General features: G+C 39.3%; 6 protein-coding genes and 1 non-coding gene across 11 annotated transcripts; 3 read left to right on the forward strand and 4 right to left on the reverse strand.

Moving 5' to 3' along the window:
* Positions 1-3,162: 3,162 nt before the first annotated feature.
* On the reverse strand, positions 3,163-6,136 carry LOC121762732 (O-glucosyltransferase rumi homolog). Of its 2 annotated transcripts, none has more exons than XM_042158709.1 (6): positions 5,943-6,136; positions 4,953-5,425; positions 4,325-4,517; positions 4,123-4,187; positions 3,832-4,042; positions 3,163-3,757 (listed from the first exon to the last, which is right to left on the reverse strand). In XM_042158709.1, exons 2-6 carry the CDS (start codon positions 5,378-5,380, stop codon positions 3,428-3,430), a joined length of 1,227 nt encoding a protein of 408 aa, XP_042014643.1. In that variant the 5' UTR covers positions 5,381-5,425; positions 5,943-6,136; the 3' UTR covers positions 3,163-3,427. The 2 variants fall into 2 exon arrangements, with proteins under 2 accessions (XP_042014643.1, XP_042014642.1); XM_042158708.1 differs by having other exon boundaries at positions 4,953-5,463.
* An 11,742-nt stretch (positions 6,137-17,878) lies between these two features.
* On the forward strand, positions 17,879-17,985 carry LOC121763145. Its single transcript, XR_006042388.1, has one exon. It is a non-coding gene; the product is annotated as a small nucleolar RNA R71 (small nucleolar RNA).
* Positions 17,986-20,764: 2,779 nt separating this feature from the next.
* LOC121759945 (transcription factor MYB17-like) lies at positions 20,765-22,232 on the reverse strand. The gene is made up of 3 exons (XM_042155527.1): positions 21,808-22,232; positions 21,536-21,665; positions 20,765-21,459 (listed from the first exon to the last, which is right to left on the reverse strand). Exons 1-3 carry the CDS (start codon positions 21,938-21,940, stop codon positions 20,907-20,909), a joined length of 816 nt encoding a protein of 271 aa, XP_042011461.1. The 5' UTR covers positions 21,941-22,232; the 3' UTR covers positions 20,765-20,906.
* A 13,832-nt stretch (positions 22,233-36,064) lies between these two features.
* Positions 36,065-41,884, reverse strand: LOC121762664 (DEAD-box ATP-dependent RNA helicase 8-like). 2 transcript variants are annotated; one of them, XM_042158619.1, is made up of 10 exons: positions 41,316-41,884; positions 40,464-40,524; positions 39,564-39,798; positions 38,805-39,043; positions 38,163-38,414; positions 37,879-38,059; positions 36,976-37,064; positions 36,808-36,881; positions 36,596-36,717; positions 36,065-36,407 (listed from the first exon to the last, which is right to left on the reverse strand). In XM_042158619.1, the coding sequence occupies exons 1-9, from the start codon at positions 41,582-41,584 to the stop codon at positions 36,639-36,641; spliced, it is 1,479 nt and encodes a 492-aa protein (XP_042014553.1). In that variant the 5' UTR covers positions 41,585-41,884; the 3' UTR covers positions 36,065-36,407; positions 36,596-36,638. The 2 variants fall into 2 exon arrangements, with proteins under 2 accessions (XP_042014553.1, XP_042014551.1); XM_042158617.1 differs by having other exon boundaries at positions 36,065-36,413.
* A 1,091-nt stretch (positions 41,885-42,975) lies between these two features.
* On the forward strand, positions 42,976-44,249 carry LOC121761333 (LIM domain-containing protein PLIM2c-like). 2 transcript variants are annotated; one of them, XM_042156986.1, is made up of 5 exons: positions 42,976-43,128; positions 43,201-43,300; positions 43,410-43,438; positions 43,522-43,611; positions 43,699-44,249. In XM_042156986.1, exons 1-5 carry the CDS (start codon positions 42,988-42,990, stop codon positions 44,059-44,061), a joined length of 723 nt encoding a protein of 240 aa, XP_042012920.1. In that variant the 5' UTR covers positions 42,976-42,987; the 3' UTR covers positions 44,062-44,249. The 2 variants fall into 2 exon arrangements, with proteins under 2 accessions (XP_042012920.1, XP_042012922.1); XM_042156988.1 differs by having other exon boundaries at positions 43,413-43,438.
* Positions 44,250-44,611: 362 nt separating this feature from the next.
* On the reverse strand, positions 44,612-58,140 carry LOC121762691 (phosphomannomutase). 2 transcript variants are annotated; one of them, XM_042158653.1, is made up of 12 exons: positions 57,993-58,140; positions 57,778-57,867; positions 46,950-46,994; positions 46,767-46,833; positions 46,572-46,648; positions 46,245-46,280; positions 45,845-45,900; positions 45,668-45,767; positions 45,456-45,551; positions 45,296-45,385; positions 45,135-45,186; positions 44,612-44,955 (listed from the first exon to the last, which is right to left on the reverse strand). In XM_042158653.1, exons 2-12 carry the CDS (start codon positions 57,844-57,846, stop codon positions 44,903-44,905), a joined length of 741 nt encoding a protein of 246 aa, XP_042014587.1. In that variant the 5' UTR covers positions 57,847-57,867; positions 57,993-58,140; the 3' UTR covers positions 44,612-44,902. The 2 variants fall into 2 exon arrangements, with proteins under 2 accessions (XP_042014587.1, XP_042014586.1); XM_042158652.1 differs by having other exon boundaries at positions 45,296-45,388.
* A 108-nt stretch (positions 58,141-58,248) lies between these two features.
* Positions 58,249-60,555, forward strand: LOC121760214 (GA-binding protein subunit beta-2-like). Its single transcript, XM_042155860.1, has 6 exons — positions 58,249-58,403; positions 58,910-58,997; positions 59,154-59,218; positions 59,974-60,042; positions 60,134-60,183; positions 60,283-60,555. The coding sequence occupies exons 1-6, from the start codon at positions 58,329-58,331 to the stop codon at positions 60,392-60,394; spliced, it is 459 nt and encodes a 152-aa protein (XP_042011794.1). The 5' UTR covers positions 58,249-58,328; the 3' UTR covers positions 60,395-60,555.
* The last annotated feature ends 393 nt before the right edge of the window (positions 60,556-60,948 follow it).

Consider the following 60,948-nt stretch of genomic DNA (forward strand, 5'->3'; position numbering starts at 1 on the left):
TTGTACTCTCCGGATGCATTGATCCTCGTCCGCTTCGGCCAGCCGGATTCCTCACCCGCAGTGAACTTGGGCGAATCCTGCACCGCGAGATACACCTCCCAATATTTGAATTCCCCGTTGCCGAGCTGAGGTTGTTTGTGTAAATTCCAACAAATCTACTGAGCGGCTTCTTCAACCGATCTCATTGTTTCCGGCATTGCTCCGAGTTGTGGGGCTTCCCCGTTGGAGGTTTGAACTAGAGGTAGCTCTGGCTAATGCGCCACCACATCCGGTCGATGTGCTGGTTCGCCCCAACGTATGGATCCTCAACCACACTGATCCACGCCTTCGCCAGCGCGAAGCACTCGTCCGAGCTCCAGATGGTCCTCTTGGTCCCTCTGGATCCCTCCCCCACGTCAGCAGCGTACATCGGGACGCCCCGTCCCCTGACCCTCCCTCGCTCTGTCCTCCCCCTCCTCTCTGTCGCCGGCGGATTCTCCCGGATCGGAGAAAGCCCCAACTCCTCGAACGAGAACGTGTCAATGCTAGTGAACTGAGTCTCAAGAGGAGAACTCATCGGGTTGTCCGTCGACAGTAAGTCCATAAAGGGCCGATAGACGTTGGTCACCGGCGATTGGGGGACCCCCGGCCTACTCCCCCGAAGCGCCAGGCGATCCCTCCATCATCCCTGGCATCATCATCCCCGGCATCTGGGGCATCATCCCATACCATTGTGGGTACATGTTGTAGTACCCCAGCATCATGCCCGATGGCATTTGAGATTGGGGCAGCATCCCCGGATTTTGGGACATCGACTTGGAAATTGCGTACTTCTGCCGATGGGAAAATGCGGCACCGGTGAATCGCTCGAGGCGGGAGAAGAATCGCTATCGTGGTGCTCCATTGATGATTCGAAAAAAAGGTATTTAGAGAGAGAGATACTCGTTAAAACAAGTGGTGCGAATGAAATGAAGTTCAACGGGATGTATTTATAGAAAATAAAAAAAACATTTAATGCAACACACGGGAATTCCGTGCGGAATTCCGTGACAGTCCATGCAATGGCGGACGTCAGGACGGAATTCCGCGCTGAATTCCGCTAAACTCCGTATCCGCGCCCGATATGCACAATGGCGGACGTCCGCCACAGAATTCCAGCACGTTCGTGGGAATTCCGCATTGACGTCCGCCATTGCGGATACTCTAAATCAATTAATCCATCAAATTATTGAGTTGATTAACAAGAAGCACAACAATCAAGTAGTAATTTAGATGGCTGCACAAGTTGCTTTAATTGACTATGTTTATTTATTATTGTATGTAGCGATGTCAATTCAACCCGAAACCTGTGGATCGATTCGAATAGCCTGGTAAATTTAGTAGGTTAGGGCCGTAATTTTGTAACTCGAATACAAAACGGGCTAAACGGGCTAGCCCGAATGGGTTTGCAGGTTAAACGGGTTGCGGGTTGGCCCAACGGGTTTCAACTTTTAATTAAAAATTTTAAGTTTTAGGGGTTTTTTGTATTTATGAATTTCATGTGGCACAATCATTATTCTTCTTCAATCTTCATTCTACACTTTTTCACTCGATCCCACAATATCAACTTTCAAGTTCCACTTCGACTCATTATTATATCGTCTCATCATCTGTCACTACTGTTTTACCACCACCAAAGCCAATCAAAGACAAAATTAAGAACAAACCCGTCAAAATCTCAATATATTTATCATTTTAATGATGATTCATGTAAGATATGATTTTTAATTTTCGTAAAGAATTAATTATGAATAATGTCAAAATAATGACACGAACCCAAACTTTAATTCAAATTGATTGATTTAATTTTGATTTATCTTTGTTTATATTGTAGTTAATCGAGATGAAAGGCTTCTATCCAACTATTATTGAAGATAACTATGAAATTTGAAAATTTTATACTATTCTAAAATTAAGAAAAAAATATCTAAAATTTAAAATCATTTCATAGAGGAAAATTTTGATACAAGAGATTATTTTCGAAAGTTTTGAGATCCAAATAGCCCGATGGGTTATCCCGAAACCCGGCGGGTTAGGGTTGAAAATTTATGACCCAAAAAATTCATAACCCGAATAGCCCGTAGCCCGGCAACCCAGGTGGGTTGGCCCGAACCCAAACTTGTTAACCCGATTGACATCCCTAATTGTATGGTAAATGAATTTAAATTTAAAGACTGCGCCACGAAAGATTCGAACCTGAGACCTTTGGCCTCATGTATTAACCTTTTATCGTTTGACCAACTCACACACAAGAAGGGTGCAGTACTGCAGTGTGTAAAATAAATTAGGTAAGATATCTTGGGTTAAGATTTTGATTAAAATTCATAGTACTCCGAGATGTCTATAAATTTATTGATATTTGACTTTGTAATAGTGTCTAGTGTTTGAATTCAAATACTCTGACCTATTTATATGATAATCTAATATAAAACTGATTTTGAACATGGTCGTGTTGTATATATGTATAAATAATCAAATTTTTAATGTGAAAATATTTAAACTTATCGATCTTAATAATGTTATTGGAAGAACTGAAGAAAGATAATCATAAATACAGAAGAATGAAAAGAGTTAAGAATAATGTTTAAGATTTGGGCCGGAGAAATCTTTGATTTTAGGCTGAAATTTTAAATTGGACCAAAGAAAGTTTGTTTGGGCTGTTCTATAGCCGAAACAAATTTTAGAGTGTTATCAATGAAGAATAAGACTCGCCTCCATGAAAAAAAAAACCCTTACCAAAAATGAAAGTAGGCTAATTTTGTGCGACAGACCAAAATAAAAAAGAAAACTATTTTTATTTTCTCAGCATGAAAGTTCCCAAGAGTCGAAAGAAAGAGATTTTCATTGATCTGATGAAATATGCTTTTTGCAGAAATTGGATGTTCGATTGCAAGTCAACATACACATCTGGAAGAGGTAGGGTTTGAATAAGTTTGCAGAAATTGGAATTCCGATTGCAAGTCAGCATGCACTTATTATCTATCATGGGCGTAGAATTGATAGATCGAGTAAGTTATCAACGCCTCTGATTGTAAAACCCATCTATCTGTCACATACCAAACCAAATAAGTATGGGGTGGATCCCCTGCTGTGCACAGCACCTGCTGTGTACACACAAAAAAAAATTTTAATAATAAAAAAAAATTAATTTTTTATTCCCCTGTCTGTCTGTGCACAGCACAGCACAGCAGGAGATCCAAATCCAATAAGTATATACTAAAAATCATATGTTGATCACCTTGAAGTACATAATCTATGTTTCCATGCATAAGTGACCTATACATTATAGAACATTATACATTATACATTATAGAATACAAATTCAATTACGTGTGATCCATATTTGTAATACATTCATTCCTAACAAGAAACTCTACCATGGGATTTTGATTCACTATCATTGCTTTGCTCAATACTGTTCTTCCCATGCTTCAACTTGTCTTGTTGCCTTGGCCTGTTCATCAACCAAAACCTTGAATTCTTGATCCTCATAAGGTGGAGGCATTGTGCATGGACCCGAATCACTACCTGACTTCTCCATGGATTCTTCCATGAACTTTCTCCAGTTCCCATCTGCTGAGCACGCCGAGCACACTTCCACTGCGTTTGGAGGGACCTTCGGCTTGTACCTCAACAGCTTCGCGTACTCATCTAGCAGATGGAATATGTAGTCATACACATACTCCATCTTCATATCCTCGTGGATAAACCGGCTCCCCCTTTCTCCAATCGCCTTTGCCTAACAACCACACACAGTTCACAACATGAGCTAGTGTGAGATTTGATGATAGTTAATGTTGTAAACAAGAAGACCTTTGCAGTGTGATTGTTGCCCCATTCAACAGCAAATTTGAGTGACCTGCATTTGTCACTGTCTTTGACAGGCCAGTAATGTTTTTGAGGGGTCATCCCCCTTATGAAGAAATCATGCCAGCGCAGCGTCATTAGCAAGGTAGGCGAGTCGCAGGCAAATATGTACTTTTCGCTCACGGACCACCCCCATCCTTCTATGTAAATCTTATACCTGAAATCAAGTAAGCAGACAGTGAATCATCAGTTTCGAAATACTCGAATGTACTATGCTCCTACAGAACTATTACTAACCGGTGGGTGCACTGATCTTCTATATTGGAGTGCTGAAATCCTTCTTTCGACTCTGCATCCCAGTTCTGAAACATTACAAACATTCATACATAATGAAAACATTGCTAGGCAGGAATGTATGTGCAATTCATGCATATGAATCTAAACGACACAAATCATGTTAACCTACAGTAAGATGTGATATAGTTACAGATATGCATACTTGAACATAGAGGCGCGCGTTCCAGTCATTTTGATCAGTGGCATTGCACTGCATAAGCTCACCCCGCCAAGGGCATACGTTCGGATTCCCCTTCCAGTAGGCATAGGGCACTCTGTCCTCCCATCTCGTCTTCGCATTCCCTTCTTTAATTGCCTTCAACATACTTCTCCATGGCCTTATATTTATCTCTGCCCTGCTCAAATCAATGACAAATTCAAAGAAAAACTCAATAACCATGCAAAATAACTCAGGATAAATGAGTTATGTCTTTGTCATGACTGGCACACTTGTCATGACCACTCCCACAAATCAATGTCAAATTTGGTGTATTCGAGTTCATTTTAGTAAATATTAAATCAATTGTAGCATATTTCTTGAGAAAAAGATCTTAGTGCTCTCATGGTCCATGGAGCTCGAGTTCTATGAAGAAAACTTTAACTAAAGTTGATACCAATTTTCAAAATTAGAGCAGAATTCAACCAAATGCAATTACTACCAGCACTAAACTAGATTAAGTTGGTATATATTAATAAAAAAATTAGAGAAAGAATTCAACAAATTATCATAAAAAAAACCAGTAAAATATCTCTTCAAAAAAACAGGGAAAGAGAGAGACTTAGAGGATTACCAGCCCCAAAACGACCAATCCGGGAAGACGATATCCAAGCTCCGCGAATCCGAGCAGTAGCGAAACACCGGCGGTGGCTCACGCCCGATCTCCGCCTCCGGCACGACGGGCCGGTCATCGCAGTCGAACATCAGCTCCAAATCCGGCAATCTACCAGGGTACAATCTCATCAGCTGCACGAATCCCCACATCGTGAACAGATCACGCGTCTGGATAGACTGCCGGAATTTCTCCACATACATTTTCCCGCCAGAAATCGTCAGGCGGAAATGCGCCGTTCGCCGCGCCTTCTCCACCATAGCCTCGGTGATTCCGGTCTCCCTCCAGTGGCGCAAGTCCTGTTGGATCCATCGGAAGTATTCCGGGCAGGATCCGGGCAGGGTTGCGATTTCAGGTAGGTTTTCGGGCAGACTTTGGCGCGGTTCCATGAGCTGCAGTCCAGTGGAAATTCAAGCGTTTTTGCCGTTTTGTTGCTACAAATTTGGGAATAGTAATATTTTGAATATCTACTCTGCAAATAATTTCCAGAAAAAAACTTCATCTATTAATTTAATATTCATTATAAAATTCCGTAAAAAATCAATGAAGTTTCATCACAAACATTCAATTAATTCAGATCGAGACATGAAGATTTTATCTAAGAAATTCAACAAACAAAATCAAATAGAATTAATAATCGCTTAAGAAAACTACAAATAAGGATATCTCTAGTCTTCATTTTCCAGAATTCATCATTTCATCAATACTTAATTTCAATTTTCAACCTCCTCGCTAATACAACTTCTCATACACATGAATTCGTCTAATATCACACAAAAATATCGAGAACCTAAATTGTCAAAGTCGAATCAATTCCAATTCTAATATGTAAATGTATATATATTGACAAAAATCACGATAAATTAAGTCGGCATTAAAAAGCTTTGCATTAATTATTTGCATGTATGCAATCAATCGCCCAAGGTTTATGAGAGGAGATAAAAGACTTACGAGATCAATCCAGCCGGCAAAGGCTAAAAAGGAAACGGAGATGAAGATGAAGCAGAATAGTTGTTAAGGTCTGTTTTTCACTGATTTCCAGAATCCAACAAGCATGGAGTCTCTCTGAAAATCCAAACTCCTCAACCATGGCATTTTCTTCATAGAGAGAGATAAGGTGTTTAATTACGAAATGTAGAATATAAAATTGTTATCTTGAAATAGAAGAGTTGAATTAAAACGTGTTTTTGTCATGTTTTCAGCTTGGAGTCAACCTTAGGTCGGAGCAGCGGCGATAGACAGTGATGTGTAAATATTCTTTGAATGTAAGGGTAAAAGTAGATTTGGCTGCATTTATCTTTTTTTTAAAGCTTTTAAAAGAAGACGCATGAGGCTTAAAAGAAGACGCATGAGCCTCATGCGTCTCTCCCTAAGACGCATGACGCTTATGCGTCTTTAAAAAAATGAAAAAAATTGAAAGACGCATGGGAGTCATGCGTCTTTCTAAAAGACGCATCTCCGTCATGCGTTTCATTAAAAGGAGACGCATGACCTTCATGCGTCTCTCTCAAAGTCGGAATAAAAAAAAAAAAGTTCAGTACACTTATGGAATGTTAATTATACTCTAGAACAACAAAAGAATTACCCCGAAGTCTAAGTAGTCAATTTAATGGCCGTAGGGGTTGGAGTGCTGTAGCGTGCGATTTCATTCATAAGTACTATTCCCTCCTAAATACTCCTTTTGTCCCGGGTTAATTGATCCATATTGAACCAACACAAGTTTTAAGTATTGATTTCGTAAATTAGTATGTCGTAAAAGTCTAGTATACTGATTTTTTGTACGGCACAAAAAATACAGTACGATATCAGTATTGAAATTGGTAATACAAAATATTCAGTATATCAAAAATTTTGATCAGATAGACATATGATTTTTACGATATTGGATTTTCTATATATATTACCCTTTTGATAATATTATACCTTAGTGTTGATAATATCTGATAAAATTAAGTCATGTCCACTAATTTTTTAATCTAATAGTTCAGATTAATACTTGAGTTATTATTTAAGAAAGTTCTTTTTTTTTTGTCGAGTGCAATCCTTAACTAATTTTTTATTTAACTCTCCTTTCCCTAAAGCCTAAAGTAAGCTGAATTAAAAATGTCTTCGAATGAACGAGTAGGGGGTATCAATTGCCTTTATTTTGGGTTTTGGTGACCTATTACTAACAACAGTGGCTCCATTTATATAAATTCAAATTATGTTGACTTGTTGATATCTAATCTACATATAAGAAATTGACGACCCAAATATTCCTTGGAATCAGTCACGTTCTACTCATTCAAAGTAAACAAATGAATTAACTTATTCCCCTTTGGACATGCAGGATGTAGTTGTCTGGTTGTTTTATGTTTTTTTTTTTTACAATTCTAGCCAGCTCTTTTATTAAACCCATGTTTAATACCCTTTTTATGATTTAAAATTTTTTCTCTGATTCATAAAAAAGTAGTACGTTGTTTTTTATGTAAGTGATGTTATTCAAACTGCAATCTATGTAAGACAATGAAGTTCGCACCCCTTTTGGTTCTAAATGTTAATCACTTTTCTTGTATTATCAAATGCCAAAAATGTTCAATCAATCTTCTTTGTCAATTTTGTTAATCTTATCATAATGGGCCCTCACTTTTCTTGTGTGGGTGGTTTATATATTTTGAAGGGATTCTATCAAAGACAATGACATTAATTTGTAGTGTACCACTTTTTTATGGAGGAAAAAATCCTTGTCTAATATCACCACACATAGTTTTATTTTATTTCATTGAATAATAATGCATTACAATATTGGTAGAACTTAGAACTGTTTTATAATGAAGTTTATTTTGATCTCATCATATGTCACACGCATAGGTGTAATTTTCAAAGACGACTCAAATCTTAACAGTTGGATTAAATTATAGTACTACTCAGTTCAACTTGTTCGTCATAACTTTAAGTGAGTCAATATGTTTCACGAAAACATTTCGAAGTGTATTATTTATTTATTTACAGTTTTCTTGTATTAAAAAATGCCAAAAATTTAATCAATTTTCAATAGTAATTTTGTTTATATATTCCATAATGGGCATTCACTTTTTTTATAATATTAAGGTAATTTAATCATACCATTTCTTATTTAAAGATTGAAAAAGATCAAAGTCGAAGCCAGTTGTAGATGTTATAGGTAGAGTGATCTAAATAAGTTGATGTCACAAAATGGATCTATTTAAAGCCCAAATCCCTTCGAATTTAAAGACTTAAAATGTGCTAACCTTTATTATCGTTCGAATCCAAACAAATGAATTAATCGTTATTATTTTTATCTGTATATGTTAATTCTTCGAATCATATGCAAACATAATATTTTTCATATTATTACCTGCCCTCAATTCCTATATTTGAGACTTGAATATTATTTTTATCACCTAAAATCGTTTTGATAGTGGACAATATAAGTTTTACTGCAGATTAAATTGATTAAGTAAAAAAGAAAAAATAATTGAGAAATTATTAATACAAAATAAAATTCATTATTAGAAAGAGAAATTTGTCATAAATAAATAGAGAATAATTTTAGGAGACGGAACAAAATGGATAAATAAAACTATTTTCTTGGACATTCATCATGCTAAATTTTTTTGTGGGAGGTTTACATGATCTTAAGAGAGGAAAATTCAATCAAGATAAAGACGTTTGTAGTGTATGTACCACATTTTTGTGGACGAAAATATCCTTTTCTAATATGACAACGAGTGGTTTTATTTATTTTTATTCTTATTTTTATTTTTATTGAATAATAATGCAGGGGAGAACTTAGAACAATTTAAAATGAATGATTTTCTTTTGATCTTATTAAACGTACACGACTCACACGCATAGGAATAGTCATTTCCAATAAATTAGGTATATAGACTCATCACTCTTTAAAGTTGTTCCTAGTGAAATCTGGTCTAATTTTCAAACCTCGAGTCAAATCACAGTTGGATTAAATTATAGTTGCAACTTTTTCGTCAAATTAGCTAAGTCATAATATGGCTTAATTTTGGCATTTTCTTTTCTTGAACCATGAAACCTCTCTCCATGCATGCTAATTACACAAACATAATTTTACTAATTACATGTTTGGTTTTAGGAGGAAGGCTTATTGAATAGAAATTGATAGTAATAAAATGTGATAGTTGTTGTTCTAGCGAAGCTATAGATACCCAAAGTCACTTAATTTGGGAAAACATCAACAAGGCTTCCCTTGAGGTGCTCTACAAGAAAGTCGAGATAAGAGCGTCCACTATAAGGTGGACGCGGCTATAGCCGCGAGCGGGGCGGAAGCGGGGCGGTAGGCGCGGCTATTATAGTGGAGGGGGTGTCCGCCGCGAGGGTGGACGCGGCTGGTGGGGGGAGGGCGGCGGACGAGGCTTCGCCGCGAGTGGGGCGAGGACGCGGAGGGGTGGCTATAGCCGCGCCTATAGGCGCGGCGCCTATAGTGGCACGAAGATTATAAATTAAACTTTACTGTCGAGTATTTTATTTTTAAAATAATTTTTTTTTATTCTATTGCATAATACTCCCTCCGTCCCGCACTACTTGCACGTTTCATTTTCGGCACGGAGTAGACGGTGCCGGAGTTTTGTTGTTGTATTTTATTTTCATTATTCGTTGTATAATTTTACCGGTATGCAATACAACGAATATTCGGCCCAATTACCTCGTATTCTAGTTATTTACACTGCGATTATTTAAATTACACTTGATTGAAACTAAAAAATATTTAAAAATGAAAATTGATTATAAAATTTTGGGGCTATTGAAGTTGTCCACTATAGTGGCGGAAATAGAATTTTGGGGCTATGGACAAAAAATTGGGGCTATGGACAAAAAACTGGGGCGGGGCTATTGGGCGTGTCCACCTTATAGTGGACACCCTAAGGGCATCTGATGTGTAATTTTGGAGTTCAATTATCAAGTGTTTAGTCACACAAGTTTGATTAATTAACTCTAATATTACAGCAATACTGCAAGAATACAGTGTCGATTGTAATATTTCAAGTGTCGATCCACAGGGAAGGAGTTGATTATTTAATTCTAAAACAAAGAAAAGACATAAATGAAGGTATTTTGTTTTGAAGATTTTGATTTCCAAAAGTTGATTACAAAATACTACTGCAAGTTAACTAAGGAAGACTTTTCAAACAGGAAAAAGACGTCACTCCAAGTTGCTCACGAGGCTTGTATTATTCTACACCGATATTAAAAGCACATATTTGGGATTAACTAATCAACCTAATCGCGTGCACTGAACATGTCTACGACGTATAGTTCACAGTCAGCTGAACACTTGTTCCATGAACCAACTTTCAACGACATTTAATTCCTGCGGATGCGCGGGAACGAACGTCGTCTACTATAATCACTTACCTAATCCACTATCAATTTATCCCCTGAACAGTTCTAAATCGATAGCATACCAACAAACGATCAATCCTAAGCTATGTTAAAGAGACGATAGCAAAGGAATTAACATCACTACATCCATAGCCAAAAACATAGTGAATAAAATTAAGCACATTGTTGGACACAAACATATGAAATTAATGGTGTAAAAACATCCATACAAGCCTAGATTACAACTTGGAGCAACATAGGGAGTTTAGCCTAAACACATGGTGAAATATGCAACAAAAACCGTAGGAAGCATGCTCTCGTTGAGTGGAATTGAGATTCGGAAACGGAGCGTCGCAATGACGGTCGAAACTTCTCTGAAATTCGCCTCCTAAGTCAACTCTCTTCCCACAATTTTTGTTGAATAATTAATGCTCCTCACGTCACCTCCCTGACAGCCTTCTTTTCTTTCACCTTTTTCCCCCTTTTCACAACTGCCGTCACCTTTTTCTTCTCTTTTTCGTCCACTCCTAGGGAAAAGAAACTGCTGTATGAACCGCAAATCTACAGTTCAAATAACTACCCGGCCGGGTTTATTTTACAGCTGAAAATTAACCCGGCCGGGTACCTCATTTTGACCACTTTCTGGAATTTTCGCGTTCTAAACATCACACCCGGCCGGGTGAATTATTAGGCATAAAATTCACCCGGCCGGGTGGCCAATTTTGAGAGCTTTCTGGACAGCTTTTCACCCTCCGAGCTTCCTTCTTTGTTTCACCATTTACTCCTCTTCCTACACCATAAAACACACTTTTGCAAGCATCAAACTATATAAATCATGTAAAGTTATGGGAATAACAATGTAAATTTGATTCACATCAAATACCCCCAAACTTATTTACTTGCTCGTCCTCGGGCAAGATCATATAAAACACAACACTTTGAAGCTCAACTCACAAAAGTTTTTTTCAGAAGTTATTTTTTATAAGAATGAATCACGTAGAGACATGAATGACAAAGTCGAGACCCCCAACAATTTCAATCAAGATTTCCAACTCTCATGAACCATCACTTATCAACTTAGAACTTCAAGTCAAGGTGCATTTCAAAGTAAGTCCAAACATGTGATCAAACAACTCAAACCGTCATCATTGACTCGTCAAGCATTACTTACCACATAGACTCACGGATTTCAAATCAAACTTCATTAACTCTACCAAGTTATTTACAAAGCATCCACAAGCATTAACAAAAAGGTCCAAGGTCTTAATTCAAGGTTGTAATGGGGCTAGGGATGAGGTAGGATAAATATGGATAGTGAGCTCAAAGGCTACACATTTGAGTGCCAAATTCTTCCCTCCTACAACTTCCTTCCAAAGATCAAACAACAAAATATTACAACCAACTCTCACTCCCCCAAACTTGAGATCAAATCTAGACAAGATTACATATTACACAAATAGAAGCTCTTACTTTATTTCACAACTTTTTTTTTCTCCTTCTTTCATTTTTTTCCTAAACAAGACCTCGACTCTTGCAAATTTGGAGGTCGTCTTTTTCTTTCTTTTTGTTTTTTTTTTCTCTAAGAACTTCATTCTTTTCACTTATACATTACATCAAGTCTAAAAATGTCTACACTTTTGCAATACACCACCCAACACTCAACATTCAACCACCCAGCTCAAATTAGTATTTAGCACCCAAATAGTAGCAAGGTCTTTCGATGAGGCTAAAATGAGGCTTATTTAATTTGCTAAGTGATAGGCTAAGTGTTTACACAAATAATAGAGAATTAGCTCAAAGTGGCTTCTAGGGGATCATTTGATGGACTAGGCATGTGATTATTTGGCCATAGAGTTCATCCTAGTGCCTTATCCTCCCAAATCGTTGACACAAACGAACGCAAGCACTTCACTCGATAAAGCAAATCAACCCAAAATAATTTCCACAAGACATGCGATTTTCATACTCTCCTCAACTCAAGAAATCGGATGTAATCATGACATGCTCTTTCGAATAAATTCATGCACCCATTCCATTCATCCTAAGCTTCAAAGTTCAAATAAAATCAAGCAAGATTTCCCAACCAGAAAGCCGAAGATCTAACATGCACCCGTCAAATACATGATTCAAAACACATTTAGCATAAAATACACCCAAGAAACATGCATCATGCATAAATCAACCCCCCCAAACTTGAATGCATCATTGTCCCCAATGCATGCAAAGAAGAACATTAAAAGTAAAGGGAAAGAGAACTCCCCCAAACTTGGCGTGACGTCCATAGTGCATTCGGGTGGGCGGGTGGGTGTAAAAATCCTCTGCAGGTGTGCTTCCTCCTAAGCTCCAATCCAATCTCCATGATGCTCCTAAAAAGAGAACAAAAACTACAAAAAGAAACACTCAATTCAAAATAAATGTTAGAGGAAAGAATTGAGCAAACAAAAACCCCCAACATATGAAACCAAAAGATAAAAGAAAGATAAAAACTTGGGTTGCCTCCCAATCAGCGCCTTTGTTTATAGTCGTTGGCTCGACCTTCTTCATCCTTGGTCTACACTTTCGGATTCTCTAGTGTGACCACCTCTTCTGTCTCCGTGCCACTTTCAACTCCAACATAGGCCTTCAAGCGTTGGCCATTCACCTTCCAAATGCTACCATTCTTCTGATCCCGAACATCCACAGCACCATAGGGGTATACCTTGTGCACCACATAGGGACCCCACCATCTTGACTTGAGCTTGCCCGGAAACAGTCTAAGCCGAGAGTTGTACAAAAGGACCAGTTGTCCCTCATGGAATTGACGAGGCTTAATGGCTGCATCATGTACCCTCTTAGCACGCTCTTTGTAGAGATCAACGCTCTCATATGCATGAAGCCTAAACTCATCCATCTCATTCATATCGCACATCCTCTTCTCGGCTGCAGCATCATAATCCAAATTAAGCTTTTGCAAAGCCCAAAAAGCTTTATGCTCAAGCTCTACCGGCAAATGGCAAGCCTTCCCAAATACCAATTTGTATGGTGAAGTTCCAATCGGGGTCTTATACGCCGTTCGATAGGCCCACAAAGCATCATCTAGCTTTTGAGCCCAATCCTTCCGAGACGGCCTTACAACTTTCTCAAGCACCCGCTTTATCTCACGATTGGAGACTTCAACTTGACCACTTGTTTGGGGATGATAAGGGGTAGCAACCTTGTGTTGGACACCATACTTTCCTAGGAGGTTTTCAAACAATTTGTTGCAAAAATGAGTTCCTCCATCACTGATAATGGCTCGTGGTGTCCCAAAGCGGTTAAAGATGTGATTCTTGATAAATTTTAACACCACTTTGGCATCATTGGTTGCCGAGGCCACTGCCTCTACCCACTTAGATACGTAGTCGACAGCAACGAGAATGTATTGCTGCCCATTAGACTTGGGAAACGGTCCCATGAAGTCTATTCCCCAAACATCGAAAAGTTCTACCTCATGAATATTATTCATCGGCATTTCATTCCTCCACGAGATATTGCCGGCTCTTTGGCAACTGTCACATCGTTCTACATAGGCTTTTGCATCCTTGAAGATCGATGGCCAAAAGAATCCGGACTGAAGCACTTTAAAAGCAGTTCGTCGTGCTCCAAAGTGGCCGCCATACAACGAATCATGGCATGCAGACAAAATCTGAAGGTGCTCATGCTCTCCAACGCACCTTCGAATCACTCCATCACTACAAATCCGGAAGAGAAACGGATCTTCCCAAACATATGTGCGGGTGTCACTCAAAAACTTCTTCTTTTGGTTAGATGACAACCCTTCTGGTATAATGCCCGTGACAAGGTAGTTTGCCAAATTGGCAAACCACGGCACATATGTTTCCCGAGCCTCCACTTGCAACACTTGCTCATCGGGAAATTTCTCATTTATCCTTTTCTTTCTTTCATCTTCCGTCTCTTCCAATCCCTCTAATCTAGACAGATGATCGGCTACCAAATTCTCGGTCCCCTTTTTGTCTTTGATTTCCACATCAAACTCTTGTAGTAAAAGGATCCACCTCACCAACCGAGGCTTTGCATCTTTCTTGTTCATCAAGTACTTGATAGCCGAATGATCCGTAAACACTACCACCTTCGTGCCAAGTAAGTAAGCACGAAACTTCTCAAAAGCATACACTACTGCTAGCATTTCCTTCTCTGTCGTGGTGTAATTCAGTTGAGCTTCGTTGAGTACTTTGCTAGCATAGTAGACAGCGTGTAGAACCTTGTCTCTCTTTTGGCCTAGAACGGCCCCCACAGCATAGTCCGAAGCATCACACATCAGCTCAAACGGCTTTGACCAGTCGGGTGTGATAATAATAGGAGCTTCGACTAGCTTTTTCTTCAGCAATTCAAATGCCTCAAGGCATTTCCCATCAAAGACGAACTTGGCATCCTTTTCAAGCAAGTTGCAAAGTGGCTTTGCAATCTTTGAAAAATCCTTTATAAAACGTCGGTAGAATCCCGCATGTCCAAGGAAACTACGGATGCCCTTCACATTCGTTGGGGGAGGTAACTTTGAGATCACATCAATCTTCGCCTTATCCATCTCCAACCCCAACTCTGACACCTTGTGTCCCAACACTATGCCTTCCTTGACCATGAACTGACACTTTTCCCAATTGAGCACGAGATTTGATTCTTCACATCTTTGTAGGACCCGTCTCAAGTTTTCTAAGCAAAAGTCAAATGAGGATCCAAAGACGGAGAAATCATCCATGAAGATCTCCATGATGTCTTCATTCATATCGGAAAAAATTGCCATCATGCAACGTTGGAATGTAGCCGGTGCATTACACAAACCAAAAGGCATCCGGCGGAAGGCATAAGTTCCAATAGGACATGTGAATGTCGTCTTTTCTTGATCTTCCGGGGCAATTGCAATCTGATTGTACCCCGAATATCCATCTAGAAAGCAATAATGGGAATAACCCGCAATCCTATCGAGCAACTGATCCAGAAATGGCAACGGGAAGTGATCTTTTCTCGTCGCCGTATTCAACTTTCTATAATCCATGCAAACTCTCCATGAGTTCACCAATCGAGTTGCCAAAACCTCATTCTTCTCATTGACGGTCACGGTTATTCCCCCTTTCTTTGGTACACATTGTACCGGGCTAACCCACTCACTATCGGAAATGGGATAGATCATCCCATATTTCAGCAATTTCTTCACTTCTTTTTCAACCACTTCCTGCATAAGTGGGTTCAACCTCCTTTGTCTCTCTCTTACCGGCTTAGCTCCATCTTCCATCAAGATTTTATGCATGCATATTGCGGGGCTAATTCCTTTGATGTCGGCAATGGACCAACCTAGAGCTTTCTTGTGTGACTTCAGTAGCTCTATCAACTTCAATTCCTCTTCATCATTCAACATCGCCGATATCACAACCGGTAAAGATTCATCCTCACCAAGGAATACGTATTTCAGATTTGTCGGGAGTGGCTTCAATTCTAGCTTTGGTGGTACTTCAATTGAGGGCTGCACATCCGCCACGAAAGTATCCACCACACATTCATTCTCTAGACTTGGTTGATCAATTTGAGCATCCTCACTTTCATCAAAATCAAAATCAACTTTAATTGTCGAACCAAAGTCTCTTTCCAAACTCCCCTTATCATAAACGCTTCCTTCTATACTTGCCGAGCAACGCATCTTGTCAAAGATACACTTGTCGAGGACATCAACTCTAAAGCACGCTTTTGCATCACTAGGATGCTTCATCGCTTTCTCCACATTAATGGTCACTTGCTCACCATTAATTCTAAACGTGACCGAGTTGTCCTTTGCTCCTAGCAACACGTCCCCTGTGGCAAGAAACGGTCTGCCAAACAGAATTGGCACCTCTTTGTCCTCGGGCATATCCAATACTATGAAATCAACGGGGATGACGAACTTGTCTACCTTGACCAAGACATCCTCTACTATTCCAGTGGGCTTCACAATGGAATGATCAGCCAGTTGTAGAGCAATGTCGATGGGCTCCATTCTGTTCTCCAGTCCAATGGCACGTGCTGTTTTCAATGCCATCAGTGAGATCCCCGATCCTTGATCCAATAGACATCTGGTGAAAATTGTGTTGCCTATCTCACAAGGAATCACACAACTTCCCGGATCTCTCTTCTTCATGGGCATCATTCCCGAAATCAATTGTGAGCAATTCATGCTCAATGCCACTATTCCCTCGTCTTGAAGTTTCTCCTTGTTTGCCATCATGTCCTTAAAGAACTTGGAGAACTTGGGGAAATTAGTGAAGAGGTCCACCAACGATACATCCACATTCACTTTTCGAATCACGTTCATCATCCACTCGAAGCTTTTCTCCTTTGGAGCTCTCTTCTTCCTCTTCGGTTGATATGGTAGAGGAGGAATGTGATCAGGGAAGTTGAACTTGCTTTTCGGGTCTAATGCCGGACTTGTCATCAGCTGTCCCTTTGATCCCATCTCTACTTTCTGCTTTCCCTTCTTTTCTGCCAAAAACTCCTCGCTTAACTCGGATTCTACACCATTTTCCTTGCTGCCGGATGCAGCCTGTTCTTGACCATGTTGGGCACCCTGCACCAACGCGGGACTTCCCTTACATGCCTCGTCCGCACCTGCGTGCGAGGAATGCAAGCCTAACATCTCATCCGCCCCTGCGTGTGAGATGTCGGAAGTACCTTGGCCGTCCATTGATGGTGTCGAATCCAACTCACGACCACTTCTCAAAACCACTGCTTTGCACTGTTCATTACCTCTCGGATTAGGTACAGTATTACTCGGGATAGTGTTAGGAATCCTCGTGTGTGATGCTGTGGCAAGCTGTCCAATTTGAGTCTCGAGATTCCTCATTGTGGCATCGATCTGCCCAAACTTTTCCACAGTCTTATCTTTGAAGTTCTCATTTTCCTTTTGACTCTTCGTCATAAACGAGAGAATCTGTCCCAATTGATCCTCAACGGTTGGCCTCTTCTCATAACCCGGGGGTTGAGTGTTGTTCCTCCATTGATTACCCGAGTTGTTACTAGGACTAGCTTGATTCCACCCCGTTTGTTGAGGCCTCCAATTCTGCTGATTATTGTATTGGTTGCCTTGATTGAACCCTTGGCGATTGTTGCCAATATAGTTCACATCCTCCACGGGTGGTCCTTGAAGACTTGGGCATTGATCAGTATGATGCCCACCTTGGCACAACCCACATCTCATCACAGTCACCACTTGAGGTTGAGGAGTCAGTTGAAGAGATTTCACTGCTTTTGTCATTGAAGACATTTGAGTGCTAATGTCCGCCAGCTGAGCCTCAATTGCGGTCACTCTTTCCGCGTCCTTAGTAGCACCAAATGTATCTCCTGCTCTATTAGCTCCTCGCCTTGGATTGTGCCAATTCCGTTGATTGTTGGCCAGTCTTTGAAACAAAGCCCTCACCTCATCGTGAGTTAGATCATCTAGGTTCCCATTCGAACCTGCAGTCACCAATCCCGTGCCTTCACTGTTGAGTCCCTTGTAGAATTTCAAAAGGTCATGCCCCGGAGCTAGTCCGTGACTTGGGCATTTCCTTATCAATTCCGTGAATCTCTTCCATGCTTCCGCGAAGGACTCGTCATACTTCTGTCGGAAAGAGGTGATCTCCTCTCTCAACTTCTCAATCTTCATAGGAGAATTGTATTCCAAGAGGAACAACGTCTTCAACTCTTGGAACGTTGCTATGTTGTAGCCCGGGAGTGAGTCATACCACGCTCTTGCGTTCTCTCTCAACGAGAATGGAAATAGGGCCCTCTTAATCCGATGATGCTCCACATTTGGAGGTCTATGCGAGTTTGTCAGCTCATAAAAGGCATTGAGGTGGCTCACCGGATCTTCCTCATCCCGTCCGTGGAAAAGATTTCCTCCATTCACCAAACTAATGTAGTGAGGTGGAATGTTGACGTTGTCGTTTGCATAAGCGAACTCCCCCGGATGCTCAATTCCCGATCTTAGAGTGTCGCCAAACCTCACCACGGGTGGTGGAATCTCATTGTGATCTGCCATTGATTCACCGTCTGAATCCTGATCCCTTTCTTCACCAAAGAGTCGGTTACTTCTGAATGGACTCGAATAGTCCGGGAATATCTCAAACTCTGAACCTCTGACCTTACTTCTTCTTTGATAACAGAGTAGTCCAAACGGTGGTGTACCTTGTGATCGCGTGTGCATTCACTTGTTTTTTTTTTTTTTTTACCTGCGCAACAGAAAATACACCAAGCACAAGCACAATATATTTCCCTATTACCGAAAGCGAGACCTCTCGACAACTTCGGGGTAAGTACTATAAAGTGTGTGTGCTTAAGTGAAAACTAAACTACCTAACTAAGAGTTAAAAGATGTCACCTAGAAAATATACTCCTTCGTCTTCAAGTCCAGACGCGGTAGATGGCTATCACCTCCAAGAACACGAAATGAGTACCTACAAAAATAAGAGAAAGATCAAATAAAAATAAAACAAAACACAAACTAGAAGTTAAACAATCTATTGCCTTCCCCGGCAACGGCGCCAAAACTTGATGTGTAATTTTGGAGTTCAATTATCAAGTGTTTAGTCACACAAGTTTGATTAATTAACTCTAATATTACAGCAATACTGCAAGAATACAGTGTCGATTGTAATATTTCAAGTGTCGATCCACAGGGAAGGAGTTGATTATTTAATTCTAAAACAAAGAAAAGACATAAATGAAGGTATTTTGTTTTGAAGATTTTGATTTCCAAAAGTTGATTACAAAATACTACTGCAAGTTAACTAAGGAAGACTTTTCAAACAGGAAAAAGACGTCACTCCAAGTTGCTCACGAGGCTTGTATTATTCTACACCGATATTAAAAGCACATATTTGGGATTAACTAATCAACCTAATCGCGTGCACTGAACATGTCTACGACGTATAGTTCACAGTCAGCTGAACACTTGTTCCATGAACCAACTTTCAACGACATTTAATTCCTGCGGATGCGCGGGAACGAACGTCGTCTACTATAATCACTTACCTAATCCACTATCAATTTATCCCCTGAACAGTTCTAAATCGATAGCATACCAACAAACGATCAATCCTAAGCTATGTTAAAGAGATGATAGCAAAGGAATTAACATCACTACATCCATAGCCAAAAACATAGTGAATAAAATTAAGCACATTGTTGGACACAAACATATGAAATTAATGGTGTAAAAACATCCATACAAGCCTAGATTACAACTTGGAGCAACATAGGGAGTTTAGCCTAAACATATGGTGAAATATGCAACAAAAACCGTAGGAAGCATGCTCTCGTTGAGTGGAATTGAGATTCGGAAACGGAGCGTCGCAATGACGGTCGAAACTTCTCTGAAATTCGCCTCCTAAGTCAACTCTCTTCCCACAATTTTTGTTGAATAATTAATGCTCCTCACGTCACCTCCCTGACAGCCTTCTTTTCTTTCACCTTTTTCCCCCTTTTCACAACTGCCGTCACCTTTTTCTTCTCTTTTTCGTCCACTCCTAGGGAAAAGAAACTGCTGTATGAACCGCAAATCTGCAGTTCAAATAACTACCCGGCCGGGTTTATTTTACAGCTGAAAATTAACCCGGCCGGGTACCTCATTTTGACCACTTTCTGGAATTTTCGCGTTCTAAACATCACACCCGGCTGGGTGAATTATTAGGCATAAAATTCACCCGGCCGGGTGGCCAATTTTGAGAGCTTTCTGGACAGCTTTTCACCCTCCGAGCTTCCTTCTTTGTTTCACCATTTACTCCTCTTCCTACACCATAAAACACACTTTTGCAAGCATCAAACTATATAAATCATGTAAAGTTATGGGAATAACAATGTAAATTTGATTCACATCAGCATCGACAATACAGAAGCAACATAGTCGATAGAGTTGATTCTTCATAGTCTCCTCATTATCAATTTAAGAGCACTATATCTGAAACTTCACAAACACTATTAATTGTTTTTCCATTTCTCATTCAAAATTAAATACAAAATCAACTTTGAAATCGAATTAGTCGCAAGGGATGACTTGTTTAGCATGTGCCAAGCCATTGGTCGAGGTCACATGACGTGCGCGCCCACAACTTTACATGCAAAGATGTGTTACACGTTGTATCAGAGACTCTGCAATGTTTGTATCGTGCCATTTTTACAAGAAGGCAAAAGAGAAGAATATGGCTTTTGTTGAAGCACAATGGGTCAAGATCCCACCTTGGTTTTGTGTGCTTAATTAGGTCTTTTTATTTTAATTTATGCTCACGAGCCTCTTTGGTTTTGTAATAAATAAATGTGTAAAGCGCTCTCATAGTTAACAGTATACTTTATACATTAAAATGCACAATTTTAGTTTATTGATAATTTAGTGCCATGATTTCCACTAAAAAGCTCTTACATAATCTCCATATATATATATGTATTAATTTGTCATTTTCAAGATTATAGATTAGTTGGGAGGAAATTACATCTTCAGCATTTCTTACAAGACAGAATCCTTCAAGCAGCATACAGCCAAAAAACACAAAAAAGAATACATATTTATCTGCTGAAATTCTAGAAGAAATTGCCATAGCAATCAGGTTGGCTCAGAAAGCTCATATCATTGTTGGTCGGAAAATCCAAAAGCAGCTGCAACGCCGACTCCGAGGAGTCCTCCTCCATCTCATTGCTGCTGCTGCACGATCCCGACCCGGCTCCCACGTCTCGTTCGCCCTCTAATTTGCTGCCCTTGTACTCAGACTCGGGCTCCACCTTCACTGTGGCCTCGGACAAGGTGCTGCATTTGGTGGACGAACAAGACGGGCTGCGCGTGCTTCCGGAAGAAAACTTCCGGAAGGTCGCCCCGACCTCGGAGTTCCAGAGGCGCAGGAAGAAGTCCCCCTCTGGAACTCCTGGGCCCGGCCTCAGCAGAGTCAGGAGGAGTGAGGACTCCTTGGAGAGGCGCGCCTCCGCCTCGAGGCGAGCGATCTCCCACTGCGCCATGTGGCGCGTGGAGGCGGGAGACGGCTCGCGGATCTTGAGAAGACGCTTCTTCAGATGCGTGTTCCATAGGTTCTTGATCTCGTTGTCTGTCCTGCCCGCGAGCTGGGACGCGATCGCAGCCCACCTGTATTCAATCAAATCATATCAGAAATAGTTTATTGACTTATTGTATTATAGTATTATATTATGTTATATCGGACCGGTTTCCGAGAATGCCGTGTAACTGAATGACGAGCTTCTCCTCCTCCGGAGTGAAGGGGCCTCGTTTGATGTCCGGCCTCAGATAATTGGTCCACCGCAGGCGGCAGCTCTTTCCGCACCGGAGAAGGCCTGTTTTGAATATGTTAAACGACAACAAGATTTAACGTGGAAAATCACAAATCGGACACAAAACCCTAATTGTCCCAACAATCACAAATTAACAGAAGAGATTGAGATTGGGAAACAAAAAAGTGAATTGAGGAAATTAAACCTGCAAGTTTGGGGAGAGATCTCCAACTTCCTTGGCCATGTTTGTTGATATATTCCACCAATTTGTCATCTTCCTCAGGAGTCCACGACCCCTTTTTCAACCCCTTCTTATCACAACATGGAGCCCTTCCCATTAAGACCACAGAGAGAGGAAGACTTTAATTGTGTCTTAAATCCACAATTATAAATGCACACTCTCACACCAATAATAAAAACACAAGACTTAATTCTATTGTAATTCAATGAAATAAAAGTGAAAAAAATTCAAGAAAGATCCTTCTTGAAGCTGCAATCACACACACACTCTAGAGAGAGGGGGGAGAGTTGTGTTTATGATGTGAGGAAAAGAAGAAATGGAGTGTTTGAATGTTGAAAAAATAATAAATGCGAAAAGACAATTCAGAGTACTTTTTCGCAGCTGGGATAAATGGAGGGCTTTGAATGCTCGCACTCACACTGATATATAGAATTACAGAGGAGTAAATGGATACCACACTAAAAATAATTATTTTACTTTTTTTAGCCAAATATAGAGGGCAATTATTTTTATTAACATGGACGAGGATTTGGATTGAATTGAATGTTGCCGTAGACCAAATAAATTCTTTTATTTATTGCTTTCCCTTCTTCTCAGGTTATGCACACTGACTTCATTTGCTCCCACATATTCGGCTGTGTTTAATTCATTTCAACATTCAATTTTCGAATTTCATGTTTGTTGTAGTATTTCAGTCTTGGAATTGATTTTAAATTATTTCCGGGGTTTTAATTAATTCAATATTTGATTTTAGGGTTCTGGCCTCATATTAGTAGTCCGAGAATTGTTTCTTTGGTCAGTTTTTGATATATTGAATAATAATTTTAAACTTCAAATAATTAGGGTTTCTTAGGGCATCATTAACGCTTGGGGCCGGGCCGCAAAAAGCGAGTCCCAGCCCGGGCGTTGCGTTGGATGAGCAGAAGTTGCAGCCTGCGGCCTGAGGACGTTCCCGGGGTCCGTCCCGGCCTAGGATTAATTGCTTCGGGACGGGCCGCAAACCCCCAAAAAATTTATTTTTCTTTTTTTTTTATATATTTTTTTTGCCTATTTTTACCTATTTCTTTAACATTCTTCCACCAATTTCTCCATTTCTACCCTCTAAATTATTTCAATATTTTTTTCTAGGAATTGTAATTTTTATTTTCTAGGGCTTAATAAATTTTTTTTTCTAGGATTTGTAATTTTCTTTTTTCGACTGAACAATGTATTTCCCGGCTTGAATTGTTCAACGTATTGCATTTACGAGTAAAATATGTTGAAGTTGTGAATATTGTCATTTATTAGTTGCGGCCCAGGTTGAGGCCTATAGGGTTAGAGCAGTTGTGGCCTGGGACTCAAATTTAGGGGAATGATGACGTGGAGGGGACTTGGGGCCTGATTCCGAGCCAGGGTTAATAATCCTCTTAATTCTCATCAAATCATTTAGTTAGTAGTATACATCAAATCAAAGACTTATTTCAATAAATGGTCCCAAACCCCAAGAATATAAATTCTCCAGTATAGGAGTCATATTTGTTGAGAATTATAGTCAAACTAGGAGTTTTGGGTGTGTTTCAATCTATATTAGATCATATCTATATGTATATCTCCAAAAACATATCCTTTTTTACCTATCTAATTGTTACATATACAAATCTCCAGACACATAAATAGAGCATATTTAAGAGGAAGGTAGACGTCCCCCAACCGAACCGAACCGGCCCGGAACCGTCACCGGCGGTTCCGAACCAGAACCGGAACCGTCGGCGACGGTTCGAACCGTGACCGGAACCGCCGGTTCCCCCGGGCCGGTTCAGGTTCCAATTATTTGCAAACCGTAACTGTCGGTTTCGTCGGAACCGCCGGTTCGGCGATTCCGGCAGCTTTTGAGGCCTATTTCCGACCTACACACTAGCCTTTTCAGAAATCGTCAGTGGAACTGTTGGATCAAATAAAAGTTTGAATGCAAATATGAATTTCAAGAAAAGTGGAGAGAGAATTCATTCAAAGAGGTGGAGAATTTAATTTCTAAATTGATAGCTTTTTCTATATCTCATGCCTACTACATATCCAAATGAAATACATATTTATAGGCTTACAAGTCGGTTAGCTCACCTTAACCGACTTCAGTAGCAAAAACCAAAATGAGATTTTGGTTCCTCTTTTCAAGAAACTAGCTATGAGTCTATGACTTTTACAACACAAAATTCAAAATAGAATTGTCATCTTTCCTTATGCTTCCAGCAAATAGACAGATGTCATCCTTAATTGATCCAAATCTTGGCATGACATTGTTGACTTTTTTTATCTTTGAGTTTGTTTCACAAATTCATCCCTTAAACTCAAATATCTTTCATCCTTCATTCCGATCTTCAGCTTGTTGATCAATAATTTGTTGGTAAGGCCTTCATAAATATATCTGCTGCTTGATCACGACATGCTACATGACTCATTCGTATGTCTTCATTCTTGACATGTTCTCGAAGGAAGTGAAAACGAACGTCTATATGTTTACTTCTTTCGTGATGCACCGGATTCTTCGCTAACTCAATTGCTGATTTATTATCGATTCGGATTTCCGTCACCTCGTGTTGCTGGAGTTTTAGCTCACGTAGCATATTTCTCAACCAAATTGCATGTCCAACACACCATGATGCTGCTACATACTCTGCTTCACATGTCGATAATGTCACAATCGGTTGTTTCTTGGAAGCCCAAGTAAATGTCGTGTCTCCCAAATAGAACACGTAACCTGAGGTGCTTTTCCGATCATCTACATCTCCGCACCAATCACTATCAGAGTAGCCCATTAATTTGTATTCATTTGACTCTGAATAAAACAATTTGTGTGTCTCCGTTCCTTTGATGTATCGCATAATTCTCTTGATTGCCTACCAATGCGAGTACTTTGGTTCTTCCATGAATCGACTCACCACACCAACACTATATAAAATGTCAGGTCTTGTACATGTCAGATATCTCAAGCTTCCAACTAAACTTCGGTATTTGTTGGCATCTACTCGATCTCCTCCCTCAAACTTCGGTATCATACAGATCTTGCAAACTTCTCATTCTTGGTTGTCTTGGCTCTTCTTTATCTTCGGTTGTTGAGTGATTTTCCGGCGTAATCATCGGTGTAGAGGTTGATGGTTTTGTTTCTTCATGTGCTACTGTATTTTGGTTGTTCCAGTCCCATGTACTTTCTTCATTCATATGCACATCTCTGCTTATAATCACTTTCTTCTCTATCGGATCAAATAACCTGAAGCCCTTCGTCATCTCATCATACCCAATGAACACATAACTTCTGTTTTTATCATCTAACTTGGTTCTTCTTTGATTCGGTACGTGCGCATAGGCTACACTACCGAATATCTTGAGATGTGACACTGTTGGTTTTATTCCGCTCCAGGCTTCCTGAGGTGTCTGATCTATCAACTTTGGATGAGGACATCGATTTTGCACATACACAGCACATCGCACTACTTCTGCCCAAAATTCTTTAGGCATGTTCTTGGTTTTCAACATTGACCGAACCATGTTGAGAATGGTTCGATTCTTTCTTTCTGCCACACCGTTTTGTTGAGGCGAGTAGGGCGCTGTTAGATATCTTTTTATTCCTTGTTCATCACAGAATTAGGTGAAGGCGGTTGACATGTATTCACCACCTCTATCTGACCGCAACGCCTTAATATGATAGTCCGTCCTCTTTTCAACCATCATCTTGAATTTCTTGAAAGTCTCAAATGCTTCAGATTTCTCTTTAAGAAAATACACCCATGTCTTCCTTGTGCAGTCATCGCTGAAAGTGATGAAATATCTTTTTCCTCCAAATGACTCGGGTGTGAATGGACCACATATGTCTGTATGTATCAGCTCAAGAATATACTTCGCACGATATTCTGCCCTTTTAGGAAACGAACTTCTTTTTTGTTTGTTGAGTACACATCCTTCACAGAATGATCTTGAGTAATCTATATCGGGTAACCCATGGACGATACCATTTTTGGCTAATTTTCTAATGCCGTCTTGGTTCAAGTGCCCGAGCCGTAAGTGCCATATTGAGGCTTGGTTCGTCATGTCTGTCTTCAAACACTTCTCTTGCACGTACCTTAAATTGAGTTTGTACATGTGATTCTTAGCTATTTCAACACGTGCAATTAAGTGGCCATGTTTATCCTTTAACTGCATCATCTGATCTTTCATGAAAACCGAGAAGCCCTTCTCCATTAATTGTCCCATGCTTAGAATATTGCTTTTCATATTCGGCACATAATAGACATTTTCAATAGTACTTTCTTCACCATTATGGAAGAAATTGATTTTACCTCGGCCTTTTACTTCGATTTTTGAGGCATCACCAAGCGATACATGTCCATCTTTAATTTCTTCCATCTCCGTAAATAGATGTTTGCGTCCGCACATATGATTGTTGGCACCGGTGTCAAGATAACACATCATGTCGGTCTCAGTATCAGGACTGGTGTCATCATATGCCATCATAAGAACGCCATCTTTTTTTTCCTGCTCTTCAGCCACGAGATTCATATTCTCTTCTACCTGTCTCGGAGATCTACAATCTCATGCATAGTGTCCGTGTTTGCCGCAATTGTAGCAATCAACATTAGGACGGTATGCACGGTCGCCTCTTCCACGACCTCGGTCACCTCTACCACGACCTCGTCCTCTGCCACGCCAATTTTGTTGAGCTTGAGTTGGTTGTTATTTTTCATCGTGGTAGTTTCTTTCCCACGGCCTCTACCATGACTAGCACCGCGACCACCAAAGTTGCCTCTCTCTTGGTGATTGTGTTGCACATACATGGCTTTTTCTTCTTTGATTGTCGCCTTGGCTTGCAGCGCCTCATCGAGCGATTCTTGCTTCTTCTTTTTCTTTCTTTGTTCGTGTGCCTCCAGAGATCCAGCTAAATCATCAATAGTCATCTCTTCTAAATTCTTTGATTCTTCAATTGCACACGCCACATTCTCAAAATCCTTGGTCAATGATCGTAGAATCTTTTCTACGACCCTGACATCGGTTAGATTTTCACCGTTGTGTTTGATTTGATTTATCACTGTTTGAACACGAGTGATATAATCAGAGACTCCTTCTGTCTCTTTCATCTTCATGGCCTCTAGTTCACCTCGTAAGGTTTGGAGCCGTACTTGTTTGACTCGATCAGCGCCTTTGAACACTTTGTACAGTGTCTCCCATGCCTCTTTTGATATCGTGGCACCGGCAATTTTTTCAAAGCCTGACTCATCTACGGCTTGAAACATGAGATATAGAGCGGTCTTGTCTTTCATACGCTTATCCCTCAATGCCTTTGTCTGATTCACAGACATGGCTTCGATTTCAACTTGACTCGGTTCTTCGTAACCTGTCACGACTAACTACCACACATCTTGCGCACCAAGCAACGCTCGCATTTGGATGCTCCAATTGTCGTAGTTCGTCTTGGTAAGACAGGGCAGCGGCATGTGCCCTACTGACGCCACGCTGGTGCTCGCCATCGGCTCTGATGCCAATTTGTTGGATCAAATAAAAGTTTGATTGCAAATATGAATTTCAAAAAAACTGGAGAGAGAATTCACTCAAAGAGGTGGAGAACTTAATTTCTAAATTGATAGCTTTTTCTGTTTCTCATGCCTACTACATATCCAAATGAAATACATATTTATAGGCTTATAAGTCGGTTAGCTCACCTTAACCGACTTCAGTAGCAAAAACCAAAATGAGATTTTGGTTCCTCATTTCAAGAAACTAGCTATGACTTTTACAACACAAAATTCAAAATAGAATTGTCTTCTTTCCTTATGCTTCCAGCAAATAGACAGATGTCATCCTTAATTGATCCAAATCTTGACATGACATTGTTGACTTTTTTTATCTTTGAGTTTATTTCACAGGAACCGCCGGTTTTCGTCAGAAACCGTTGACGAAACCGGTGGTTCCGTCCAAAAAACCACTGGTTCCGGCGGTAAACCGGCGGTTCCGCCAGTTTTTTGAAAATTTGAATTTTTGAATTTTTTTAATTTAATTTAATCACATTTTTCCCCTATAAATACCTCATTCCTCTTCATTTCTACTCACATCATTCTTGTGTTAACAAGTCTTTCTCTTCTCGATCTCAATTTCTCTATTCTTTATCCTCATTCTCTCTAATTGATCAAGTTGTTTACGTTATCTGCGCTCATAATTTACTCACATTGTTTATGTTATCATATTCACACAATCACACTACTCTCTATTCTCCACTTTCAATTTCCATCAATATCATGTCTTCATCTCGTCGTGGTGGTGATCAGGGCAAGGGAATTGCCTAAGATCAAAGTGATACTCATCGTCGATGTGCCCCTACTAGAGCACAAGTTACGGAGGAGGTGGGAAGGCGAGTCGTTCTTCGAGCGCAAGTAAGTTCTAATATGTTTTTATTTTTTTAACATCTATGTGTCTATGTGTCTATGTGTTTTATTTTTGTAAGTATTTTTACTTAATTGTATAATTTTCGTAGGAGGAAGAAGATCAAAATGCGGTCTTGTTACTTGCCCTCGCCGACCAAGAAGGGGGGCATTCACATTCGGTTTCGCATTTTGAATACGATGTGAATCTATCATCGGATTCGGACGAAGGCGATGATGGATCGCATCAATTCTCCCCTTCTAGCGCCGGCCAAGTTGGCGAAAATGATGAGGAGGCCGATGCTCCCCCTCCTTCAGGACGACAAAAGAAGAAGATGCCTCCAAAGTTGAAATCCGATATTTTTACCAAACATTACAAGAAGGTCCCGGTGGTAATTTCAAATCCTAATGATCCGACCACTACCATAGAGACAAATGAGTTCAAAGCATATTGTAACTATTGCCAGAAAGTCTATCCATTTGGAACCGGTGGGGGATATGGTACTCTCCATCGCCATTTGAAGGTAAAACATCCCGTGGAATATGGGTATACTAAGTCCCAAAGCCAAATAAACTTCCCTGCCGGCTCATTGTCTCAAACAGGTACGCCTCTATTTAAATATGATCCCAAAAATGTTACCGATGCTATGGTAAGATGGGCGGCAATGAAGCATTTGCCGTTTAATTTTTTTAATGACAAAAAATATGGAGTTACTATGCAAACCACATTTAATGTTGCTACAAAAAGAATTCCCCCCTCAACTGCTCAAAGATCTAACAATCGGCAGTTTTTTGATAAAAAAAAAAGAGAAGTAGGAAAATTTTTATCTACCTTGGGACACAAAGTTAATATTTGCTCTGATGTGTGGACGGATTCTTACCATAGAAATTCTTACATGGGAATTTCATGTCATTTTATAGATAATAGTTGGACTTTAAATAATCGTTTAATTGGTTTTAGACAATTTCCAACACCACACACCGCACAAGCAATTGCATATTTAATTATTCAAGTTTTGAATGATTATGATTTATGCAACAAAATATTTTTGGTTGGTTTTGATAACGCAACTGCTAACACTGCAAGTATACCCGAATTAATTGCGGCTTGCTCCCCGGTGATAAGTTGTAAGTATTTTCACCAAAGATGTATATGTCATATTTTAAATTTATGTGTACAAGATGTTTTGTCTTTATGGCAAAGACATATTCAACCTATTACAACAGCTGTATCCTTGATCCACTGGAAGCCTCATATTGGCAAGGTGTTGAAGAAGTATTGTCATTCGAAGAAAATAAGGTACACAACTTTTACTTTGTCTACTAGATGGAACTCTACATATGATATGTTGCATTCTACATTAGATCATATAGAATATTTGGTTGATTTTTATAGAACTTTCCATGTAGATGATTTATATCTAACCTCTTCTTGTTGGGATCAAAACATGAGTTTATTTAAATTATTCAAAGGTTTTAGAAATGCCACCGTTGAGTTATCAGGTGTGTATTATTGCGCATTCGTTCGTGTTTTAGAAATTGCATGTATATATCACTTGGTTTTAAAACTGCAATGAAAAATTCCGTAGATAATCCTGAATTAATGTATGTTTTATATTATATGATTGAAAAATGGCTTAAGTATTTCAATGAGATCCCAACGGTTTTTTTGCTTGCAAAAGTTTTGGATCCAAAATGGAGACTAGTTGGTACTTTAAAAATTTTAGAATTTTATTACAATAATTTAGCTTCTATTGATCTTGAACCACTCCGAGCTTTGCAATCGAATGACGAGGACGACGACAACAACAACATAAACCTAGCTCAAACATTCCAGATAAACCTTCCCCACCTCTCAACCCTTCGACTTGCGGGCTCTCTTTCACGATTACGAAGCTTAGTACAATAGTACCCACCAAGTGAGACCTACACCTCCCCGTCAAACACATAACTTTGGCTTCTTCCAAGTTAATGACCCCGACGCCCAATCCCAATTGGCGGACCTATATGGCTACAGCAGCGGAGGAAGGACGGCAAATTCGGCAAGTGAGTTAGATTTATATTTTGACTCACACTTTTCTTTCAATGACGAAGAAGGAGGTCCCGTTCCCCAACAAATAGATGTCCTAGATTGGTGGGGATCACACGAGAAAGATTTTCCCATCCTTGCATCAATGGCCAAAGAGATCTTTTCGGTTCCGGCTTCCACTGTCGCCGTTGATGCACTATTTATTAGCACTAAAAATACCTGCAAGCATACAGAGTAGATCTAGTATAGCTAAAGGTCAGTACCAGATATCGAACACAGGGAATAAGATTGCAATTGACTACCATATACTAAGCATCATATACTATCCAGAGACACGTGATTTTTTGGTTGATTAATTAAACTAGATTGAAAGAAATAAACAAAAAAATGGAAAACATAAAAAGAAATAATACAAAGCAGGCTTAAGAATGTAGAATTTTAGGATCCAAAAACACAATCGACTTCCTTGAATTACGGTCTCCAGAGCTATTAAGTCGATCACAATTATAGATTAAACCCCCTCCCGAGGTGAGAAACCTGTAGATTAGGTAATAGGATTGAAGTCCCCTTCTAACCCTTAAACCCCTAACTCCTAAAAGCATATAAGATCAAAGACCTCACTCAAAACTTCAACTCTCCCGAGTTCTATTGAATTAAGGTGTGAATTATCTCTTTTTCCAAGTCAATTATTTCGTCTCCCGAGTACTCTAATCAACTCTAACATGTATTTAAGAGGTAGCTAATCAATTGAACATAGAAAGCACCAGATAAATCAAATAACTGCAAGAGCTAACAAGGAAAATCAATCGAATATCTATACCAAAAATTCTACAAAAGATGTTCTACTCATAGACAAGTAAAAACTACAATTAAAGTACGAGACATGAAAGAAATTGATAAAACCCAAGGTTGAATCTTCAATCTTCAGTCTTCTCTTGTCTGGATCTGCAAAGCTCCGCTCCAATGGAAGATGGATGAATTATGTGTGGATTATGGAATGGAAAGAGGTGTAGAGATGGAGAAGGATTGGAGGCTCTGAGATGAAGATTATGAATTAGGTTCAGAGGTATTTATAGGCTGGAAAAAGGTTTATTTTTGATAAATTTCGCGCCCTACAAGAAATAGGAGAGATTTGGCTTCACAATATAATAATTTCTTTTCTTCCGTGAATTTCCGCCTAAATTCCCGCCAGATTTTGACTGCACTGCGCGATGTTTGTAAAATGGCCATAACTTTATCCACAGAACTCCGATTTAGATGTTTAAGGTATCCACATGAAGGTCTTTCGAAGACTAAGAGACTGGTATCTAGTAGACACTGATTGGACTTCAAAATTACTTCCAGAATGGGCTCGAACAGAGGCTGCTGCATTTTGGCCTTTTTTCCACCTTTTTCTATCTTTTTCTATCATTTATCAACAAACACGTCAAAAATACCAAATGTATAACATATGCAATTTAAGAACATAATTTGCATGATTGACACAAACAAGTCAAATCTAGTCCTTCAAAACATGCAAAATATGTGTTTGTCAGCCGTCGAGTCCGCCTTTAGTGTTGGAGGCAACGTCTTTGACGACAGAATAAGTAGACTCATCGGGCAAAACACGGAAGCCACCATGTTACTTGATGATTGGTGCTCCGCCGAAATTAGAGACCAAGAACCGGATCGGGACAATCAAGTAGTACAACCCGACCAAGACTACTTCCCTGACGAAGAGTAGGCCAATTCCTCCGATCAAGCCAAATAGGTAAGCAAGGTAAGAGAACTACGTGGACTTTGATTCCAAAATGCAATTGAGCATTGAGGATACGTAGGCATCTCAACTTATATTTTAAATTTAAGTTGAGCTCAAGTCCTTTTCCTTTATTTCTTTTTTCTCCCATTTATTTCGAATATGTAATTTGTAAATTGTAATCAAGACTTTAAGTCTTTTGTAATTTATAATTTTTAAGTTGTAATTTGTAAATTTTAAGTTGTAATTTGTAATTTTAAAGTTGTAATTGGTAATATAGTTGAAATTTGTATCAATAAAATTGCATTTGTACATCGCATTATTCTAATTTTATTTATGCAAGTATATTTACATTTTTTACTTGAATTACAATTTTAACAAATAAAAATTAAAATAAAAATAAAATAAATATGAACCGCCGAACCGGCCCGGAATCGGACAGGAACCGGTGGTTCCGGACCTTGACGTGAACTGCCGGTTCACGGTTCAGGAACCGGAACCGTCCAAGCTACGACGGGCCGGTTCAGGTTCAAGAAAATCTTGAACCGGAACCGGCGGTTCCGAATCGTGAACCGCCGGTTTCCGAACCGTGGTGACGTCTACGAAGGGTGTGTAAATGTTTTTGGAGATAAATGCTTGAATTGCGCCAAGAAATTAAAGTGTAAATCAAGTGTCTCCATTCAATGTGCTGGCGTGTGAAGTGAGTAGTAAATGCAAGATACTAGAAAAGATCACCAAAAGAGAGAGAGTTTTAGAGATTTACCAAACAAGAAGATGAGATGGGATGCATTGAAGGTGGTGGAAAGCATTTAATGGAGGTTGCATTGAATGTGAGTACTCTCTCTACAACTATGCATGCACATGCAAATAATATGTGTGTGTTAGTGTGGGGAGAGAGAGAAGAGTAACTGGCTAAATGCAATAATGGAGGAGACAGAGATTGATGCAGCATGAGCATGAGAGAGAGTACGGATCCACTGCTGAAAATGCAATAAACGGACATCCCTTTTTCTTGTGATTTGTCTTAAATTGAAAATTGAAACACTCACACTCTATTTCATCGCTTTGAAGTTTGAAAAGTCAATTCATTTTCGCTGCCAGATTTTCCACAACGTGTCTTATCTCAGACGTTGAGATTTTGAAAAATGATAACATTAGTAATAGTTAATCTCTTCACTGCTCATGGATCCCACTGTTCTTTTCACACTATCTCTTAACTAAGAGACATCACATGCATCTCTTAACCATCTCTTAACCATCTCATAACCATCTCTTAACCATCTCTTAACCATCTCATCCCTTAACTATTCATTCAATTTCATTTTTTATTTTTATTTTCAACAAATTCAATTAATAAAAACACACTTCATTAAATAAAATAAAATTACAACTTAAAATTCTAAAAAAATAAAAAAAACCACATTAATAAAATCCTACATAATTTAAAATCTCCCGCTCACTCTTTCTAAATTCAAAATCTCAAAACTCAAAGAAGCAGAAGAAGATATCATCAGTTGCGACGTCTTATTCCGTGGGATCAAAGCTTGAGGCAACAAAAATTCGCAGCGATGGACTTGGGGAGGTGAAGGATTTTATTTCGAATTTGGGAGAGAGCTCCGACGAACTTTTAGTCTGTGGATTCTAACGATACTTGAAAATTCAGGGTGTTTGATTTTTTTATTCGTCGCATTTGCTCAAATGGATCCATGAATGGATTAAATTTGGGAGAACAATAATGTTTTGAGATGAAGAATGTAGAGTGTTAATTTGTGGGAATGATTTAATATTTATAGAAGTGATTGGAGGCTTAAAATAATTTAAAAAAATTAAAAATTTGCAAAAAACGGCTATAAACGGCTAGTATATATTTTTGGATTTTTTTTAGAATTTTGAATTTTTCTTGAATTAAAAAAAAACATTTTTTTTTGGATAAAAACGACGCTCACTCGCCGGCCGGCGAGTGGGCGTCACGGACGAACCGGAGCTCGCCACGTCGCCAACGCGCGTGGCGAGCTGTCTCGCGAGACTTCCCTCCGCGGCGAGACAAGGGACGGGCTGGGGACGAGACAGAGCCCGCAACGCTGTCTCGATGTGGTCTCGTCTCTCCGAGACGAGATAGAGCCCGCAACGAGACGCGTTGCGGGTGCCCTTAGGTGAAGCTCATTGTACATGTTATTTTATGATTGTATTGGTACATTATAAAAATTGGAAAATGATCTTTTTTGAGGTAAGAATAGGAAATTAGGTGTGTATTACGTCAATAATTGAGAATGTATGTTTACATGGGCACAAGATCCGTGGGTATGAGTGGATTAGGTCATCTTTAGTTAATGCACGACATATATAGCGTGTCAGTGTTTTTTGGTAGTTGGACAGAAACCAGGGAATAATAGTATATGCAGGTGACGATGAGAAGATGGCCAGGCTTGGATGACTTGTTCATACGATTGTCACATATCATGTATTCTCTATTTTAAAAGTTGTTAGCTATGTATTGATGACCAAGCCTCATCTGAGATAGTTAGTAAGTATGAGTTAAGTAATTCAAAAACCCTCATAACACAATATTCATCCTTCAACCAAAACCCAAACCCCTATAGACTAATACATCTTCAATTGTACATTATATTTGCAAATCCACATAACTTTGACTTTGAAGATTAAAGTTTGGTGTAGAGCGAATTGCTATCCAATAAAAGATGTGAAATTAATTGCTACTACTACTCTACAACTCGAATTAAATACTGTATGACTTCACTAATTTTGGTGTTGTGTTAACTCTGAATTCGGAGTTTAAATTGCCAGCTTCCAATTATTGAATCGAATTAAACTAAACTAAACTAAACTCAACTCATCGTAAAATTAACATTCGCATACGAAATTTTCTAGTTGATTATGATCTGCTCATAATTTGTAGGAGTATCTTTATTAATGTTTCATTATGAAGGGTGACCTGAGTAGATGCTTTGTTTATAACATCATACACTATTTAATACGCAACAAATATGATTCTAATGTCCTACTGTACAATAGGGGCTTTCATTCCACCTACCTTAATCTCTTATTTACCTATAGGGACAGAAATTAATTACAAGACACAACTGATTTATATGTATAGTCAAGTCAAGTCCTGTTTTATTTGTTTTATTCTTAATTCCTCGTGATGATAATAATTTGAGTGGCTACATGATTCCTCTTAGCTCTTAGGTGTCATTTACCCTTTGCATTTATTCTTCACTATTGAAGTTGAAATTTATTAAATAAAGTAACAAATTCTATTTAAAAAGTGATACTTTAAGTAAAATTAATCAATTTATCAAAATAATTGATAAATTAACTTAAATTATTTTTGTTTTTTTTTGTTTGACCAGATGTATATCGAAAATTAACTTAAATTATTTGTATCTATTCCATCACCCCTTTTCATATTCTTCCGCTTTTCCTTCGCCAGCCACCCACCGAAAAGGCGACCCTATCGTCGATCTCCCCCAAAATGGGCATTGCCTGCCCCGCACCCCTCTCCACGCCCGTCCCACAGCGGAGGGGGATGCCCGCCGCGCGTCCACAGGCCGCTGTAGATGCTCTCAAAAGTATACATCCCTCATACTAATTGATTAAGCAGGAAGCTGTCGCAAGGGAAACACATGTCGTGGACAAATTCTTGTCCAAATCTGCGAGCATTTACTCACCCCGACAACTATAATGAAAGGAGTCCTCAAACTTATCTTGTTTTTCCATTTTACTCATACATCATCTTTTACAAAATAAATATATCTCTATATCATGTCCCATCTCCTTTTATTTGGATACTAGTGCATCCACAACGAACATGGGCTCCATCAAAATAACCACCACAAACCAAATTAAAGAGTCACTTATGATTATATGTCCATCAAGATCCGACCGAAACACTAACTATAGGCTACGGTCGAGCAAGTTAATGATCCAAAAACTAAAAGTGAGAGAGGTGGAGAATAGAGTAACTGACAAGGCTGCAATTGCCCAAATAACAAGCTACTTCAGCTGTCGGGATATCGGATCTTTCACCAAAATGTAACGAGAGGCGAAAAAACAGAACCAAACTCTTTCTCCTTCATTGAAGATCACACGTACAAAGTAGAATAAGAAAGCCCTCTTTCCGGGGTCACGCAGAACATACAGGAACACAGGATTGACATAGTCTAACGTTAATAGAGAGAATAAAACGATTCATAACCTAGAGCAATAGGGGCATAATCCTGAAATTATATGGTATACCATCTTTAGAAGTTCAAGAACCATCAGATGCCCAATATGTTGGAAATCTGGGCATCATCTTCATTACTGGTCAGACATAGAGCTTCTCAATACCAAGAGCATGATTCCATCTTAACCCCGACCTTCGATCATCTCACCTCTTCCACAGGCAGCAACTTTCCTGCAACTGAAAAGGTGTTAGAGAGGAGTATAGTATGAAGCATGGAAGATACATGAACGATCAGATTCTTGCTCTTGATATTTAAAAGTTTTTTCGAAAGAACATAATAATGAAATAAAGTGGGGGATAAATGTGATATGGGAAGAAAACATTTATTACAGAAAATGTCAGTTCCAAAACTTGCCAACCTTACAAACTTCAAATTATGGGTTGAATAGCAGTCCCCACAGATCACTGACAGTATACGGCCAGGTCAATTTGTGGTGGTATCTGCTTGATTTCTGTTCCTAATTCTTGTTCAATCCTATACCTGAGAAACACAAAATTTGGAAAGTATATTAATCTCTAATAACAGTGAACAATAAACAATTACACAGGAAATAAGGGTCAAAGTGCATACAAATTGAAACGGTCCTCATAGGTGATGAGATTCACAGCTAAACCAAGATGTCCAAATCTTCCAGATCGCCCAACCTTCACACAAAATGAAAAATAGAGTAGGAAAATCAGATAACACACTAACATGACAACTTATAAAAAAGTTATAGAAGTAAAAAACGTCAAATACCCTGTGTAAATATGTTTCTGAATTCTTAGGAAAATCAAAATTGATTACAACATTGACAGCCTGGATATCTATCCCTCTTGTAAACAAGTCTGCAATGAAATAAGAGCACAAAAAGTAATGGATAAGATTGTTTAGAGCATAAATGATCATAAAGAGAAGATGTATGAGATTGTCATAAAAAGATGAGACTATATGTCACACCCCAAAGTAGGTCATTTCTATCAATCTACAATATCTATTATCTAGACAGCATTCCAAATTCAAGGTTCTAAAATAAATACGTAAGTATAACCTAAAGTGAGGTCATATAGAAGAGCATCATTCTTCCTGTAATAGTACCCAACCGATGCTTTACTGTGAAAACGGACACAAAATAAGTTAAGAGTGACATTTCAAAAAGAATGTAATCAGGGTTCAGAGGGAAGATAAAATATGGTTTCTGAACAAAACAATCAGCAAAAGAATAGGAAGGGAGAGGGGGCAAAAAATATCATATCTGTATGTGTATAGACACAACATAGAGACTGAGAGGAAAGAATGAAAGTCCCACCATGCCAGAACCTGATAAAAGTAAGGGCACTCACCATGCAAGTTAAGGGAACAAGATTGTTTACGGTGGCTTTCTCAATTATTGATCCTCTTATTCCCATTTTCATACAATCAGAACAAATATATATAGCACTACCAGGCATTGATAACTCACAAACATTTCCACCCAATCTAAGACCTCACATAAAGAGGAAGGGGCAAGAAAAACACAAAGGTTTCAGATGGCCCCTTAAAGTTTAAGCAAGTATAACCATTTTTTTGTTACATGTTGCAATTAAGAAACACAGGAATAAACAGCTATGAACATATGGAAAATTTTATAGATTATAATGCCTAAAGTTGCATAGTATATACCTGTGCAAACAAGATTCCTGCAGGCACCATTACGGAAGTCGTGAAATACTCTGTTGCGGTGATCCTGAAGCATCTTAGCATGAATGTAAAAGCAAGAATAGCCAAGTTCCGTAATTTTCTTGGCAAGAAGTTCCACCCGATTCACAGAATTGCAAAAAATAATAGACTGGTTTATTTGAAGCTGAGCCAAAGAAAACAGACATCAAAACCAAATCACCAAAGATGGTAAAGTAATTCCCAGACAGTGATAGAACAGACAAAATAGTAACTCCAAATTAATTAACCTTTGAAAAAAGGGTGTTGAGGCAGTGAACTTTCTGTCTTTCTTCAACAAAAGCATAGAACTGGGTTATACCCTTGAGGGTAAGCTCATCCATAAGGTTGATGATATAGGGTTTTCTCAGATATCGATCTTTGAAATCTTTTACTGTAACAGGAAATGTAGCTGAGAACATAAGAATCTGGCGGTTTACAGGCATAAAGCGAATTAACTGCTCGATAGAAGGTTGGAACTCTGGTGACAGAAGCTTATCAGCCTGAAAGAAATCAATGGAATTAAGGTCATTTTTTAGCAACAGAATGTCATCATCCCCAGGATTGGGTCTGTGGCTGTTGGGTGTTGGCCCATGCAAAATGTTTTATTGAGCATTTGTGATGTGCTAAAATCAGAATGTTTAGAATAAGCCAAATATGAAAATCTTGGACTAACTAACAGCCACAGGCCCAATCTTTAGCATGTCATAAGTTCTCAACAAGGCATTTGCATGGGCTAACAGTCACAGAGCCAATCTTCAATTCCATAAAGGCTAAAAAATGGGTGGTACGACAAGACAGTTCATAATGGATTTCATGCAATGTCAGATGGCCAATAATCTTCCACATCCAACACTCTCCAATAACAAACAAGATAGGGTATATTTACTTACCTCATCCATTATAAGCATGCTACACTCATTCAGAACACAGACATTCTTGTTAGCAAGATCAAGAATTCTTCCTGGTGTCCCAACAAGTAAATGCACTGGTTGATAAAGGCGCATTATGTCATCTTTCAAGCTAGTTCCACCAGTAGTTGCCATGACTTGAATTTGTAAGTGCTTCCCGAGTTCTTTACAAACTTGTGATGTTTGAAGAGCCAATTCTCTTGTTGGGACAAGAATAACAACTGCAAATGAAGGAATCCAGATTAGCATTAATAAGTTCAACAAAATAACCAAAATTAGTATTCCATTCAATATTACGTTAAGCAGGCTTAGCATTAAGTAGTTACAAAAATCAATGTATATCAGTATTAGCTAGTAAAATACAAAAACTACAGATGCCCTAGAACTTATTAATGCTAGAATTTGTCTACATCACAGTCATGCTCTTTTAAAAGATATAAGGATTGTATCCACATTCTTCAGCTTTATGCACAGAATTTACCAAGTAGCTGTCAGATTGACCCTATGATATCCACACTTTACTTTATAAACCCCTATATGTTTGTGTATAGGCAGAGAGAGCGAGAGCACCATGGTACACTGTCAAAATGCAATTCCCTCCTAACACAATGGTAAATACCAATATTTTTCTTGACCTCTTAAAAATCATTTTGTACCAAGATAAAATCAGCTCCTATTTCTTCAAAGAAAGTTCAGAAATTCTACAATTGCAGAAAACTGCAAATGAGTAATAATATGAACCTTGAATAACATTTTTATCTTGATCAATCTTCTCCAAGGCAGGAATGCAAAACGCTGCAGTTTTTCCAGTTCCATTTTTTGCCCTAGCCAAAATATCACTTCCAGTGAGAGCAATTGGAATACTCTCTTCCTGGATCGGAGAAGGGCTCTCGAAACCCTTTTCGTATATTCCCATTAGCAGTTCGCGCTTTAAAAAGTAGTCTTCAAATTCATTTCCTTTGGTAGCTGTAACATCCTGAAAGACAAATGATAAAACAGAAGTCAGGCCAACAGTCTCTCCACTCTCCAGACATGGCTAAGATCACAAACAGAAAAGTTGAATAAAACGAGAAAGAAAGTATCAACTTTTAAAGAATTTAATTACCAATAAGGTCATAAGCGGGAGTGTTAAATGAGTATGCTAGAAGACCTCACAGTGAATGAGTCATATCGTGACAGTGTCCACTATAAAATTCAGACTTCAAAAAACATTAAAAAAAAGAGCAGTTGAAAAAGCTGTCAATGCACTTAAGTCTCAACTTATAGTCTTATTCACCATCTGAACAAATTTTCACTTAGCTTGACATCTTCAAATCAGTTATTAACATTAACTATCAACTTACAGATCAAGCAAATATCATAGTAATTTATAATCAGTTAACTAGCCAATGTGCATCCTGAATTTCCTACTTGCTCAATCAGACCTTTTTGGTTATGACATATCAGAAACATCCACAAGCGAATCAATGATTTTTTTCCTGACTATGATAACCCAAGGATTTCATTAACCAGCAGAACAAAGCAGACATTTGTAACTGGACGAAAATATCTATCAATTTTAAGCAATACACTTCAATAAAACATCTAAAATTCAGTTTGGATTTGCAACAATCCAAAAATCGTGAAAACCGTAAGTGTTACCTCAGTTCTGTAACGATTGTCCCGTGGTGGTAACTTTAAGTTTGCCTTCCAATCTTGTGAACTGGTCAATATAAATAATAAGCACCAAAATGCAAGAATAATGTTATGTGTACAGAGGAGATAAAGGGCCAGAAGAAGAGTGCTCCAAGTTCAGCAACAAATAAAACAGAAAGCATAAAAATAAGAAGCAACACCGGTACTGCCACAAAACCACATTGCAGAGTTAAGAAAAAAAAGAAGACAATCTCTCCTGTCCTTAAATTAGCACGAGACCATTCTAACAACAAGCTGCATACTTTCAAAATCTAGACCACGTAGTTCTAACTTTAAATTACTCTCTCTAGCAGCTCTTAGTTCTACAAAACACAGTGACTACCAGCTTGAAGTCCCCAAGAAAAAGCAACACGTAGTCAACTTACAGATGAATCAAGTATCAAAAATCTTTCGTTTCTACAAGAAAGTGTAATTGGTTTTCCAAATATGATAGCAACTACATTTCTGAGGCTGAAGTCAGGTTAAAAATTAGCTCTATATCAACACTGTATAACCTTGGATTCCCAAAAGTTCGATGACAAAATTAGCTCATCAGTCCTTTACCAATAATTTCAATGATTAAACTCCAGATCATCACAGAGCCAGTAATGATTACCAGGAAAATACTAAGAAATGAAGTAACAAAAAAGACACGCAATTTTATACATTCTTAAATTGACTTATTCGGTTAAAAATGTACTCTGCCCAGTAAGAATACATATAAAGGACAAAAAAAGGGGGAAAGAGATAAAACGTTAAAAACAGGGAGATTAGCCAATATGAAACCAACAGCAATATGTGCAAAGTATTGACAATAACCTAGAATCGACGGCTTCCGACTGTACGGTCTTTTCAACCTCGTCGACAGCGGAATCGGAAGGAGGCAGCTGATTTCTTCGCAGCCATTGCTGCTGATTCTGAAACAATTGTTGATTCTGATTACTAGGAGCTGGACTTCTTTGCACATACTGGTGCATAGGGTTTCGAGGCTGAAAATTAGGGTTTGGTCCGGCATTCGGGTTCATTCCGCCGTATCCGCCTCTGCCGCCACCCATTCCCGGCGGTGGGTATCTCGCTCGCGAACTCATCAAAAATAGATACTAATTACTGAAATTAACTTTGAAACAATGGCGGATTGGGCGATCCTGCGCTTCAATTCGTATCAAAATACACAGCCTTGGAAATCAGGAGATACAGATCGAGTGGGTTATGTGCATAAATTGTGCGAGAAACAAAATTTGGGCGAGGTAGAAGATTCAGTGGTGTCTCGCAATTGAGAGGGAGGGAGGGAGGGAGGAATATGCTGCAAAGATTTTCGTGGGGAAAGCGAAGGTTGAAAGAGAAATTGAGTCTACGAATGCGACCGTTCTAGGGCGGGCGTCCCAGGATTTTTTTACATTTAGTATTTGGTAAATATGTATGCACATTTATATAGCATTTCCCTTTATTCTAATCAATAATCTATATCTATATCTATATCTATATCTATATCTATATCTATTTAAATTATAAGAAAATAAAATTCTTAAATTTTTATTTTACGCATATACCATAAAAAAAAGTCGACTTCAACTTATGTTTTAAAAACTACCAATTCGTGATTTACCACGTTACTATTATCGAGCTGGCTGGTTATTACTAATGTGACTGTACTAGTCAATTTGCAATTGAGCCGATTTATTTTCTACGTTCTTGATAATCCAAAAAAGTGAGAGATTTATATGTCCAAATCGGACTGAACAACACTCTGAATTGGTCACCAATCAAATTTTTAACACCATACATATATATTTTAGAATGTAGATTCTCACCTTTTGAATTAATAGTCTTTATGGAGTAATTTTTTAGGAGTGAAAATACATGTGAGGGGATGCAACAATTGATATTTTATCACATCTTTTTAACATTCCAGATCTCATAATAACCTTCGTATAATTCATAGTATTTCCGCATAATACTTCATATTTGTGCACAAATTCTTCTTAAGCAATGAAACAATAAGTCAACAACAATCGTTATCCATTATAAAATCGTCAATAAGACGATGTATTTTTTTGCCAAAAATTATGCATGAAACGAGGGTCGTGGTCGAATATAATCTCACTCGGAATTCCATGTAATTAAACGGACATTGTAAAACTGCTCAAAAGTGTGATCAAATGTCAATATTTAGATTTTAGATAGACCGACAACAAATAACATGATATTAGGGTGTAATGTAATGTAAATTGTTTCACATTAATTTACATTTGATAAAATTTACTCATATTGTAGTGTGTAATATATAAAGAGTGGAATGGGGGGAATAATATATAGAAAGAGAGAGAGTAACTAACATAACTACCATCTCCCTCCATTCCCCCACATTATGGGATCTCCAATGAATGTCCTTTCCACCACAAGAATGAGATGAGTATAAAAGGAGTTATGTGGTTTGGAAAGAGGGAATTTCCTTAGTTGAAAAAGAGACTATAAAACAAATAGGGAGGCGATGGCATCGTCATTCACCGGAACTCAGGATAAATGCAAGGCCTGCGACAAGACTGTTTATTTCATCGATCTCTTGTCTGCTGATGGCGCCAACTACCACAAAGCATGCTTCAAATGCAGCCACTGCAAAGGCACCCTTGTTGTATGTATTTCTATTGTCTCTCTCTCTCTCTCTGTATGGAAGATTCTAAATGCATTTGTATCTATCTCTTAGATGAGCAACTACTCCTCCATGGATGGCGTGCTCTACTGCAAGACTCATTTCGAACAGCTTTTTAAGGAGTCTGGAAATTTCAGCAAGAATTTCCAAACTGGTCTGAAATTTCAATCTATTTATCTTTTGTATATGTACTAGTGCATATTCTCCACAGTTTGCTGATGATTCATTCATTCATTCATTCATTCATTCATTCATTCATGCAGCAGGAAAAGGAGAGAAGGAAAACTCACTTGTAAGATTTTATATACATATGCAATTGTGAAATGAATGGAAGTTATGTGTGAATAAAAATGTTGATATTATTGTTGATGACAGACAAGGGCACCCAGCAAGATGTCTGCCATGTTCTCTGGTACCCAAGACAAATGTGCTGCCTGCACCAAGACTGTCTACCCTCTTGATAAGGTAATTACTACTCAATAACAACAGTCATAGATATATGTAGGAGTTGTGTTGAAAGATATACATATATATATATATATATGTATGCAGATGGCAATGGAGGAACAAATATACCACAAGTCATGCTTCAAATGTGCCCATGGGGGGTGCCTCTTGACCCACTCCAACTATGCAGCCCTAGATGGGGTGCTCTACTGCAAGAACCATTTCCAGCAGCTCTTCTTGGAGAAGGGAAATTACCAGCATGTCATTGATTCCACCGCCCACAAGAAGACCGCCAGTATGGAGGGCATCGACGTCAACGCTCTGGTCGAAGAAGGCGAGCCTGCAGAGGAGGACGACAAGCCTGCCGATGACCCTGATCCGACACCTGCCCCTGACGCAGACGAGGACAAACCTGCAGACGCCGCCGACGATGACGCTGACAAGCCTAAAGAGGAGGAAGAATCCTAGATGAGGAGATATGCATATACATAGTCCAATTGATGTTATGAGTTTTTTTTTTTGTTTTTTCTTTTTTGCTTCTGGCACTATATATGACGTATAAATGTTGTTCCTTTTTTGTGTGTGTTATACAGTACCAGAGATAACAAGTTGTACACCTCAATAATATAGTATATTCTTCAATTTAACTAATTTAAATTTCTATTCCATACTTTTGGTATCCATGACACTTTCTTCTTGAAGGTCATGAACATTATGTTGAGAAGACATAAAACTGGACAAATAGGCAATTTGGCTTAGCTTTTGTTCTACCCAGAGTTCATGGCAAAAACTAATGTGATTAATCATAACACACACATTCTCTCTCTCATGAGATGCACACTGCACAACTGATAATAATGACTATGCTTAATTTATGCAGGCAAAATTTCGTGACTCAGAGATGGCAGCTACGATCAATGAGTTTAGGTCCCGCCTCCTTTCCGAGCTAACAGAGGTAACCAGATTTCAATCATCTTTCATCATTTTATAAGGTCTGTCACTCATAACCTATGGGAACTAAGCAACTTGAACATTCGATAAATCAGGGGGCATAATCTGTCACTCATACAACAAAGTGTGCAATGTCTTGAAAACACAATGTATTAAATACGTACGAAATAACAACAACCTTTCTATATATATTACAAGAATGGATTCAGTCCCATCATTTTAAATGTCTGTTAAAGGAAGAATCTGTACTCTCAGATGGTAGACCTTCAAATTCTGGATTTTTCCTGAGGTCTAAGTATCACAAACAGCTCACAGCAGAACTTTGAGATGTTGGAAAAATCAGAGGCCATCCATCTTGCTAGCTCAGGAAGAGTTTCGTACACTGACTTACTGTGTCCTCAGGGCTAGTAACTGACATCAAGTAAGGAAAACACAATTTCTTGTTTAGTTCAAAAACAATTTGCAGAAAAGGTGCTAATAAATCATGGTTGAATTTCTTGTTTAGTTCAAAACAATTTAGATTTTCATAAGCCTGGCAGTGAATTTCTTGATTGAACGAAGACACTGGGAAATGGAAAAAATGCTCTCACCAGTGTGGCCATTGGTCCTCTCTGACTCATATATCTCATAGTCATTTCCTCCCTAGTCAAATACAAAGGCAAAGGGAAAGCAGACACAATAACATGTTAGATTATAGTTAGGAGTAAGGGAAAAAAACAGATTAGTTTCTGCTGTATAAAGGCTAGACAACCTTGTAGGTCTTGTCTCCGAAGAAGTGAACTTCTTGAAACTCTTCCAGGTATTTCAAGCAATATGTTTTATCCCAACCCTGGGGGAAGACCTGCTGGAAACATTTTGCTCAGGTACAAACTAGTCAAATGGTAACTTAGTGAACACAGACAATTTCTTACATCAAAACTGATTTGTCCACCGATGGAGAAGGTTAGGTTATACTGTGCAAACTTCTCACGGAGTACTGACACCATTTTGGGGCGAATGTTGTGAACCTGATTACATTTATGAACTCAGTTCAGTAAAGAGTAAATGAGAAGACAAGTTCTAATGACAGAATTCAAATGTCTCTCAAGTCTCAATTATGATAAAGATATGGTCCTTCGACTACCTTATCATACTTTTCAAACTCATCTCGCTCTTCCTGACTGCAATTTCTTCCAATGGGGGAGACATTAAGCATCCCATTTCGGAATTCAATAAATGTTCCCCTATAATGAAAGAATATGTATCTGAGATTCCAATAAGATATGACCAGGTTCCAAATGACAGTTTTAGGTTTATTCACCTTTTAATGGGGATGTCCAAGTCAGCGATGTAGTGGAGAGAAAAGTTAATCAGTTCCTGCAATATTATTAACAACCCATCAAATGATTTTCAATAAGAAATTGTTTTGTTAAATTAGTAGCCAGCATCCAGAGAGCCAGAAGGTGAAAAATTGCCATATCTATCATCAAATCTGATGGCATGCATTCACAGAACAAGGTCATGGTGCAAAGTAAAAAAAAAAAAAACAGTTAACGGTTTTTAACTCTATTGTAGATTCTATTCCTTTCCAAAAGACATGTCTGCATCTGAGAGGTCAAACATTCACTGCAACACCCTTCAAGAAGGTGAAACATGCCTAATAATTGTAGTATTCCGTATTCGATATGAATAACTTCATAAACAAGGTGGCAGATTCTAACCTTGAGCTTTTCTTCTCCAAGAAAGGTCTTCAAGCTCTGCATGGCATATATGAGGTCATGAAAATGAGAAGCTAGCAACATGAAAAAAGTTCGAGATGCTTCAATAATCTTCAAGAAAGTAGGAGCACGCCAATATCTCAAGAGGCTAGCAAACTTATTAAGCATTTAAGTGTTTCTAATGGTTTAATTTTCCATTATGACCTGCAGTTTGATCAAAAAAAAGGACACATGTATTCCAACTAGTTTGTTTTTGCAGGAAGTAAGATGAAGAACGTTTCTGCCACCCTCTTTCAACAGAGATGATATGTTTTGAGTCTTAGACAATACCTGTGTTCCAATTAACTTCCCATCCTTGTAAGCAACAAGGCCATTCTCAGCAAACATGTAATCATAGTCATCAGTAACTGCATAGAATGAAGAAATCATATCTCTACAATTAAGATGAAGTAAAATCACGCGAAGATGATCTGCGATTTGGGATCAGGATCTAAGTGAAAGATTTAGAGATTAAGAGTATGTGACCTGTTTTTCCAAGCTGCTCTGCTATCTTAACAAAATCAGAACCTCCAACAACGCCAATAGTTACAACCTGTGAAGAGATAAGTACAAAGTTTGAATAACATTGTTATGTTTTCCTCTACTGGATATGTTTTACTCTAACAATGGAATTTTATGCCGCCTGAAAATAAAAAAAAAATGAAGTACCTTTCTAAGGTTCCTCATGAACTCTAACATCTCAGGAGTAGCCTCCTGCAGCAAAAAAAGTTGCAAAAACGCTAAATCAACTCAACATAATAACATGTAACTGAACAAGAGTGAATAGATGCAAACTGTAAGACCCCAATAAGAGATAGTAATATTATTTAACTTATTTCTATCAACTAATATCTCAATAAAGACTATTCACTAATAGTCCAATGACGAAAAGAGATATTTCATCATGCAGTAATTTACTCTTTCAAAGTTAACAGGGATCATAAAAGTACATTATAAGGGTTACTAAATTACAAATCATTAATTTATGAAAGTTCTACTACAAGTAGAGATAGTGCAACTACAGAACTACTCATAAGCTTTAACTAGTTCAAGGAAACCAGGCATTCGCAAAATTCGTGATGGACCACTATCCACACTGTGAGTAGTTAATTGCTTAGTTGCAATTGATGAAGGAATTAGAAGGAAAAGCAGCTGCGGTCAGCTCAACTAAGAAGAAGACTCGGCAGCCGTCCGATTTGTGAGATGAAGAAGATTAAATCCTAGCCGTAGGATTAGAAATTTGTTAGTAGCCTGTAATATAATCGGTCAAGAAAACGAAGCACAACGCAATCACCAAATATAGAATCAACGACACAACGAAACACAGCGATATAACGTGGTTCGATCAACTGATCTACATCCACGGGAGAACTCGAGTATGACTTTATATTGATGATGAAGAACGAGAGTCACAGATGTATATCAAGCTAGAAACTACACAAACACCTTACGCAATGTAAACACACTGCAAACAAGCTAAAACTCAGTAGCTCAATCAACTAACCAATCAACTCCGCGAGCACGAGCTTCATACGCCAATACTCTCAAGATCGACGTCCCTCTAACTCTTTCTTGGCTGAGGATCTCTTCTCTTTCTCTCTCGCAATATGGTTGAAGAAGTGAATGTGTTTTTCTCTATGTATCATGCAGTTATTGTGCTTCGGTTTATATATCTCACATCATAACAGACTCACAAGAGCTGCGATCCTATGCAAATGACTTCACCCAGCACTCTCATGCACCAACGGTTTTAACTAACTTGATTTATTCCATGTTGTGAGGCGCACGCTCCCAACAAATCTCCACCTCGTCTCCAACATCAACCTCTACTGTCCTAGTCCTCCAAAACCTCCACACACTCTATCTCTTCAGAATATTCACCAACTCCAAACAATAAGCAAATTTTGAAGCTGGAATTACCTTAGTCAGTGCATCTGCAGGATTATGATCAGTTCCTATCTTCTTGATCTCTATCACACCATTCTTCACTTCATCCCGAATAAAATGCAACCGCATGTCGATGTGCTTGCTTCTATCATGGAAAGTCTGGTGTTTGGACAGTGAGATTGCACTGCTGCTGTAACCTTTTTCTGATCTTCTCCCAAGTCCTTCAGCATTCCCTTGATCCAAAAGCTTTCCTTCACTGCATCAGTGAGAGCTATATACTCAGCCTCCGTGGTTGACAAAGCCACTACAGACTGCAAATTGGATTTCCAAGACACAGCAGATCCAAACATGGTAAAGATATATCCGGTTTGTGACTTTCTGTTGTCCTTATTCGAAGCATAGTCAGAGTCAGAAAACCCCTCAACAATATCCTTTGTTTGATCTCCAAATCCCTTGTATACAATCCCATAATCAGAGCTTCCTCTCAAGTACCTAAGCATCCATTTAAGAGCCTTCCAGTGAGCCATCCCCGGGTTACTCATGTACCTGCTTGTGATGCTCACTGCATGAGCCAAGTCTGGCCTGGTGCAAATCATCACATACATCACACTTCCAATAATGCTTGCATATGGAATGTGCTCCATTTGTTTCTGCTCATCCTGAGATTTAGGACCTTGTTCTGCACATAGCTGAAACTGCTGTCCCAGAGGAGTTGACACGGTCCTTGACTCACTCATTTGATACTTGCTTATCAATTTCTCTATGTAGTGTTGTTGATTTAGCCACAATATTCTTCTCCTTCTGTCCCTTATGATATCAATACCCAAGATCCTCTTTGCCTCTCCCAAATCTTTCACTTCAAATCTGTTTTTGAGGTCATCCTTCACCTTTTGAATCTCATTGATATCTGAACCAGTGACTAACATATCATCCACATACAAGAGCAAGAAAGCTACTGTCTTTCCATTCCTTTTCTTCATGTACACACAGCTGTCATACTTGGAACTTTGAAATCCAATCTGCTTCATATGTTGATCAAACTGAAGATTCCATTGCCTACTTGACTGTTTCAGTCCATATATACTTCTCTTAAGTAGACAAACCTTATCTTCATCTCCTGGCTTAATGAACCCCTCTGGTTGCATCATGAAGATACTTTCCTCAAGCTCTCCATGCAAGAATGCCGTTTTGACATCTAATTGATGCAATTCCCAGTCATGCCTTGCTACTAAAGCCATTAACATTCTGATCGAGCTGTGCTTTACTACAGGACTAAAAATCTCATTGTAGTCCACCCCTTCTCTTTGGTTGTACCCTTTAGCCACCAACCTGGCCTTATATCTGATTTTATCCCCATCAGAAGCCTCTATCTTTCTTTTGAAAATCCACTTGCATCCTATCAGTTTTTGTAGCTTCTTTCTTGTAACTAGGATCCATGTTTTGCTTTTCAGCAGGGACTCAATCTCTTCATTCATGGCCTTAATCCACTTGTCTTTATCTCTGGACTTCACGGCCTCTTTATAAGTGTCTGGTTCAACAGACTCCACTGCCTCTGCTGCACAGAAAGCATAGTACTCCAAACTCGAGTTACTATATCTTGCTGGTCTCTTGATATTCACTCTTCGTTCTCTATCTCTGGCAGCAAATAATCATGAAGGTTGTTATCATCTGAAGCTCCACCTTCATTCAAGTCTTCATTCTCATCATTAGTGACATCATGAGACTGATCTTCATTGTCTGAAGAATCTGACCCTTGATCAGACTTGTGAGTTTCATCTTCATGCAGAAACTCCACCTCAGTCTGTCCATTTGGCCTCTGATCAGTCACTTTCTCGGTCTGATCCTTGTAAGGCATCTCCAACTCCCTGAAGACAACATCCCTACTAATTATCACTTTCTGATTTCCAGCCTCCATAGACCACAATCTGTAGCCCTTTACACCTTTCTGATACCCAAGCAGTACACATTTGAGGGCCCTAGGCTGTAATTTCCCTTGCTTGACATGAGAGTATGCCCTACATCCAAAAGGCTTCAACATAGCATAGTTTCCATGATGTCCATACCACCTATAATCAGGAGTGTCCCCATCTATTGCTGAACTTGGACACTTAATCAGAGAGACAGCTGTGGATGCAGCTTCGCCCCAGAACCTTGGTGGCATCCCAGAGGAGATTAACATACATCTCACTCTCTCAAGGATAGTCCTATTGGCTCTTTCAGCCACACCATTTTGCTGAGGATTGTTGGGAACAGTTCTATGTCTTCTCATTCCTTTACTCTTGCAGAAATCTTCGAATTGATGTGAGATGAATTCCAATCCATTGTCTGTCCTCAAACACTTCAATGGTGATCCCTTTTCAACCTCTACTTCCAAGCACCAATCCTTGAATTTTGCAAAAGCCTCTGACTTCTCTTTCATGGTGTATAGCCATATCTTTCTTGAATAGTCATCAACCACTGACAAGAAATATCTGCACCCTCCTACTGATGTAACTTGAGAAGGCCCCCACACATCACTGTGTGCATAATCTAGTGCTGATGTAGAAGTGCGTTTTCCAGTTGGAAATGTCATCTTCTTACTCTTCCCCAGCACACACACTTCACATTCTCTGGATGCCATTTTCTTATCTGCACTTATCACTCCAGTCTTGATGAGTTGGTTAACTCCATCTATAGACACATGTCCCAATCTGAGGTGCCATATATCAGGATCCACCTTTCTTGTTGTGTGAATCTCATTCACCATCACCTCAGCTTGAAGATAGTATAAGCTATTGACTCTTCTTGCTATCATTATCAACTCTGATCCTTTCATGACTTTCAATTCTCCAGCAGATGAATGGAATGAGAAACCTTTAGCTTCAAGTGCTCCAAGTGAGATCAGGTTTCTTTTAATGTCTGGAATGTATCTGACCTCTGTTAGAATCTTTGCAGATCCATCTCTCATTCGGAGCCTCACATCACCAATCCCCTTTATTCTGCACATCTGATTGTTTCCCAAGAGTACAGAGCCGCTTGATTGTTCCAAATTTTGAAACCAATCACGTTTAGGACACATATGGAAACTGCATGCGCTATCCATAATCCATTGCTCACTGATATCTGCTTCAGCCACATTGAGTGCATGAGCAGTTTCCACATCTTGAGCAATATCTGCAATATTCTGCCCTCTACCTTCTTCTTCCTTCTTCCTTTTCCAAGAAAAACAATTTTTCTTTAGGTGTCCCGGCTTATTGCAATAATAACAAGATCTTGAGTCTTTCTCATTCTTGCTATCTTTCTTTCCCTTTTTCTTCCAGCTTTTCTTGGGACCCTTCTTATCCGCAAACTTGGCCACCATAGCCTCACCAGCCTGATCAAGTGGCCTCGATGAAGAACATTTCTGGAACTCCTTTGCCTTCAATCCCGTGAGGACCTCCTCATAGGTGAGCGAAGAGTCCCTTCCATACAGTATTGCATCTTTCATCTGATCAAAACTTTTAGGGAGGGCATTCAAGAGCATTATTGCCTTGTCTTCATCCTTCAAATCACCATCTACTGATTCAAGATCATCCACCGCCTTTACAAACTCATCAAGCTGATCCATAACACCCTTTCCTTCAAGAAACTTGATGGAATAAAGCCTTTGCTTCAAGAACAAACGGTTAGCAAGGGACTTGGTCATGTAAATTGATTCCAGTTTGGTCCAGACATCAGAGGGGGTCTTCTCCTTGCATACCTCCCTCAGTACTCGATCTCCCAAGCTCAGCATGATGGCACTGTGAGCTCTCTCCATTTGATCGAGTTTCTTGGCTTGATCTTTATCATCTTCATCGGCATCTTTTTCTGGAGCCTTGAACTTCATCGCCTCCCAAAGCCCTTGCTGAATTAGCATAGCCTTCATCTTCACCTTCCATAATCCAAAGTCATTTTTCCCATTGAACTTCTCGAAATCAAACCTTGCCGTGGCCATCGTTATATACTTCAATCGGATTCCCACAGACGGCGCCAATTTGTAATATAATCGGTCAAGAAAACGAAGCACAACGCAATCACCAAATATAGAATCAACGACACAACGAAACACAGCGATATAACGTGGTTCGATCAACTGATCTACATCCACGGGAGAACTCGAGTATGACTTTATATTGATGATGAAGAACGAGAGTCACAGATGTATATCAAGCTAGAAACTACACAAACACCTTACGCAATGTAAACACACTGCAAACAAGCTAAAACTCAGTAGCTCAATCAACTAACCAATCAACTCCGCGAGCACGAGCTTCATACGCCAATACTCTCAAGATCGACGTCCCTCTAACTCTTTCTTGGCTGAGGATCTCTTCTCTTTCTCTCTCGCAATATGGTTGAAGAAGTGAATGTGTTTTTCTCTATGTATCATGCAGTTATTGTGCTTCGGTTTATATATCTCACATCATAACAGACTCACAAGAGCTGCGATCCTATGCAAATGACTTCACCCAGCACTCTCACGCACCAACGGTTTTAACTAACTTGATTTATTCCATGTTGTGAGACGCACGCTCCCAACATAGCCGTTAGTTGTTGTAACGGTAGTTTAAAAGCTGAAGCTGAGTTTTGTTCTCTTCAGTAATTCATTTTGCAATCAATAAAATTCCACTTCAAGATTCAATACTCTCTCAATTACGCGCAAGATCTTAATCTCCGGTGCTATCTCCGTCTAAATTTCAACAAGTGGCGCCGTCTGTGCCCCATGTTACAGGTCACCAGGTCACCACAAGTCTTGGTCTGGTGGTCTTGGTTTGAGGGGAGGATTGTGGTGAAGCAAACCATATCTTTGTGAGGAATTAGCTTGTATAGTCTTCGGTGTGATATGAGTTCATATGCGAAGAGAGAGTAGCTTGTTCTTGAGTGTGTGATCTTGTTGTATGATTGTAGTTCTTGATCGTGATTGAAGTAAATCGATTCGTTATTCTCCCGTGGACGTAGGCTTACGCCGAACCACGTATGTCCTCGTGTTCTTGTTGTTCCATTTCGTTTTTGCTCCGATCTCGATTTCCAACAAGTGGCGCCGTCTGTGGGAACGGTGGAGAGGCGTTAAGAAGGAGAGCTCCAGTGGTGAATCGATTGAGCCCTAACATCGATTTCAATGGCTTCGCGATTCGAAGCAGAAAAATTTACCGGAAAAAATGATTTCGGTTTGTGGAGGATGAAGATCAAGGCGTTGCTAATCCAACAAGGGTTGGCGGATGCGCTCACCAAAGATGATCCGAAGCTGATTCTCGATGAGAAAGCAAAACATAAGCGAGCGGAGGTTCTTGCTAAAGCGCATAGCGTGGTAGTGTTATCTCTCAGAGACAAGGTCTTGCGAGAAGTTTCAAAAGAGACTACGGCGATCGGAATTCTTGAGAAGTGCGAGGAATTGTATATGACTAAATCGCTTGCTAATCGACTCTTCATGAAGCAGCGATTGTATTCATATCGATTTAGTGAAGAGAAGAATATTTTGGAGCAATTGGAAGATTTCGGAAAGGCAATCGATGATCTTGAGAACATCGACGTCACCATTGGGGAAGAGGATAAGGCCATACTCCTGTTGAATGCCCTGCCTAAAGCATATGATCAGATGCGGGATGCGATTCTGTTTGGAAGGGAGGGGACTGTGACTCTGTTGCAGGTTCAGTCGGCCCTCAGATCAAAGGAGTTGCAGAGAAATGGGGACCAAGGAAGTGAAGTTGTCCCCGAGAGCTTGAATATCAAGAAGTTCAAGGGAAAAAAGGGGTTTAAGAAGGAGAAGGAAGCCCACAAATTCAGTGGGAGTGGCCAGAAAGAGACGCGCTCTTGCCATTGGTGCAAGAAGCCGGGGCATCTCAAGAAAGATTGCTTCGCTTGGAAGCGGAAGCAAGCCCAAGAAGGTGACAACCCCAAGCCCAACTCTGACTGTGTTGAGGAGCAAGAAACCACTCATGCCATGAATATGATGGAATGGCCGGGAGTAGGATCATGGATTCTTGATTTCGGATGTAGTTTTCACATGTATCCTAGTGTTGAGTTATTTGAGGAGATAGCTGGGGCACAAGGGACTGTGGTGTTGGGCAACAATCAAGTGTGTCAGGTTAAAGGAATTGGGAGTGTTCGATTCACACTTGAGGATAACTCCACTATGATCTTGAGTGATGTCAGGTACATACCTGAAGTGAAACGTAATCTGATTTCATTGGGGTCTCTTGAAAAGAAGGGCTGCTCTTTTGGCTCTGTTGATGGGGTAATGGAGGTCAGGAGAAATGGAAGTTTGGTGTTTAAAGGCAAAAGGAATGGCAGTTTGTACTACCTATGTGGGTCTGCTATCAGAGTGGCTGCTCAGGCAAATACAGCCAAGTCAGATTCTGTGGAGCTATGGCATTTGAGACTTGGGCATCCAGCTGATGGGAGCATAAAAGAACTGATAAAGCGGGATGTGATTCAAGGATCTGAAGAGAGATCCAGTAAGCCATGTGAAGAATGCATCCTAGGCAAAGCCAAGAAGCTTCCATATCAGAAAGGTAAACACACCTCAACTGCCCCACTTGATTATGTGCATAGTGATTTGTGGGGGCCTTCTCCTGTGTTATCTGTTGGAGGGGGAAGATATTACATGACATTGATAGATGACTACTCTAGAAAGATGTGGGTTTACATACTAAAGGAGAAGTCAGAGGCTTTCTCCAAGTTTAGGGAATGGTGTCTAACTGTGGAGAAAGAGAAAGGCTGTGTAGTCAAGTGCTTAAGGACTGACAATGGCTTGGAGTTCCTATCTAAAGAGTTTGAGAGCTTTTGTCAGTCTAGGGGCATTAAGAGACACAGAACTGTCCCCTTGAATCCCCAACAGAATGGAGTTGCAGAAAGGGCTAATAGAACCATTATGGAAAGGGTGAGGTGTATGTTGTTCACTTCTGGTATGGAGAAAAGGTTTTGGGCAGAGGCTGTGTCCACTACTGTCAAATTGCTGAATAAATGCCCCTCCTCTAGCATTAATAGTGACACTCCGGACTTGAGATGGTATGGAAGTTATGGAGACTATGCACAACTCAAGATTTTTGGGTGCAAAGCTTATGCTTATATGAAGAAGACCAAATTAGATGCAAGAGCTCTAAGATGTGTGATGTTGGGCTATCAATCTGGAGTAAAAGGGTATAGACTCTGGTGCTTGGAGCCTGGGATGCAGAAGGTAATTGTGAGCAGAGATGTTGTGTTCACTGAAACTGAACTGCCCTTTAAAGAATCAGCTAAGCCATCTGAAAGTGCAGAAAGTTCTGAGTCACGAGTTGGTGTTGAGGTTGGGGGAATGATTGATTCCTCAGAATCTGAGGGCTCTGATAATGACACTCCAGTAGCTGTGGCTGGAGAAACTGATCTGAGGAATTATCAACTCACAAGAGACAGAACAAGAAGGCAAAATCTGAGGCCACCCAGCAGATATGGAGATTCAGAAATGTTGTACTTTGCTCTGTGTGGCAGAAGAAATTGACTTTGCATAACCTGGTTCTGACAAAGAGGCCATGAATTGCAAGGAAAGGGACAGATGGTTGAAGGCTATGATTGAGGAGATTGATTCCCTCATAAAAAATGGGACTTGGATCCTAGTAGATCAAGTGGAGGGCAGGAAGTTAGTCGGCTGCAAATGGCTTTTCAAGAAAAAAATTGAGTCTGCTGATAATGAACAGATAAGGTTCAAGGCTAGGTTGGTAGCAAGAGGATTCACACAGGAATATGGGGTGGACTACAATGAGGTGTTCTCACCCGTAGTCAAACACACATCAATTAGAATTCTCTTGGCTGTGGTGGCAAGAATGAACAGGGAACTCGAGCTATTGGATGTAAGAACAGCATTCTTGCATGGAGACTTGGAGGAAACCATTTACATGTCTCAGCCTGAGGGGTTCATCAAGCCAGGGATGGAGGATAAGGTGTGTTTACTCAAAAAGAGCATATATGGCCTCAAGCAAGCTAGTAGGCAATGGCATAAAAAATTTGATGACCATGTACTCAAGAATGGATTTGTGAGGTCCAAGTATGATGAGTGCGTGTACATAAAGAAGAGGAAAGGTGTTGTTGTTGCTTATCTATTGCTATACGTGGACGATATGTTAGTGGCAGGAGCCTCTCAGCAAGAGGTGCAGCAGGTGAAAGATGATCTGGGGTCTGCATTTGACGTGAAAGACTTAGGTGGAGCTAAGCGGATCTTGGGTATGAACATAGTCAGAAATAGGGAAAAAGGAGAGTTGTGGCTGAATCAGGTTGACTATGTCTCCAGAATCATCAAAAGATTCAGGATGGAAGATACCAAGGCAACAAGTACTCCATTGGCTCAGCACTTCAGGCTGTCAATGGAACAAGCACCAAAGACTGAAGAGGAAAGGCTGGAAATGCAAGCCATTCCGTATGCAAACATTGTAGGAAGTGTGATGTATGCAATGATTGGGACCAGACCAGATGTGGCCTAAGCAATCAGCTGCACAAGCAGGTTCATGAGCAATCATGGAAAGGAGCATTGGCTGGCTCTGAGATGGATACTCAGATATCTCAAGGGAGCTGGAGATGTTGGGATTTTGTTTAAGGCTAATGTTGAAGCTGAAGCTGATGTGCTGATGGGATTTTGCGACAGTGACTTTGCAGGAAATGTTGATACAAGAAGATCTCAGTCTGGATATATATTTACCATGTATGGTGCAGCTATAAGTTGGAAATCGGCTTTGCAAGATGTGGTGGCATTGTCTACAACTGAGGCCGAGTATATTGCCCTCACATCGGCTGTTAAAGAGAGTTTTTGGTTAAGAGGAATGGCTGCAGACTTTGGGGTGGAGCAGCAGGCCATTCCCATAGGATGTGACAATAATGGTGCACTGAGTTTGGCGAAGCACCAAGTGTTTCATGAACGTAGCAAACACATAGACGTGCGGCTACATTTTGTGAGGGAAGAGGTGGAGAAAGGAAGGGTCAGGCTGTTCAAAGTTGATACTGCAGAGAACCCTGCAGATATGCTGACAAAGCCGTTGGCAAGGAAGAAATTTGAGCTTTGCTTGAAGTTGGTTGGTATGCAAAGGCAACAACAATTTCAGCTAAGCAATGAAGGTGGAGATTTGTGAGTAGTTAATTGCTTAGTTGCAATTGATGAAGGAATTAGAAGGAAAAGCAGCTGCGGTCAGCTCAACTAAGAAGAAGACTCGGCAGCCGTCCGATTTGTGAGATGAAGAAGATTAAATCCTAGCAGTAGGATTAGAAATTTGTTAGTAGCCGTTAGTTGTTGTAACGGTAGTTTAAAAGCTGAAGCTGAGTTTTGTTCTCTTCAGTAATTCATTTTGCAATCAATAAAATTCCACTTCAAGATTCAATACTCCCTCAATTACGCGCAAGATCTTAATCTCCGGTGCTATCTCCGTCTAAATTTCAACACACACTATTAGTTTCAAATCCTCATCAGTCATCCCTAAAGTTTCAGCTCGAGCAAAGGAGTTCCACATGTTCAACACAAATCGCAAATTATATCAACTTAGCTGTGCAAATAGGACCAACATTTTAAACCATAAAGTCAAATCCCGTAGAGATTACAGAATTTAGAAATCGAAAAGCAGAACAAATAAGAAAAACAAATCAATTTACAAACCTTCCTGGGAGCAGTGAGCGTGCCATCGACATCAAAAAGAGCAATTACGCCAGGTCTTCTTACAGCCATAATCAATTTAAAATTTTCCTCCTGCATTCCGAATTCACGATGCTTTCAACTTCCGAAACTTGATCACATTAAATATCACCACACACACACCAGAACTGAAAATGTACTTAAAAACTGTTAAGATTAAAAATATCAAATTAGATCACCTGTTGAGTGAAGCAACAAGCAGTGAGATCTGAGTCCAAAGGAGAGGGAATTCCAGAGAAAAGAGCAGATCTGAAATGGGGTGGAAGGCAGTTGCTGTTGGAAGTGGCAATCGTTTTTATAGTTTAACGACAACCAGTCCAGTGGAATGAAGATCCTATATCGTCGGTGTGTAATGCCGATAATGCCCTCAACCTTGCGTGTTTATTTTATTTATTTATTAGTACTATTTGTTTTTAATAAACTTCATGACCCATATCACATGTTGCGGGTCGGGCTGAATCCAACACTATTTTGTAAGGGCCGAAGCTTTTCATTCGCACTAACACAAACTGAGAATGGGAGCGCCGGTGAAATCAGCGAAGCAGCCGCCACAAGATGCGACGGCGGAGACCGTCGACGCTTTGCTTGAGGTACTTACTCCACCTCATCCGATCAATTACTTTCTTTTATTTTTTGCTTTCTGTTGTGTTGTTAATTAAATATTCGGGAAGGATTTTAGCAAAAACAGTTACCAAATATTGTAGTTTATTGAGTTTCATCGGAATTTTTCTACTCTTTCAGGCTGTGATAGCTTGATATCTATGCAACACGCTTTATAGTGCATTAGTTCTTATAGTTTGATGATATGCAGAATTTGCCCAATTTTTTTTGCAAACTGCTCTCTGTATCTGTATGTTACTTTGTTTGTTATTGCTTTGCTAGGTTTTCTCAGATTTAGTTGAGTATTTTTCGAATTTCTTATTGGTGTAGGTTTCAGATATTGAAAGTATCTTACTAGTTACTGTCAGCTAGTAATATTGATCCTAAGTACAATTTTGAGCTGTTGATTATATCTGTCAGTCATGTGGAGTAAAAAATTGTGATTCTGTTGTGTTTATATTTTTGGATGTTTGACTCTCCTAGATTTCATGAACAGGCTGCTAGGTATGATGATATGGACGATCTCATGAGCATAGCATCTGCCGGTGTTTCTCTGGATTCGAAGGATTCAGAAGGCCGTACAGGTTATTACTGTGACATTCTCTAGCTACTTTCTTTCGTTGATTAATGATACGGTTTACGTTCGATAGTTTTAAAACTACGGTGATTGTTCTCTTTATATTTAGGATTTCGCCTTTTCTCTTTGTCATCTGATTTTGTTTGCTCCTGCAATGCTGCAGCATTACATATGGCTTCAGCAAATGGGCATCTTGACATTGTTGATTATCTTGTCCGCAATGGAGTGGTGAGGACTGCCGGTTTCACATTTGATTCCGAGAATTTCAATGGATTATTTTACTTTGTTTTTGTCATTGATTTATTGTCTGCTGAGAAGTAGTGATAATTTTATCTGTTCCTACTTTTGGGCTGAATAAGTATGATGAGATATTTCTGAGTGATGTAACATTATAGACTGGCTTCGTGTAAAGCTTTGTATAAGAAAATATATATACCCTTGGACATACTAACATTCTAGGCTGGCTTTATCAGTTTTATTTGAAGTGTATAATCTAGCTGCTTAGTATAGAGGAAGGTTCTTGATGACAACATTTATCTTGGAACTGTTACTGCCAGGAGTTTCCTAAAGCTATGTATCATAACTTGGAAAGTGGTAGTAGATGGCAATGAGAACGGTGCTAATCTTGTGTGCGTTTGTGTTTTCCCTTTCTTAGTATTTTTTTTCTGTCTTGTGAGTAAGTTGGTGCAAAACTCCTATTCGTCGTGATCAATGCTGTAAGTTTATGATTTTCTCCATGGTTTGGTTAAATTGGCATAAAACTACATGGTGTTTTTCGTCTTTCATAATTTTGGTTGCCTTTTCTTTGAGATAGAGAAATTAAATGGTGTTTTATTGTTTACATTTTAATTCGAGGAAGAGAACAACTACTACATCCATGATCCATCCCCTCATATTCATTTATTGGTTACTTTTTATCGTCAATCATGAATGCTCTTTTTTCGTCGTGACAGAAATTCTTATTTCCTTTTCTTGTGGAACAGGATGTTAATGCTTGTAACGTGGAGAAGAACACCCCTCTTCATTGGGCAAGTCTGAATGGCCACATTGAGGTATTATTAACCTAGTTACAAACTTACAACATGAGGTGAGCAAGTAATATCCATTTATTCGAGTTTATATGTATGATTCGGTTTTCTGCAGGTTGTGAAACGTCTGATTCTCTCCGGAGCTGAAATCTCGCCACTGAACAGGTTTGTTTATGTATTCTGACTATTTTCACCAATATTTGGATTTGTCTTTCTTAATTTCCTAGCCGAGCTAAATCGCTTGTGATGTTGGGTTATCATCAGCCACGAGAAAAGTCCGATTGATGAGGCGCTCAGTAGGGGAAAATTGGACGTGATCGATGCAATCAATGAAGTAGCAGCTCAGGTTGATCTTGCAAGAACACAAGTTTCTTAGTTCGTTTAAAGAAAAAAATGATACCAAGCTCAAAATTCTCCCTTCCTGAGTCTGATGGCAATTTTAGATCCTAGTATGGCTGCAATTATATGACAAAGACGTGAAATACTGAAATCTATATTATGGCTACAATTACATGGAGTATTTTTTTCTGATATTAAGTAGCTTGATTCATGATCAACTAAATATACAGTACGCTTTTTATATTAAAGATCATGGTTAAAAAAATTATTTAATAAATAATATAAAAGCTGTAATAGTTCAAATTTGAGATTAACGTACAATTAATTTGCTAGCCACATTATTTTTTATTTTTATCATCATTGGACAATGGTTCAAATACTCCCTCCGTTCCATAATAGATGACAGACTTGGTGAATGACAAGGGACCTTAGTAGATGTTGTTTTGTATATCAGGTTGAGAGAGGTTAAGAGAGAAAATAGTATATTTATATTAACGTGAGAGAGATTTTTTTCTAAAAAAAAGAAATGTAATATTTTTATGGGACAAACTAAAAAGGAAAGTGTAACATCTATTAGGGTGTCCACTAAGG

The sequence above is a fragment of the Salvia splendens genome, chromosome 13 (assembly GCF_004379255.2).
Source record: "Salvia splendens isolate huo1 chromosome 13, SspV2, whole genome shotgun sequence".
Taxonomy (NCBI): Eukaryota; Viridiplantae; Streptophyta; class Magnoliopsida; order Lamiales; family Lamiaceae; genus Salvia; species Salvia splendens.

Coding starts and splice junctions, on each gene's coding strand:
- LOC121760214 (XM_042155860.1), top strand. CDS start 58,329: ATGGGAGCGCCGGTGAAATCAGCGAAGCAGCCGCCACAAGATGCGACG. Junction 58,404..58,909: donor CCGTCGACGCTTTGCTTGAG/GTACTTACTCCA, acceptor TTTCATGAACAG/GCTGCTAGGTATGATGATAT. Junction 58,998..59,153: donor GGATTCAGAAGGCCGTACAG/GTTATTACTGTG, acceptor GCAATGCTGCAG/CATTACATATGGCTTCAGCA.
- LOC121762691 (XM_042158652.1), bottom strand. CDS start 57,846: ATGGCTGTAAGAAGACCTGGCGTAATTGCTCTTTTTGATGTCGATGGC. Junction 45,552..45,667: donor AGTTTGAAAAGTATGATAAG/GTAGTCGAAGGA, acceptor AAATGTAATCAG/GTTCACAACATTCGCCCCAA. Junction 45,389..45,455: donor GTGGACAAATCAGTTTTGAT/GTAAGAAATTGT, acceptor AAATGTTTCCAG/CAGGTCTTCCCCCAGGGTTG.
- LOC121762732 (XM_042158709.1), bottom strand. CDS start 5,380: ATGGAACCGCGCCAAAGTCTGCCCGAAAACCTACCTGAAATCGCAACC. Junction 4,518..4,952: donor GATTGGTCGTTTTGGGGCTG/GTAATCCTCTAA, acceptor TGATTTGAGCAG/GGCAGAGATAAATATAAGGC. Junction 3,758..3,831: donor GCAACAATCACACTGCAAAG/GTCTTCTTGTTT, acceptor TGTGGTTGTTAG/GCAAAGGCGATTGGAGAAAG.
- LOC121759945 (XM_042155527.1), bottom strand. CDS start 21,940: ATGGGAAGGGCTCCATGTTGTGATAAGAAGGGGTTGAAAAAGGGGTCG. Junction 21,666..21,807: donor ATCTCTCCCCAAACTTGCAG/GTTTAATTTCCT, acceptor TATTCAAAACAG/GCCTTCTCCGGTGCGGAAAG. Junction 21,460..21,535: donor CACGGCATTCTCGGAAACCG/GTCCGATATAAC, acceptor GATTGAATACAG/GTGGGCTGCGATCGCGTCCC.
- LOC121761333 (XM_042156986.1), top strand. CDS start 42,988: ATGGCATCGTCATTCACCGGAACTCAGGATAAATGCAAGGCCTGCGAC. Junction 43,129..43,200: donor ACTGCAAAGGCACCCTTGTT/GTATGTATTTCT, acceptor TCTATCTCTTAG/ATGAGCAACTACTCCTCCAT. Junction 43,301..43,409: donor CAGCAAGAATTTCCAAACTG/GTCTGAAATTTC, acceptor TCATTCATGCAG/CAGGAAAAGGAGAGAAGGAA.
- LOC121762664 (XM_042158619.1), bottom strand. CDS start 41,584: ATGAGTTCGCGAGCGAGATACCCACCGCCGGGAATGGGTGGCGGCAGA. Junction 39,799..40,463: donor ACAATCGTTACAGAACTGAG/GTAACACTTACG, acceptor TTTGTCTTTCAG/GATGTTACAGCTACCAAAGG. Junction 38,060..38,162: donor TCAACACCCTTTTTTCAAAG/GTTAATTAATTT, acceptor TCTTTGGCTCAG/CTTCAAATAAACCAGTCTAT.